Source organism: Lycium barbarum, chromosome 5, assembly GCF_019175385.1.
Source record: "Lycium barbarum isolate Lr01 chromosome 5, ASM1917538v2, whole genome shotgun sequence".
Classification (NCBI taxonomy): domain Eukaryota; kingdom Viridiplantae; phylum Streptophyta; class Magnoliopsida; order Solanales; family Solanaceae; genus Lycium; species Lycium barbarum.
Genome location: NC_083341.1, coordinates 2599757 through 2670182, shown reverse-complemented (window position 1 = coordinate 2670182; position 70426 = coordinate 2599757). Strand labels below are relative to the sequence as shown.

The 70426-nt window shown below is 34.5% G+C and overlaps 9 protein-coding genes across 9 annotated transcripts; 1 reads left to right on the top strand and 8 right to left on the bottom strand.

Annotated features, from left to right (window-relative positions):
- Positions 1–13490: 13490 nt before the first annotated feature.
- On the top strand, positions 13491–23591 carry LOC132640123 (nuclear pore complex protein NUP1-like). Its single transcript, XM_060356563.1, has 9 exons — positions 13491–13861; positions 16120–16166; positions 16274–16389; positions 17758–17860; positions 18070–18372; positions 18456–18542; positions 18633–19241; positions 19987–20369; positions 21082–23591. The coding sequence occupies exons 1-9, from the start codon at positions 13588–13590 to the stop codon at positions 23138–23140; spliced, it is 3981 nt and encodes a 1326-aa protein (XP_060212546.1). The 5' UTR covers positions 13491–13587; the 3' UTR covers positions 23141–23591.
- Positions 23592–27002: 3411 nt separating this feature from the next.
- On the bottom strand, positions 27003–28275 carry LOC132642190 (RING-H2 finger protein ATL70-like). Its single transcript, XM_060359451.1, has one exon. It carries the CDS (start codon positions 28193–28195, stop codon positions 27656–27658), a length of 540 nt encoding a protein of 179 aa, XP_060215434.1. The 5' UTR covers positions 28196–28275; the 3' UTR covers positions 27003–27655.
- A 515-nt stretch (positions 28276–28790) lies between these two features.
- LOC132642189 (CASP-like protein PIMP1) lies at positions 28791–32231 on the bottom strand. Its single transcript, XM_060359450.1, has 2 exons — positions 32107–32231; positions 28791–29565 (listed from the first exon to the last, which is right to left on the bottom strand). Exons 1-2 carry the CDS (start codon positions 32206–32208, stop codon positions 29359–29361), a joined length of 309 nt encoding a protein of 102 aa, XP_060215433.1. The 5' UTR covers positions 32209–32231; the 3' UTR covers positions 28791–29358.
- A 2829-nt stretch (positions 32232–35060) lies between these two features.
- Positions 35061–39108, bottom strand: LOC132640120 (dnaJ protein homolog 2-like). Its single transcript, XM_060356561.1, has 7 exons — positions 38900–39108; positions 37337–37508; positions 37104–37245; positions 36297–36573; positions 35981–36179; positions 35337–35731; positions 35061–35221 (listed from the first exon to the last, which is right to left on the bottom strand). Exons 1-5 carry the CDS (start codon positions 39047–39049, stop codon positions 36114–36116), a joined length of 807 nt encoding a protein of 268 aa, XP_060212544.1. The 5' UTR covers positions 39050–39108; the 3' UTR covers positions 35061–35221; positions 35337–35731; positions 35981–36113.
- LOC132640122 (CASP-like protein PIMP1) lies at positions 39103–45617 on the bottom strand. The gene is made up of 3 exons (XM_060356562.1): positions 45118–45617; positions 42311–42440; positions 39103–40878 (listed from the first exon to the last, which is right to left on the bottom strand). Exons 1-3 carry the CDS (start codon positions 45408–45410, stop codon positions 40672–40674), a joined length of 630 nt encoding a protein of 209 aa, XP_060212545.1. The 5' UTR covers positions 45411–45617; the 3' UTR covers positions 39103–40671.
- A 1484-nt stretch (positions 45618–47101) lies between these two features.
- On the bottom strand, positions 47102–51932 carry LOC132640119 (dnaJ protein homolog). Its single transcript, XM_060356560.1, has 7 exons — positions 51775–51932; positions 50628–50807; positions 49179–49350; positions 48946–49087; positions 48148–48424; positions 47832–48030; positions 47102–47582 (listed from the first exon to the last, which is right to left on the bottom strand). The coding sequence occupies exons 2-7, from the start codon at positions 50775–50777 to the stop codon at positions 47260–47262; spliced, it is 1263 nt and encodes a 420-aa protein (XP_060212543.1). The 5' UTR covers positions 50778–50807; positions 51775–51932; the 3' UTR covers positions 47102–47259.
- Positions 51933–53367: 1435 nt separating this feature from the next.
- Positions 53368–57522, bottom strand: LOC132640118 (vacuolar protein sorting-associated protein 60.1-like). Its single transcript, XM_060356559.1, has 7 exons — positions 57331–57522; positions 55824–55975; positions 55550–55643; positions 54757–54828; positions 54168–54279; positions 53933–54087; positions 53368–53635 (listed from the first exon to the last, which is right to left on the bottom strand). Exons 1-7 carry the CDS (start codon positions 57397–57399, stop codon positions 53582–53584), a joined length of 708 nt encoding a protein of 235 aa, XP_060212542.1. The 5' UTR covers positions 57400–57522; the 3' UTR covers positions 53368–53581.
- Positions 57523–62242: 4720 nt separating this feature from the next.
- LOC132642188 (uncharacterized) lies at positions 62243–65994 on the bottom strand. Its single transcript, XM_060359448.1, has 4 exons — positions 65201–65994; positions 63950–64206; positions 62975–63420; positions 62243–62712 (listed from the first exon to the last, which is right to left on the bottom strand). The coding sequence occupies exons 1-4, from the start codon at positions 65311–65313 to the stop codon at positions 62446–62448; spliced, it is 1083 nt and encodes a 360-aa protein (XP_060215431.1). The 5' UTR covers positions 65314–65994; the 3' UTR covers positions 62243–62445.
- Positions 65995–67012: 1018 nt separating this feature from the next.
- LOC132642187 (uncharacterized) lies at positions 67013–68101 on the bottom strand. The gene is made up of 3 exons (XM_060359447.1): positions 67864–68101; positions 67704–67750; positions 67013–67273 (listed from the first exon to the last, which is right to left on the bottom strand). Exons 1-3 carry the CDS (start codon positions 68051–68053, stop codon positions 67139–67141), a joined length of 372 nt encoding a protein of 123 aa, XP_060215430.1. The 5' UTR covers positions 68054–68101; the 3' UTR covers positions 67013–67138.
- Between the last annotated feature and the right edge of the window lie 2325 nt (positions 68102–70426).

Sequence of the window (70426 nt, the reverse complement as noted above, 5' to 3'; positions counted from 1 at the left end):
GAGAAGAAAATAATTTCTTTTTAAACAAGTCTTCTCTTTTAAAAAGTATTAATAAATTTTTGCCAACTTTGTATTCGTACCAAACACTAATATAATAAAGTTTTAAATACGGAGCACAAACTACAATGTTATATTAATCGTGTTTTGAACATAGTACATATACATATGCATACATACATACATACATACATACATACATATATATATATATATATATATATATATATATATATATATATATATATATATATATATATATATATGTATGTATATGTATATATATATGCATAAAAACAATGCAAACTTATGTATGTTTATTAGTAATATAAAATATACTCCCTCCGTTTCAATTTATGTGAACCCATTTGACTGGACACGACATTTAAGAAAGAGTGAAGACTTTTAAAACTTGTGGTTCAAAATAAATCTTAAATATTTGTGTGGTTGTAAATCACTTCATAAAGTGAATTTGTTTCCAAATTAGGAAAGAAGTCATTCATTTTGGCACAGACTAAAAAAGAAATAGGTTCACATAAATTGAAATAGAGGAAGTATATATTATCACTACCCAAACACAACTACATACACATAAATACACTATAATCTAAAGTGTTGGGTCATGCTCCGTCTAGTAGTTAGAAAAAGGAGGCTTCAAAGGTAGCATGATTATTAAAATGGATCTTGAAAAAGCTTTCGACTGCACTCAAATGGTCTCTCATCCATCATTCTCTAGCTAGTCTAAATTCTTTGCCTCAACTAATCAAGTTTATCATGTCTTTTTTCTTACGGCAAAATACATCAAATGACCCCTGAACTATCCTCGAAATGTCGAGTTCACACTCAAACTATACAAATGACCTATTACACACCTGAACATCTAAAAAGTGAATTTAATAGCACCCTACAAGCTGATGTGGCACAAAATATAAAAAATAATTAAAAAGTGGCGCATTTTTTATTAAAATTTATTTGTTTATTTTTTTAATTAAAATAAATGTTTTTGTAGCCCCCCCCCCCCCCCCCCACCCAATCCCTCCAAACCCACCCACCCTCTCTTTCTTCTTCATCTCTGCACCCTTCACCCTTGCTTTTTATTTTTATTGTTTTTCTCTCGTCCCTTCATGCTTACTCTATCCCTCCACCATGCCGCCGCCCCGTCCCTCCTTTTTTCCTCCATCTTCACGCCACACCACCCCACCCCCTAAACCCCTCCCTTTCTTATTCATTTTCCCCCCGTCTCACTGACCTCATCCTATTTCCGCCATTGTCGGAGCTCTTATGAGCTCGTCTCCCTTTCTCGCTCATTTGCACACCCTCATGCCTCTTCCATCTTCTTTATCCTTCCTTTTCTTTTTCCATTCTCCTTTCTTTTGTTTTTTTTTTTTTAAAAAAATCAACTAGTTCTAGTAGCCTCATGATTGTTGACACCCAATTTTGTCCCGCCTCTCCTTCGAAATACCTATTTTTCGCTTCCAATATTTCGGTAACTTTAAAAAATAATTATTTGCATTTTTTACCATAATTATTAGCTTTTATTAATACCAGCATTTCATTATCTGTCATTATCTTTTACTACCACTACTACCACTATTATTATTATTATTATTATTATTATTATTATTATTATTATTATTATTATTATTATTATAATTCGCGTCTTTTATCATTTCAGCATTTTTACCGTCTTATGCACACGCATCGCATTTATTTTGTGTAGCTAAATAATAGCATTTATTTACCGTTGACTTTCAAAATATTATTTCACAACTATTACGACGTCATATCATTTTATTTTCATCTGAATACTAATAAATACATACTTTTATATTAGGGGATATTTTAGCCCACTTAGCATATAGTTAATTAAAATAGGGGATTTTCTTTCACTCAGCCCATAGTTTTAATTCATCTGACCCAAATCAAAACCCAATCAACAACATTATTTTCGGATTAGCCCATTATCACTTAAAATAATTACCAGCCCATTCATTTTAATACCCAGCCCAAAAGAAAAACGACCCAGCCCACAAAATTTGACCCGACCCGTCTCTTTCAAAAGAGAAATGAAACCACTAGGGTTTCATTTCCTCGTTCACCACAGCGCCGCTCACCCCCCTCCTTCGTCTCTCTCTCTTCCACCTCCCTCATCTTCCCCATCTTCCCTTGTCCCCCACGCCTCTGCCACCCCCACTTCGCCCTGTCCCCCACGCCTCTGCCGCCTCCATTTCCCTTTGTCCACGCTCTTCTCTCTTTCTTCGCAAGCAAAACCCTAGTTAACCCCTATAAATATGGGTTTCCTAATCTGAAAGGGGGGATTTTTTTTAATCACAAAATTCCCCAAGAACAAATCTTCAGATCGCAGAAACCCCCCTAAGAATCAAGGCTTTTGAATCGCAAAATCTCCCTGAAATTAAGTTCTGAAACAAGCTCTTTTGTTTTTTTTTTTAATCTCGAAAAATCTCTAAAATATAAGCCTTTTTAGCCGCATAGAATTCCTTAAAATCAGTCCTTTAGCAGTTAGTTTTTATTGTTTTAATATCGAGTCAAAGGTTGCTAAATCAATTTTTGTTTCGTTTGCCTTGGTATTGCTTTGGACCCGAGCATCGCAAGCTCGGATTTGAGAGTGTTCGAGCATAGATCGAAAGCCCGTACCCACTTCGCTGCACCCGAAGAAGGTAAATATCCTTCGCTTAAATTATTTTTAGTATTTGTTGAAATGTTTGAAACTGTTTATGTGACCTGTTTTGCTTAGTTATATTTCAGATTTCGATCGTAGTTATTTTAGTTGTATTAGACATGTTTAGTCATGTTTAGTTCAGTTTTAGGACTGTTGCAGCTTTACATGCAAGTTTGGATTAACCAGGTACTTTAAGTTCATCTTCGTTTGCCTGTATGTCCTGGGATTAATCATGTGTTAGCGTTGATTTAGATAAGTCTGTTTACATGTTTCTGTATTAGTCTGCTTGTGTGGTTAAGCATGTTTATTTATGATAATTCAATTTAGTTTGTTTAAGTATGTGAACAATTCTCCTTTAGTCAATTAATTTCAGTCCGGTAGTTCGATGAGTGTTTATGTGTTCATACGTTGTCTGTTGTCTCGGTTGGTTAATTTTAGTTTAGCTTAGTAGCATTATGAATAACCCTGTTTTAGTTAGTCTAGTCTCGGGCCAGAAGTTAAAATATTGGGATGTTTCCTGTTTAGTCTGGTTTAACTTCCAGTTTAGTAGTTTGATTATGTGTCAACATGAACTATACTAATATGGTATCATTTATGTCCCTATATCTAAGCTTGTGATTGTTGTATTAAAGACATGTGGCTAAGGAATCTTTATACTAGATTAATCACAGTTATGCAATAGAGTGTATAAAATATGAGTTTTAAAATAGGTTCTGTCTGTTTTAGATGGATGTTCAGTTCAGTTATTTGGCATGAGTTAGGTATTATTAGCTTTAAATTCTATTAAGTATATGTTTAGTCTCAAATCAGTTGAATCTGGCTGCATGTTAGTTAAGTTAATGAATTAAATCGACCTAGGCATGGCTTTGTTGGAATTGTGTGAGCTCATGTAGATTGTAGAAATGTATGTTGTTCTGCATTCAGCACACTGTCCATTAGGGATTTGTTGATTTGTGTAAATTAAATAGTATGATTGCAGTGTGTTGGTTTGGATGTCGTGCTCCTTGTCAAATATGTGCTCCTATCTAATTTGAAGATTATGGTGTCGGATAAATCATCATTTGGTCCGAGTGTCAAGACTGGTCTTTGAATGAGTAAAACACTTCTAAAAACAAGTCCCTAGTACTATCACTCTATGTTATCCCATGAAGTGAACTGTATGTGTTTAGTCTGTTGGAGATATAATGAACCAGTTTTCCCTTTTATTAGCAGTCTTCCATGCTTCTTTTATTAGCTTATTCCTGCCATTTTTAGATCATTGTCGAAGTGTTAAGTTTGGCTACTGTATTTCTATAAAATGCTTTGTTACCGCTGCTGCATGCATATTCTGGAGCCTCTGAGGATAGCTGGACAATCTTGTTTGAGAATTCTTTCTTTCCCAAAACTGTTTGTGTCATATACATTCATCCGTGAGAGGTCTTTTAAGTTATAGTATAACTACAACATGTTAAAACTAATCCACCTAGGCACTAGTCTACTGAACCCTTCGCTAGCTGATTTAACTGCATAAATACTAGAGTACCGATGCCTGTCCTCAGCATCATCATCATGTCCTCCTTAAATTACAAGCCTGCACTCAGTATGGATAAATTTCGACTGCTAGTGTGTGCCTTCATGTAATTGTATATGCTTGCATTATCCTTTTTTTTAAGAAAAAAATGAACTTGTTGTTCGAATACTTGCTTGAAGATCCGAGGTTGATATGAACCCTTTTCTATGAATTGAATGTGATTGAGTGCTTTTCTTTTTTGTTTACGACTTTATCTAGATCCCATTAGATCATCATGGTGCTCCAAATTGGGTATTTGAACTTTTTTGGAAATGGACTGACATGAATATTAAGTAGCCTGTTGAACCAAACCTATTTTGTCCTCTTTTCGATCCTAATTCTGTTTTTATCTCGATATCTTGTTCGAGTTAGGCTTATGTTTCTCTTGTTGAGAACCTGTTTGGTGGCTGTTTGGTCGCCTCTCTTTATGCATTCAAATATATGCAGAAATCTCAAACCTGTTTATGTTAAGGGGTTCCATAGTTTGATGTCTTCTTTTTCAGGAGTTATCTAAGTATATTTTTTTAGATTCGATTGTTTGCTTAAGGGAAGAAATCTGGGAAACAGTCTCCACCTCATTTATATGTCAAATGGAATAATTTCTTATCTTATAAACAATACATGTTGAAATTGCTATTTATGAACTTGAGAATGAAAATCCGGTAGGGAATCTCATGCATGTTAGCACAGTTAGTTGAAATATTTCAAAACGTGAGTTGATTCTGTATTTCTCATTGGTTGTTGTATGGTGATTGTTTGGGAATATCCTCAATATATAAGTGTTTCAATTTTGTTAAGGCAATGAGGTACACGTAAAATATACATAGAATATACACAATCTGCTGGCTTGTTTGAGTTTATATTTCATGTGTTTAATATAACTCATTGACCGTATACTAATCCTTTCCCTTTTATTTTTCGCATGAACCTCGCATACGAGTCTGGGGGACTCGTTCTTCTTCCACATTTGGTGTTGGGCTAAAAGCCCAACAAACTATTCTCCGTGTCCAGCCCACCAACAGCAGTAGCCCATCCGCAGCAAAACAAAATTCTGGGCCGAGGCCCAATAGCAGAGACAGCCACAACAGTCTAAAATATAATTGGGCCAAAGCCCAACAGTAACGGATTGCAGTAGCCCAAAGAATGGGCTGAACCCATTCAATTTTTATTCATTCCTCTATTTTATTCTTTTAAGCATTTAATTTGTATCGCTTGACTAACATTTTGTTTTGTTAATTTAGACAAGCCTTAGTGAAATTAGTAGGTTTAGTTTTAGAAATGGGTAGTTAGTTTAAAATATAATAAAATATATTTTGTAAACATTTTTTAGGTTATCTAAATTAGGCGTGCTTTTAGCCGAATGTAGTTAATAAAACGTAATTTTGTTTACACTTGTAAAAAATGCAAAGTCAATTAGTACCTCATCGTTTAGTTTGTTTTCAAGTATTTATTAAAGCACGGCACAAACTTGCGTTTTCTTCTACTTATATATTTTATGCAATCTTATTTTTAAATGACATTATTATTTGAAGCCTTATCAACTTTTATAAGTTCTATTTTAAATGGCATTTGAAATCTTCTTTTATGCAAATGATTAGATTTTCCCTAAATCCTATCTTAAGCAACATTCTTATATTTTTCTTAAAATCTTAGCAACATTTCTTAGCCCTTTTTCTTAAAATTTCAGGCATCTTATTTAACATTAATTAATTAATCTAAGTTTGGACGGATAACCGTAAGTTAACGGATTCTAAAGGATGCCTAATTCCTTCCCTTTAGGATAATATAGAACCCTTACCTAGAATCACACTGGTTAAACAGACTATTAACGGAGGTTAATTAGCTTTACCTTAGTTAATAATTAGGTGCCCTAATTCACCTCAAAATCAATTAGGTAGCGACTCCTTAAAATAAAGCAATGTAGGAATCACCAATATGTTGCACTCCGTTTCAACCCGGTTAAAATGGGGTATAACAATGATATACAAAAGAAAAAGCAAAAGGCTTTTTGATTTCTGATCAATTTTCAAACAAGCAAAAAATGGGTGTTCCTTCGTGTTTGGTAGTTTATGTTGTTGTTGGAGTTTTTTTCATTTCAATGGATGGATAATGGTGGCTTCGGTGGTGGAGGATATAGTGTTTCCGGTGGAATAAAAGAGATGGAGTGGGTGGGTTTATTTAGTGATGAAGAAGATATAATTATTGGAGGATTTTAATGGATAATTAAGAATTAATTAGTTTAAAATATAATAAAATATAATTAATAAAAGAAAAATCAATGAATAAAGAAAGGAAAATGAAAAGAATATAAAAATTAGAAGGTTTCTAACGTGGTGCTGACGTGGCGAACGAGTGTATAACACCTCCCCATGTGCAACTGGTTATAGATGTATCGGGGTTAAAATAATTGACTTTTAAGATGTTCGGGGGTATAATAGGTCGCCGGTATAGTATGAATGTGATATCAACATTTTGGGTATAGTATAGGAGTCATTTGATGTTTTTTGCCTTTTTCTTACCTTCACACAGAAAATTCACTTCATTTTTACTTGTCCAAAATTATTTTAACCAATATATTTGACACTCCCGATTATAAATGTATCGTGTATTAAATTGAAATATATGAGCATCTCTCTAAACTTGTCTCATATTTTCATTTTGATACTTAAATTAGGATTAAAAAGCTTATCCAACACTTGATCTCTACTGGAAAAAAATATCCAACACCTAACAAAATTGTTCATGGGTCTGCTTATAACGGGGGTATGATTTAGTGTTTAAAATAAACCCAAAAAAAATCGAGAAAGTAAGGGGGTTTTTGGTTCACAAGATAATATGAGATATTTCGGGATTAAGTTTGAGATTGAATTTATACTTTGTATGGTTGACAATTTAAATTTATCTCAAACTAAGTTTGAGACTAAATTTATACTCCGTTTAGTTGAATAAATTTATACTTCGTTTAGTTGAATGTATAAACTTATACCTTCGACAACACAAAGTATAAATTTAAACTCAAACTTAATCTTAGATATCTCATCTTATCCATGTATTAATTACCTTTGTATTAAGGGCAGTTCTATCTTTAACAATTTTATCCATGTATTAATTACCTTTTATTATTAAGACCTCGTCTGGTAAGAGGTCTTAGATAAAATAATCATGATGTTATTTTGTACCATATTTGGTTGACATTTTAGAGCATGTATAACTACTACCAGGAAGGCATTTGGCCATGAAAACCAAATATTTTTCACTTTTTTTGAATTTTGAAGTTAGAGTTGAAGATGGAGTTATGCTTGGTTATACTTTTTGCAAAGAATATTTGGTTGTTTGAATGTAATGAAAGTGAGGTTTTAGGTGTTTTTCAAATTACAAATACAACTTCAAAAAAGCTTTAAAATTTTCCAAAAAATAAAATAAAATTCTCATGTCCAAACCAATTCCTTAATATACCAAAAGTGTATTATCTTATACCACAACCACCGCGGGATAACTTATGACAAAACTTAGCATTTGCTTTAATTTATTCCAAACAACCTATAAAGGCGTAGCATCTAATGATATAATTGTAACAAATTATTTTTCACTTTTAAAAAATAAATAAAAATTCAAATGGTATCTTTGATGTCCTATTTTAGCGCAATGAACCAAACACCCAACAAAAAATAATTTTTATATTACTAATCAATATATTACTAATTCCTGCATTACTAATTCATGCATAACATTTATTTGAACCAAACAACCCCATAGTTTACTACAGCGACCCCATAGAACCGAATTGAAAATACTACCAAACAAGAAATTAATAATATAAAACCTAATGCATATATTTTTTTTCTCTAATACATTCTGCCAAACGACCCCGAGAGTACTACTAAAAACTTGTGTTTCCACGAGCACGCGTCATGAATTGCTGGACAAGTTTTTGACTAGTAAGAGAGTGAATATATATGCAAAGTACTAAGTAGCCGTTTAGCCATGTGATATGAAATAATGATTTCATATTTTTATTCAAATCTGCATTTATTTATACAATTTGCACAAAAATTCAACTTTAATTTCACATCAGGATTTCAAATCCCAAATTCTCCAAAAAGATATAATTTGGAATTCCAAATCATGATTTCAAATTATTTTAAATGTAAAATTTGATCCATAAATTTATATATTAGAGTATAAAAAAGATCCATAAGTTGGCAGATATATTTACCAATCATTTTTACCAACCATTTATATCAAATATTAAAAGTTCGACAAGTTAATAGTATATATTTATAACAAACTTACTTTTAACAACCATTTACTAGCTCCATTTACTTATACAACTCATGTTCAATTTTCCTTTTTATTTAACTAAAGTTCGATCACTTGATATTGTATTTTTTAGAAAGGTCTTCTAGTAACGTATTAATTTTTTTTATGAACTGTGATTTGCTCAATTGGTAAAATTGTATAAGAATTTGAAAAGCTTTGATGGTTTTCATAATTCGTTGGGTTTTTATGTCTATGAGATAAAATACAACTTAAGAAATTCAAATTGCATGTCCTGTCAAGCCCCAACTAGGGGAATCGTGTGGGCACCTACCATTTTCCACCTCGATAGACGAACCCTTTCCCAAATCATTCATTCAATCACAATAAATTAATCAAGGCAATCAAATATAAGTCTCAAACGTAGATAATACTAAAGATAAGTGAATAAATGTGGAAAATAATACAACAATCCCAAGGAATTTGGTCTAAGGCCGTACAAGAGCCACTACTGCAAATACTACAAGTTTGAATATGAATACATGTCTGATAATGAAATACTATCTCAAAATATCAAATTAAGGTAAGTAACTACGAAGAGGCATCCGGACGGCGAATCCATCCAATGTTCACCCTGGAATACTCGTCATACGGTCTCGGGACTCAGTTATAGGGCGCAGAATTCGATTCGATCACAAACTCCGCACTCAGAAAGAATGCATCAAGGTAGAATCAGTACACAACACGTACTGAGTAGGCATCATAGGCCGACAGTAGTTAGAAAATCATATATATAAGAAAAAGACTGGAAAAGTAAGATGCTCACAATCAGATAAAACTCAACACAATCCTAATATCGAATCCAGTACCAAGTCACCAAACTTAGTAAATCACCTCAAATTCCATTATAAGTTAGGAATACAATCTCACGAACTACTACCAAGTACATGTATCACCAAAGATTAACCAACATGTCCAAATTAATGACAGCAATAAATATGAGATGAATGCAATGTAAATGCAATGATACACACATGCCTCGGGTGGAATATCTCGTCATCTCGACATTCATGACCCATGAGGGACCTCTAAGTCCATGTACCTGCTGTGGAACGCATAGCCTGATCCAATAGTCAGTGTTGCGGAACGTGTAACCTGATCCCAGTCAATGTTGTAGTACGAGTAACCCGATCCAAGTAAGTATTGCAGCACGCAAACCGATTCCAATATATATATATATATATATATATATATATATGAGTGTGTGTGTGAATGAGTGAATGCATGATAACAATGTCAACAAATATATAAAATAATGGTACCACACTTGGACACAAATCTCACTCACATAGTAATAATATCATAAACCTTAATTACTTCCTTCCCAACAACCTCATTCATGATAAATATGTTTTCCAACACACACAAGTAATCACTAAGCATCAACTTCCTAGAATCAATTATGTGGCGGCGAGCCAACAACTCACAATAAGAAACAACACAATAGCACACAATGAGGCAACAAGCCATAATCAACAACAATACCAACCTAAGTCTTCCGACCCAACTTCATACCCGAAGGTTTACATGCTTTCTCTAACTATCACTAACTGTATATATAATCCGCTAACCGAAAGGTAAGCCGTGACCTACCTGGAAAGCCGAACATGAGCCTCGAGCTGTCACACCTTAGCCTTGCCTTTTCGTAACGCCTCCAAGTACTCAAAGTCTATTCATAATCGAATTCTATATTAAAAACCACGAATAATGACACGCATACTACTATACTTCTAGTAAGGTCAAATTCTAACACAAGGAAATTAGGGAAATGGTAAAATGGAAAACTAAAAGATGGAACATGCAATTCAAGCTCTAGGTGATCAAACCCACTAATCATTTACTTAAACAACTCAAAATTAAGCCTAATGCGGATTTGAAGCAAAACCCCCAAATTTGGGTATGAACCCTAACAAATGGGTTTAGCAGGTCATTTACACAATTCTTAATATTTTACCACTTTCTTATTTTAGCAATTTGTAGTGCCAACTTAAGTCATCATATAAGACTTAGGTTGGTTCTTAGTTTAATTCTTGAATTTTATTAGCCATTTTGGCAATCTTTGTAAAGACTCCTTAATTTGTTGCTTTGAGAAAATTTATAAAATCAGCCCTCGGCCATAAGCCTAGTGGATTTTTTTTTTTAAATCCTCAAATTACCCATTAATAATGGAAGAAATAAGCTTAACAACAAGAAATTCATTAAATTCTATGGTTATTCTAGTCAATTTCACCACTAATTTCTGTTTTAGAAGTCTAAACCCATTTCAAGAATTTTAACACAAGACTCGTCTTCTTTATCTAGATTCTAGTGATTCTAAGCATGGAATAGGAATCTAGGAAGGTAAATGATAAAGGCTAGAGTCATAGATCTTATCTTCAAGAAGAATCAGTCCACAAGTTGCTCTATTTCCCAAAAAGAGTGCTTAGAAAAGTGATGAGAATAAGGGTTTTAACTTGAGAAAAAGGAAATTATTTTGCCCGACTACGGCTGCAACGGTCATGGGAACCGCTGCCGCGCACGCGCTATGGTGCCCAGATGGCTCGCCATGGCGGCCTCTACTAAAATCATCAGGCCGCTATAGCGGCAAGCATACCGCTACGTCGGCTAGTCGCTAAATCCCTCAATCTGCTATAGCTATCTTCCCAGCGCTATAACGGGACCGCTATGGCTATTATAGTACCGCTGCAACGCCTACACCAGAATAGCATAAAAGTTTTGTTTTTTTGACCAACTCAGCGCGAAATATGACTATCACCCGAGGCCCCACAGATACGAAACAAACATGCAAACATACATAAAAATGAGCTACCAAGTCACTCGTGGCATCGAATTTCCCAACAGAGGTCTATTTGACCAAGTCAACCCCGATGGCCTAAAGCCAAGTTTCCGGCCTAAGTTCCAAAATGCTCTCAATTGGACGCATGACCAAGTCATGAATGACTGTCCGGACCTCTCGGAATCGACGAAATTCCAAAAAAGGTTCGTTTACTCAAAAGTTAACTTTATGTCATATGAATTCCACTTTGTCGTTCAAACCTCCAAAAGTCACTTTAAAACCCGCTCGATGACCTAGGGAATGATCAACAAGGGTAAGAGGGTCATTAGCACTATAACGACCAATCAGGTTGTTACATGTCCATACAAAACTTTAACTTCATATCATCATGATTCAAATCATTGATTTTATATTTTGATTTCAAATCAGCGCTTGCTTAAGAAATTTGCACAAAAATTCAACTTCAACTTCATGTCATGATTCAAATCCCAATTTCTTCAAAAAACAGGACTTGGGATTCCAAATCATTGATTTCAATTTCTTTAAGTATAAACTTTGAACCATAAATTTATATTTTTTAAAAAAGACTCACCATTTTGTTTTTTGTATTAAAAAAAAAGTGCTCGACATGAAAAGATCGGTCGTACTATGTTGAATGATTATATTAAAAAGGAACTAGTTACTAATATTGTTGATTTTTTAAAAGTGGATTTTTTGTAAAATTACGTGTATGTAAAAGTTTGTAATAACATGTAATCGCGAGCATTAATCTATAAATGGAATACGGAGATATGTAATTTATTAATGTAGCACCTTATGATATTTCAATACCTTGTTTATGAACTATTTGCTCATTTGGTAAGATTATATAATAGTCGGAGAAGTTTTGATAGTTTTCAAAAACTGTGAAGTTTTCATGTTTATGAGAAAAACATAATTTAAGAAATTCAATTGCATGTCCGAACAAATTTTCAACCTAGGGTGTGTTTGGTATGACAGTTTTCCAGGAAATATTTTTTAGGAAAATAAGTTGTTTTCCCACTCTTTTTTTTTTTTGTTTGGTAAGCAAGTTAGAAAATGTGATTTAAGAGCATTTGCATACACTCAAAGCATTTTACTATGAAGTTTTTGAATTCGGAGTCCAACTTATGGTGGTGGGGTGTACGGGTTGGGAGACTTCGGGGGGGGGGGGGGGCAAGGTGGGTGGTGTAGAAAAACCAAAAACAAAACTTTTTTTAAAAAAATTAGACAGGGTGGAGAGGTCTTTTTTTTTTCCCTTCCATTTTTTATAAAAAATATATTAAAATATATGAAAAAATTCGGGGGGGGGGGGGGGGGAGGGGGGGAGGAGGCGGGGTGAATGGTGTAAAAACCCCAAAAGGAAAAATAAATTTGGAGAGTTGGGTTGCGTTGCGTTGTGTGTTTATATTAATTCGGAAAATATTTCCCCTCAAATTTTTATGAAAAAACATTTTCTTAAGTGCAATTAAATAAGAGATTAGTAAAACGTTTTTCAGAAAATATTTTACACCCTCAAATTAAGGCTCCATTTGTCCATAGATACCAAACAAAGTTTCACTTTTTTTGGAATTTTGGAGTTGGTGTTGTGTTTCGCCATAGTTTTTGAAATTGTAGTTTTTGGTGAAATTTTTTGAAAAAGAAGTTTTTGGAGTTTTTGCTATTCCGGAATATAACTTCAAGTTATATTCGAAATTCTCATGGCCAAACGCTAAAAAGTGAAAAAAGTGAATTTTTTTTCCGGAATAAAGGGAATAATTCTTATGGCCAAACGCCTACTAAGCCCCCGTTTGGTCATAAGAATTATTCACTTTATTCTGAATTTTTTTTCATTTTTTTCAAGAATCAGCGTTTGACCATGAGAATTCCGAATATAACTTGAAGTTGCATTCCGATATACCAAAAATTCAAAAACTTATTTTTCAAGAATTTTTTACTTTTTTATAACTACATTTTACCAAAAAACTACAATTTCAAAAAATTATGGATAAACATAACTCCAACTCGAAAATTCAATTTTTTTTTTTTTTTTTTTTTTTTTTTTGTGGTATCTATGAACAAACTGGACCTAAATTTATTTGAAATCATGTCCAAACGACCCGTACAAAAATAATTTAATTACCGCCACGCCCGCCAATATCAATTCCCCCGATATTTTATTCGATTTCCATATCACTCCACAAAAACAAAAACCCTAATTTCCCTCTCTTTCTCCACTCTGCAAATTTTTCCCTCGTATATTTTGAATAAATGGCGGCGGCGGCGGCGGGAGACGGCGGAACGGCGACTTCCTCAGCCTACGGCGGCGGCGGAGCAGGAGGAAAGTTCAAAAGACGGCCGTTCCGTAAGAACCAATCTACACCGTACGATCGCCCATCGACGGCTCTACGGAACCCTAGTTGGCTTACAAAACTCGTTGTAGATCCTGCTACGAAGCTCATAACTTCTAGTGCTAAACGGTTCTTTTCTTCGATTTTTCAAAAACGTCTTACCGCTGCTCCATCGCCATTGCCACGTCATCCAGGTTCGCATTTGCACATTTCTGTATTGGAAAGGGAAAATTATGCTCTATTTACACATAGCCCAATAACTGAAGGACCAAAAGTGCTATTTTAATCCTTATTTGAATTGTTTTGGAGTTTGCTCTGAATGAATTTGCTTGTTATGCTGTAGCATTACATTTGCTTTGTCGAAAGTTGTAATGAATTGCAACTGGTTGTTAGTTCGTCTCGTTAAATGTGTAAATAACAGAATACTTTTACGCTTTATATGCTGTTGTGGTTTATCAAAACTTTGAAATGAGGCTATTAGTAGTAGTAGTATTAAGTATGTCGAGAAAGCTGTATGCTTTGAATGATTTTTGTTATACACAAATTTACTCTGACGCCATTGCCACAAATTTACTCAGTTTCGTTTGGGCCGTTGTACTTTGGTTATCTTAGTTATCTATAGTAGTTAATGCTCCTTTCTTTCCAGACTGTTCTACCATGACTTTCTCGCTTTTGTTATTCCTTGCTTTCATATTCTTTTCGATATGCTTGGTCCTATCTAACCTTTTGTCTTGTTTTTCCTCTCTTGTTCTCCTCTCTTGAGCCGAGGGTCTTTCGGAAATAACCGCCCTACCTTTCAAGGTGGGGGTTAGATCTGCGTACACTCTACCCTCCCCAGACCCCACATGGTGGGATTATATTGGGCTTCTTGTTGTTGTTGTTGTTGTTCTCACATTTCTGTATGGAACGATGCTTATTTGAATTGTTTGGGTTTTGTTTGTTATTCTGTTGCATTATACTTGTTTTGTTAAAAGCTGTTATTTTCGTGTTGTTATGTCGAGAGGAGCTCAATAGAGTGTAATGGATATAACATAGATTTATACCATAATGAATTACAACTAGTTTGCTCATTTCTGTATGGAACTACAATGCTTATTTGAATTGTTTGGAGTTTGCTCTAAATTTGCTTGTTATACTGTTGCATTGCATTTGCTTTGTCAAAAGTTGTACTCTTTCTGTCCTAGTGTCTTACTTTCCTTTTTGGTTTTGTTACAAAATGACCGACTCTTTCTATATTTAGTAAGTTGACAATTCAAATATCATACTTGGCAAGTTTAAAACCACTAAATTCAAAGGACTTTTTGGTACATTACACACATTTTTAATTTAGAACCACAAGATTGAAAGTCTCACTATATTTCTTAAACTCAGTTTCCAGTCAAACTAAGACACTTAAATAGGGATGGAGGGAGTAACTTCCTTTTTGTTATGTCTACGAGAGCTCGATAGAGTGTAATGGATGTACAATATAGTTATATAATGAACTACAACTAGTTTAGGATGGAAATGTAATGGTACTGGTTGTGACTTTCTTCTTGTTAAATGCATAATTAACAGAATACTTCTGTATGGGACTATGATTAATTTGAATTGTAGGAGTTTGCTCTGAATTTGCTTGTTATTCTGTTGCATTGCATTTGGTTTGTTAAAAGTTGTAATTTTCTTTCTGTTATGTCTAGGGGAGCTTGATAGAATGTAATGGATATAAAATAGATTTATATGACGAATTACAACTAGTTGGGATGGAAATTTAATCGTACTGGTTGTAGTTCGTCTTGTTAATTGTGTAAACAACAGAGTACTGTTATGGTGTATGCTGTTGTGTCAAATTCGGTTTATTAAAACTTTTAAAATGAGGCTATTATTATTATTATTATTATTATCAGCAGTAGTAGTATGTCCAGAAAGCAGAATGCTTTGAATGATTTTGTTATGTCTCAAAGGATTTTAAACACAAAATTTCATGTAGTTTCATCATTCATGTTTTCAGTTGGTGATCATCTAGTGGAAAGCTGGCCTTTTTTTTTTTCCTTTGATGAATTCAGAAAATTTATTTAAAGAATGTCTGCTCTATGCTGCATACACTTTTCTGTGTGGTCTACTCGTAGGAATTGGTGTTTGCTCTGAATTTGTTTGTTATTCTGTTGCATTACATTTGGGTTTTCAAAATTGTAATTTTCTAATGTGTTAAGTACGACTAAAGAGATGTCTGTTATCTTCTTTTCCTTAGTAAAGAAAAAGATGTGCTTCCTAGGCACATGTTGGGCCGATGTAGCTAAATGAAGTTCATATACCAACTCCGCCTAGTTTAGAGGATTCATATATCAACTCCACCTAATTTTGCTCTTGTTTTCTGACATTTGTTAGATGAACATATTCCTATTAGCTTCAGTTGAATTAAATTTTACCTCAGACTTCAGTTAAGAGCAGATTTTGTTTTTCATATAAACAGAAGCAAGACAAGAACCAAAGGATGTGCAGCAGGAGTCTTGTCCTAATGTAAGCTTATTTTCGATTACTTGATATAAATATTTCTATGGTTGAACCTGATAAAAGTGACCCCTTCTTCCTTTCCCCTTCCGGAACAATTCTTCCTCTTGGTGAAGGATCATGCTGGAGCAGTAGTAGTCACTGGACATGAAGTTTTCGACGCAGCATGCAGCACCGAGGACAGTGCATTCTCAGAGCTTGAGCAACTGTTAAAACAAAAGACATTCAGCAGGTAAGCTTTGTGATAACGTAGCAGTTGTTAGAATTGCATCTGCGTTATCTCTTATTTCTGGTTTCAGTGGCTCTACGTGTTTATCAAATGTAAATTTGCTGCCAATGCTACATGCTCTATCAGTGGTTAATTCTGCCATTATAATATTCTGATATGCATTTTCATATTAATAAACAATAGAAAACTGGAAGCCATAAATTTGATCTTGCTGTTGCCCCGGGCTTCGGGTCTACGGTAAGGGTATTAAAAAGCGATATGTGTGGTGGGCGTTTGTCACGAGTTCAAATCCTTCTTGGTTTTTGTATTTAAGTGGAGAAGGGTAGATTGGCTGGCCAATTATCCAGTGGAGTTTTGAAGCTGTAAACAACTCATTTCTCGATTATCAAAAAATTCTTTTTGTCTTGTTATATGTATTTTTCTAGTAATTTTTTTTTTAAAAACTGCGGTGTCCGGGTCAGCCGGTGCACACCTCGACTAATTCCATGGGTAACTGCTACATCCCACCAGCACATGTACCGAGTAATTCTGTCCACCAAAATAGTAAAGTACTAATTTTTCCCATTTAGATTAAACTTTTTGTTTTGAACTGTAATGTAGTTATCTATCTGGACATTATATTCTTGATGTTCGCCTCAAATGAGGTCAGCTGTATCTGGATGAAGGGTTAGGTAAACATACGTGCTGGTTTTGTAGTATCCTTTTTTGCCTTAGCAACTACTTTATAGAGGTAACCGCTGGATCATCCTTATTAGGTTCTTTTAGTCAATTTCTGGGAGACTAACGTTCTTATAGGAACCAATGAATTTAAAAATCTGGTTCAATTGAATTGACTTTCTAGGAACTCTAAGTTGCTCGGACTCGGGTGTGGGTATCTGATAGGGGTACGTATCCGAGTGTCAGATTCGGAAAAATCTAAATTTTAAGATTCGGGGGTGTAAATCCAGGTATGAATACGGGTGTTGGGATTCGGCTAAGAGAATTCAATATTATAAAAATAGAGCTTTAAAGATAATCTGAATTTTGAGAGATATTCTATAAAAACTTACGTGTATATTGTAGATTTCAATTTTTCGTTCTCCAAGATGGGCATTCCATTTCACATGTCTGAAATCAGTTTTATCTTTTACTTTTGAGAAATCAAAATCTCAAATTTCCCCCCAAATTTGTCCATGGACTCCGGTCAAAGTATCCGAAGTTGGTTGACCGAATCCGAGACGTATCCCGCACCCGCCGATTCTCTTGTTAAGGCGGGTTCAGCATAAAAAATGAAGAGTCCGAGCAACTTAGTAGGAACTTATCCAAAGAATAAAAAGATTTGGTTTCAAGATGGCAGATGGTGTTTACTAATATGAGATTTGGTGGGTGCAGAGCTGAAATTGACCGCTTGACAGAACTTTTGCAATCCAAAACTGTAGATACTCCTGCTGGGAATGATAAGAGCGTTGTTGCTACTCCAGTCGCAAGTTGCAGAGTAAGATGAATGCCTTGTCTTGCTATTTGACATATTAGCTTTGTGACAATAACAACAACAACCTACTCAGTGTAATCCCACAAGTGGGGTCTTAGGAGGGTAGGATGTACACAGACCTTACCTCTACCTTTGTGGGGTAGAGAGTTTGTAGCTTTGTGATAATTGTGTAAATATTGGGTCAGTCTGACATATGTGGTTGATGGTTCCAGGTTCCTAAAGGGAGTGCTGCATCTCCTGCTGAACTTGCAAAAGCTTACATGGGCACTAGGCCATTAAAGGTGTCGCCTTCAATTCTGAGTTCGCAAAGTCAAGTTGTGAGAGTAGATACGCCACTGCTAAAAAATGTAGCATATTCCCAAAATGTGCCTATTACATCAATGACAACAAAGAATGCTGGTGTTGTTGGGGTTCGAGCAAATGGATTTACCACTCCAAGGTCTCGTGGAAGATCTGCAATATACCACATGGCTCGCACGCCGTACTCCAGACTTCGTCAAACTGATGGTCAAATGGTGCATTTGCTTTTCTGCCTACGTTAGTGTTGGAAATTTTTTAATTTGTTAGAATTTTTTGTTTAACTTTGGTCCTCTTATAGGCTAATAGCTCCACATATAATGCTCGTAGCGGACCTTCTTTATCTGAGTCAGTCTTGGAGCATGATGGATATTTTGGCTCTAAACAGGTATTATTTGCAAATCACTGTGGTATTGAGCTGATTTGCATTCTGTACTTGTATTACCATCAGTGAATTTCAGTTTTTTTCCTCTTTCAGCCCCTCAAACGGAGAAGCTCTGTTCTAGAAGATGATATCGGATCTGTTGTCCCCATGCGTAGGACTCGACAGAAACCGAATCTCCTATCTCATGGAGTTTCATGTCCTAGTCCTGGAGATAATGATGTGCCTACAAGGTATGTTCACGTCCCTCCCAAGCCTAGTGAGACAGCTGCAAAGATATTGGAGCATCTTGAAAATCCGACCCCAAAGGAGAAGTCATCAGAATCGAGACTAGCTGCAGGGAAAGATAAAACACCCAAGAAATTGACACCGAACATGCTCCGTGGACAAGCTCTTAAAAGCTTGGAGTCTTTGGATTCGCCCAAGTTGCTACAGAGTGCTCAAGACAGCCATAAGTTGGAGAATTGGTCTAAAGTTGTTCCAACCAATGCCCATGATTCTAGTTTGCAGAAGCAAGGCAAAATAGAGCAACATCGGCAAAATAAATCCATCAACGGGTCAATTGTTGTAGCGAAGAATAATGAAAAAAAATCATTTGAAGATGCTCAACATGCTCAACCAGGTGTGGAAACTGCTGATTCACTGGATCAACAGTCTTCAGCTCAACCTCAGAAGAAGCACGCTTTTAGGATGAGTGCACTTGAGGTTCATTCCCTTTTTTCAATTCATCTGTGATCTTTGACTGTCTTCACTAGCTTCGAATTGGAGTGTTACTGTGTTACAAGTTACAACATATATTGGCCTTGTTGGTGCATCTTGTGAATACTTGGGAACATTTTGCTCTTTGTATTGCACTTTCAGACAATTTCTTGTGGTGCAACGACGATTTCTCTATACACCAATTCCTTCTATGAATAGATACTTGAGGATTAGAGATCTGTTTTTTAATTGGTTGCTATTAACTATACAGCTGATGCCACTGCTATTACGTTATGACTGCTTTGTGTCCTCGTATTTTTTCTTGTGTTGTCTATACTTCCTCCTTTCCAATTTATGTTACGTCCTTTCCATTTTAAGATGTTCCATAAAGTTTGCCACCATCTTCCATGCAACATTTACAACTTTCAAGAATTTAAATTATTCATGCTATAACTCTAATTGTTTGCTCTATTTTCAACCACTAATTTAATGTTTCTCTTTCATTGTCACTGGTATGTTGTACAAGTAAAATTAATATCTCAAGTTCTTCGTAATCAAACAGTCACATATAATGAAATGGAGTACTGGTTTTTTGATTCATGATCATTGCCCATCCAAATTTCGTACTACTTGCTCTTTTACTTTTATTCATCTGTATCTTTGTCAAGGTGCTTTTAAGCATGATGCTTTGCTGACTCTAACCAATTTAGTTCATAGTCATTTTGTTTTACTGTTTTCCTCGTCTTTACAGGACTCTTTTGAGATGGATGAGGACATAAACTCTGACAAGTCTGCATCTCAATTGGCTGAAGGGGGAGATAAGATGGGTATATCTGGTGCTGAAAAGAAGTCCCTGTCTACTGATGACGCCCTGAACAAACCTGCTGCTCTTTTTGAAACGAAAGCCACCCTGGGGATTTTGAACAAAAGAACTGATATGGAGTCTCCTGATGCTGCTGTTGTCAGTGTCAACGGCACTAGTTTCCTGTCCAGTTCCGATCCCCTGTCACCAGAGGTTGTCCCACCATCATTTGGATCAAACAAATCAAAGGAGTCAAGTGGTGACAAGGTCCCAGCACTTCTATTTTCATCGTCAGTCCCTCTCTCAGGATCAAGGCCAGAAAGCTCGAGCAGGTTAGTTCCTACTTTATTAGATTCCTAGGATATGTTTTTAATCGTTATTACTTTTGTCACATTATGTTCTGCAGTGCATTTGTGTCTAATGAATAACACTCCACCACAATCTAAAAATTCTTTTGATGTGATTGATGAAAACCTAGGAGAAAGTAAAACATTAAGTACTGTCAAAAGAAATCTCACGATATTTTTGTTTTGTTCCTTTTAACCTTCAAAATTTTAGGCACTTGGGGTTCCAGGTATCTTGCCCAATGTAAACATCTTAAGCTCTTCTGACTAACACTGCACTCTCTAGAGATTCTTTTGATGTGATTGATGAAAACGTACATCAACCCAGTGAAATCCCACAACGTGGGGTCTGGGGAGGGTAGAGTGTACGCAGACTTTACTCCTACCAATGTAGGACGGCTGTTTCCGATTATTGGTGAAAACCTAGGAGAAATTAAAATATTAAGTAATTACTGTCAAGTATGACCTCTAGATTGAAAGGTCAATCGCTTGGTAAAAGAAGGCTAGTAGTTGAATTTTATTTGCTGTGTGGCAAATAAGACTTTAAGCTGAGAACAAGTAATGAAGATCTTGGGAACGCTATTCAGCTTCTGTAGAAAAAGCAAGTGAAAAGGAAATTCGTGTGGGGTCCTTTGAGTTTTATGCACCCTTTTCTTAAACTACTTGAAGGCATTTGTCAAATTTATTCACTTATCTGCAGCTTACCCAACCCTGCTTTTGGCCTGGCTGGTGCTCCATCGGAACTCGTGGAGTCGGATAACTCACAGAAGGATGGGGAGAGCAATGGGAAATTAGAACCTTTATCATCTGGTTTATCACCTTCAATTTTATTTGCTGCTCCATCAAGCACTTCTAGCGTCAGTAATGGACAGTTCGCACCTAGTCCTGCTATCTCATCCACCTCTCTCTTGGCTTCAAGTAATTCTCCAAAGGATGTTCAATCTGGCAGTTCAGGTGAGGCTGCCCCTTCCACAAGCATCTCAGCTGCTGTTGGCAGCACAACAGGCAACTCTATTACCTCAGGTGGCGGTCTGTTTGGTTTCGCTGCAGCATCTTCAGTATCGACTGAACCTCTTGTCAAATTTGGGACCTCTGAAGTTCCACCAGTATCAACAGCTTCCAGTGCAGACAATGCAGACCTGAAAACCAAAGCAACTAATTTTGGCAACTTGAGCAGCAGTTCACCTTTTGTGGGCTCATCATTTGCATCTACAAGTCCTGGAAATAGTATTTTTGGTTTTAGTTCATCAGGAATGTCAACAGTTACTACAGCTAGTGTCCAGTCTCAGAGTGCTGTTTTCAGCACTGGAGCTCAGTCACTTGTTAGTGCTCAAACTTCTCATGCGGGATCAGACAATACCAGTGTCTCACAGAGCGGTCCTGCTCATTTTGCATCATCTAGTACATCACCAGAAGTGGTAAACTCTGGAATGACATCTTTCTCCTCAGTTGGTTCTGCTTCAAGTAATACAGGCATAGTTTCTGCTGCTGCTTCAAATAGCACCCCCGTTAGCTCCAGTGCTGCTGCTTTTGGAAATTTTAGTGTTGGGGCAAGTTCTTCAGCCTCATCTACGGTGGGCAGTTCAGTCGTCCCTAGTTGTGGGACAACTCAGCTGGCGTTCGCTTTTGGTGCTAGTCCTGCAGTTTCTGGAGCCACAACTGCACTTGCCACTTCCAGTAATGCTTCTTCTGCTGTATTTAGTTTTGGTATTAATTCTTCATCTTCCTCGACAAATGCCGTTGACACCTTTACCCGTCCTAGTCCTAGCACATTTAATTTTGGTGGTAGTTCTGCAGCTTCCTCATTGAACAATGTCAGCACGTCTAATAGTGCTGCTCCTGGAGTATTTAGTTTCGGTGGTGGTTCTTCAGCTTCTTCAACAAATACTATCAGCACCTTCACTAGTGCTCCTCCTGGCATATTTAGTTTTGGTGGTAGTTCTTTGGCTTCCTCAACGAATACTGTCAGCACTTCTACCATTGCTCCCGCCAGCGTATTTAGTTTCGGTGCTAGCTCTTCAGGTTCGTCAACGAATACTGTCAGCACCTCCACTAGTGCTACCCCCGGCATATTTAGTTTTGGTGCTAGCTCTTCAGCTTCGTCAACAAATGCTGTCAATGCCAGCAGCACAGCCAGTCCTAGTCCATTTGCTTTTGGTGCCAGTTCTGCCTCTTCACAAACTCCCAGTACTGCTGGAATTTTCGGTTCCAATTTGCAGGCCCCAAAGTCTCCAGGCTTTAGTTCCCCATTTAGTTCTGCTACCCCTACTGCATTTGCATTTGGAGCATCTTCGTCTTCTTTTACTGCTCCAACCACCACAGCGGTGGTCTTTGGATCAGCACCCAGTAGCACCCCTAGTGGACCAGCCTTTTCATTTGGTTCAAATTTGACAAACTCGTCTTCGCAGCCCATATTTGGGAACTCTACTTCTCCTTTTACTGCACCTCCCGGGAACAATAACCAGATGAACACAATGGAAGACAGCATGGCCGAGGACACAATGCATGCATCTTCCCCCGCAGTTTCATTTGGTCAACCTTCTGTCTCGCCCTCTCCTGGTGGTTTCGTATTTGGTTCAACACCTAGCCCATTCCAGTTTGGCGGCCAGCAGAGTCAGCCTGCTGCTCAGAACCCATCTCCATTTGCAGCATCAGGCAGTTTAGGTGCTGGAGGAAGTTTCTCATTGGGTAGCAGTGGTCCTGATAAATCAGGTCGAAAGATCGTCAAAGTTAATAGAAATAAGAACAGAAGGAAGTGAAGTAAGTTGGCAGCAATTGGATCCTCATGGTAGATATTGATTGGCAAGAGGATTAATTTTTCGATGATAGATCAGCAGCCACAGCTTATGGGTTTGTGCAATTTTCCATTTTTTAATTTTGGGCATTGTATCTGCATCTCCAGGAAGTGGAAGATCTTGTAATCATATTAGGTTTTTTTTGGCCCAGATCTATGGCATAAAATTTCACAATTTTGGACAACATTTCTTGGTAAAGTGGTCTATTGTATGGGTCCGTAGAGTGGCCTGGTTAGCCTTTTTTTCTTTCTGTATTCGCATTCTGCACTTTTACATGTAACATAATAAGGAAATGTATGCTTCTGTAAGGAAAATTCTTTCTATTGAGGATTTGTTCCAACAGGCTGATCCATGAATTAAAGTTTATGGGCTCTGGAGTTGAAGCTAATGATTATTGAAGTTTATTAAGATACTAGCACGGGCCTAACACTTCGAATTATAATGTATCTATGTGTATGTAGTTGTGTTTGAGTAGTGATAATATATATATATTTTATATTGCTAACAAACATGCATAAGTTTGCACTGTTTTTATGCGCCCCCGCGCACACACACACACAAATATATATATATACTATGTTCAAAACACGATTAATATAACAATGTAGTTTGTGCTCCGTATTCAAAATTTTATTATATTAGTGTTTGTTACGAATACAAAGTTTGCAAAAATTTATTAATACTTTTTAAAAGAGAGACTTGTTTAAAAGGAAACTATTTTCCTCTCTTTGAGACAAAACAATAGCAATATTTAAGCATCAGTTGATACTTTGAATTTTAATTCGATTAATTTAAAAGTGTAAAATATTCTATTGTTAATGTATGTAGATTGGACATAAACAATACTTATTATTTTTTATCAAATTTTGATTTGGATAATTTTAATTCAAATTATTAAATTAATTTTACATGTTTAAAACGAAACAAAGTAGAAAATTGATTTTCTATTTAAACGAAGAGCTACTATTTTTTATTTTTTGGTGAATATTCTTGGTTTAGCTCATTTTACTTGTCATGTTGTCTTTTGCACGTTATTTTTAAGAAACGTCAATTAGAATTATAATTTGACTAATTTACCTTATTTATTATTTGATCTCCATTTAATATTATTTTTTCTTTTACGACATTAATATCTTTTCATATTTATTAGAATAAGAATAAAAATGAAAAAGTAATTTAATTTTATCTTATTTTAAAATATAAATATTTAAGTATATTTATTTTAGTAAACCTAACAAATAAATGACATGGCGGAATAGCAAATACAACAGTTAAATATCTAGATTAGATCTCACGCTAATATAAGAAAAGAAAGAAAATTGTATGGTTTGACTACTTAACCTTTTGAAGAAAAGCAATAATATGGGATCCACATTTTTTGCTGTACAATAATTTCATTTGCTCCCACTAATGAGTTGATACGCATGTGACAATGAATCCACCATTATTGACTTAATGAGGATACTTTGGGAATTACATGAATATTATTTGATTTTTTAATATGCGGTGCACTTTTTTTTTTTTTTTTTTTTGATATTGCTTGTTTTTTTAATATGGGGTTCACCTTTTTTTTTACATGAGTTTGGAGGTTGGGGGTCCACATTTTTTTTTTTAAACATGAGTTGGAGGTGGACGATGAAACCACCCCAACTCATGCTTCTAATATAGTAAAAATACGTATTTTGTGAATTCTCAACAAATATATAAGGTTTGAATCAAAGTTGTGGATTCTCAACAAATATATAAGGTTTGAACTAAAGTTGTTGGGTTCTAGCGTTGCGATTACTTTCTAATGCTGAAGCATTTTGTTCTTCCAATTCAATCCCAAATGTTCATACTTGTACTGTTGTACATAACGCAAGTAGTACTTTTTTGGTGTTAAAAAAGAGCTTTACTCATACTTCCAGCCTTTACCTTGTAGCCTTACATATAAGTCAGTTCGCTCTGTTTTAGATTATGTTGTCCTCTATTGTTTATTCAATAGATGATTCAGCTTGTATACGTTAAGAGTAAAGAATTTTTATATTGTTGGTGCATTCTAATTTGTAGCGAGTTACCAGCTTCATTTTTCAGGATATTAATCTCTACTCTTTTTGTATGGTTATGGAAGTGAAAGAATTGTTTTTTCTTTGTTATATTAGCATATGGGCACCCAATTGTGTGGCTAAGCCATCAATGAAATGAGATAAAAACTATTGGAGTTTAGAGGCTATCCAATGGAGGCAAGAAATGCTAGCTGAATTCTGCCCATTTGTCAAAGCGTGAACCTAATTATTCAGTATTTATGGTGGTGAAACATATTAATTTAGGATTTAAACTTTATGAGTTTTTTTATCCCAAGGCAACAACCTATATAGTATGAGTACGTTCTGAATTTGATTCTCGTATATATTTAATAATTTTTTTATACATATATAATGTTTGAGCTAAAATACTAGGTTTTGTCAACCCGTACATTTAAGCTTATTTCCGCCCGACCGGTAGAAGACTCAGTAAAAATTCAAAGTGTATGAGTTACCATTGTTATGCTGAAAAAAAAAATTACAATTGCTATTAAAAAAAAATATTAGCGGCATTACTGTTGCATCATTTCGTCTTGCATCATTTGGTTTTGGATTCTATTTAGACTATTATATTCCTCCATCTTGAATATACTCACGAAATGCCAAATCATTTATTTTAGATTATTCTTTAAGGAAAGCACAGGTTATTTGGAAATGGAAGTTATCTGATCCTTAAACCAAAAACTAAGAAACCGACATTCTTGAATCTATAATGCAAGAGCTACTAATTGATTAAGAATTGCTTAGCATTTAGGATTAGGCATATATCCTCAGCCTTTGATTGCAAATTATTTGAAACAATATATATAGGGGAAATTTTATTTTTAAAGAAGGGCAGTTTAGAAATTACTATCATTTAATCTTCTTTAAAAGGCAGAGGATATTAAGATTCATTTTTTCCTCTTCCAAGGGTGGTCTTTTAAAAAAAAAAAATGTTTTTAATTATTTCTAATTATAGTATTTTTTTTTTTAGAATGAGCCGCTGATTAGTGGAGAAAGGAAAGAAAGAAAATATGAGGTGAGTGGAAAAAATCCTAGTAGAGTGATGTTTTCCCCTTTAATGGATTTTACACAGCGCGAGTTTGAATTAATTCTTCATAAAGCGAATATCGGACAACGAGTTTAGAAACAAAAAAAATATGTATAAGGTTTTTGTTGAGATTTGAACTTTGCATGGAAGTGTGAAATTACTACAATTAGACCGCAACTCCTATCTGGGAAGTATAATTGTCCTTTATACTGTAAATCATACTATTTTACTTAATCCGTCAGCAAAGCTGTGTTGCCTTCTTTAAGAACCAATCCATATTTCCAAATTATTGGCCCATTGTTGAAACCTATGATAACTCGAATGCTTATATATGCATGATTGCATTAATCCTTACTGTATTAAGTAATTGTACAAATTAAAGTTTCATAAAATTCATAGACTATTGTTGATTAATTGCCTCGGTTACTGCAGAAAAAGTTAAAAAAAAAGTTGCTGGATTGTTTCCTTTTTTTTATCCATTTTCAGTAGTGTTAACTTAGTTGCTGATTTTTAGGAGTTTGTTCAGATTTTTAGGAGTTTGTTGATCATGGAATCATGTGCAAAGTAGTTGCTTAAATCTAGGCTCTAGTTGTTAAATTTTTCTGTATTTAAACACCATTTCATTTCAATGAAAAGATCATCTTTCCACCAGCAAATATTACTTCTATTCTTCTTGCCTTTATTTCGGTTTCTAGAGTTGTAGTTTAGCTTAAAAACTCCAACAACTATCAATAAAGTTTGTAATGCGATTGACAAAACACACGATCTATTTGCGTAACTTTATATAAAGACAAATATAATGCATCCATTCGTATGGTGTAAGCATCGAGTTTGGATAAATATTCTGCGATATGTGCCTGCTTGAAATAAAATTTTTACACAAATGATCCCATGTACAAGAAAGCAAATTGAAGAACTGGAAATATTAGAATTGTGCAAAACTCCCTTTTGTAGGACTTCAATGATATACAAATTAAGTAACCTAACATGTACAATAATATATGCGGATCATTTACATATGCAAGAAAAAGAATAGAAAAATGATCAAAAAGAAAAAACACGAGACAAAGAACCATATATGTTAATGGACTTTTAAGAAGAAAAAAAAGAAAAATAAATAGTAGTGGACTCAGCTCGGACAATACTTACCCTCACCCGGTGTTTACATCATACAATGATCGTATGATAACATGAGACGAGAACAAATATTAGCATGGGTAAATAAATAATAAACGTTCACGTGCAGAACATCTATGTTGCTTGGACGACCCTCCAAAATGTTACCGCACCCGTATATCCCCATTTAACACACAACTAACAAGATTTTTGAAGAGTCAAAAACAACATAGCAGAACATCAGGTGCGGGTAAAGTTTTTCCCTACTCGTCAACTTTGCCTTGTTGCCAATGGAACCACCTCAGCCAAAGGAGTAGGCAAAGGAGATGGAAAAGGAGAACTTCTACAATTTGGGCAAGTAGGGTGAAGCCTAAGCCATGGGTCAATACACTTGACATGAAAAATATGGTCACAATCAGGCAAAAGCCTAAGTTTATCATTGTCTTTATAATCAACCAAACAAATTGAACATCCAGAAGAAATTACAAAGTCCCTTTTGTTGTGAGCCTTGGCCTGTGAATAAAGTAATTTTGGATAATTCCTCAAAGTAGCTTCATCAAGGCCTTGTTGAATGAAAATCAATTGATTTTCAACTATGCTTGTATTGGTCATGGAGTTGTTGGCAATATTATGTGAAGAGGAATTGTTGGTACTTGATCTTTTTCCAATATATAAGTACGAAGAATAGGTGATGACTATAAGTATAACAAGTATTAATAGGGAAAATCCTATGCCATAGCTATAATTTTCAAAGGTTTTTTCACCTAAGTGATCTTGACTTTCAATTTCATCCCCTATTGTGTTGTTCATTTTTTTTTTTTTTTGAAAGAGGTTTTGAATCTTGAAAAAAATTAAAATGATATAGAGAAAAAGGGGAAGAAAAAAGGGATATTTTTTGTACTTTGGAGGCTAAGGAAAGGGAAGATATGTCTAGCTATTGAAGCTTTTATAGGTATATAGGAATATAAGAGAATCGTTTTGTGTCATGAAGGACTAAGCAACTTAAAAAGAGTGTTGATCAGGCAAAAAAGGTTCTTTCTTTTTTGGCCCTTTTAACTTTTATTGTTGTGCTGGAAAGGAATTTTTTTTGGTAGTGTGGTGAATCCTTACCCCATCAATGTAATTTAAATTTGCTATATCAGGTTATAAAATATAATAACTTTGAAATTCCCTTCAACTGATAAAAACTTACCGGTATCGGTAATTACATTGATCCAATGAATATATGATAGATGTTTTAATTTATATTATTATTGCTAAATTATAGGTAATTAACATATATTATAACCTTAAGTTTGACTTAATCATGATAAAATAATATAATTTGGTATAAATACCGGGTAAAATTTTACCCCTTTTGGCTGATACGACTGTGTAAGGCTAAAAGACCAACCTTAGCTTGTGAATAGAAATAAAATGTTGATGCCACAAAATCTCTCCACCTAGTTTGAGATTTCTCTTTAATTATATCATCCTTATTTTTAGGTTGGTGGGGTGGACTATAACATCAAGTAACAATTTTAATTTGATAACCTGAAAAATAAAGCAAATAACTCGTATATAATAACATATTCAGTGTAATCTCATAAGTGGGTTCAAAATAAATAAATAAATTGTTATAACAAGTAAAATTACAATGATAATATAAAAAATTCACGCCGTCAGTAATTCATAAACATGCCACACCATTCTCAGGCATGCAATTTATTCATATCTTATCATCAATGGCTTTTCAACAAGAAAACAATCAAATTTTAAAAAAAAAAGGAAAAAGAAAAACAAAAACATATTGTGAATTGCATTAGCTAGCATGGTCCAAATGTTTGCAATTTGTGTGTTCCTAATCTTTTGTGTTGCTTGAACTCTTCAAATATATCATCGGGTGTGGAGTGAATCCTTCAAAAGCTATGCAACTTTAGAAAATTCGAGACGAGTGCAATTACATTTTAGAGAATCCAAGCAACATTATCATATTAAGATTTCTTTGGAAGATTGAGAGAGGAAATGATAGAGGATATAAAAGAGGAAATAGATCCAAGAAAAAGCAAGCTAGCAGAAGCATTTGCTATGTCGAGAAAAATTTTCATGTCAGGGGTAATGTCATCCCCCTCAACTCTGTTAGATTCCACAGTAACTCCTAATCCTGCAGCAGCACCAGTAGATAGTAGGAATAATATAACCTGCGGGTAAGTGGCGGAGTCAGAATTTTTATTTAGAAGATTTAAATTATTAAGAAGTAAGCACACGAAGAAGCTAAGAGAATTTAACATCTACTATATATACATAAAAGAAAAAAGACATCATTTCACTCCTGAACTTGACACGAAAACTCACTTTAGCAACTAAACTTAAGTTGTATTTATATACCCCCTTAACAACTTTCATCTTAATTAAATATAACCCCAAATGCTGACGCGACAAAAAAAAAAAATTAAGAGAGCAAAGAACACAAAAAGGTGGACTCGCTGATATATACATATATATACAATTATATATATAAATAAAAATAAAAATGCACCCCCACCCCCACCCCACCTAAATCAACCCACCTGAATCCCCCCCCCCCCCCCCGGTCCCCACCACTGCCACCTCCTCCTCCATATCCACCTCCACCACGGCTACCACCATCGTATCCACCACCACCACTATCATACCCACTATCTCGACCACCACCATATCCACCCCCACATCCATAACCAACGCCGCCGCCGCCAACCTTCCCCACCACCGAAGCAACAATAATTTCCAACAAACCATCTTCTTCTAATTTTGCTTCTACTTCTCATTCAAATCACCAAATTAAGAAAACCCACAATGGGTTGAAGAAATTGCACGAACTGCCCTTCAAATGGACTGGATAAATTAATTTTTGAAATTACTTCTTCTTCACAACCCCCCCCCCCTCCTACCCCACAGCCCCACCCCCAACTTCTTCTTCTTCACCTCACAGCCCCGCCCCCACCACCTTCCTCCTCCTTCTTCTTCTTCACAAATCCCTCTTTCTCTTTATATTCTCATCATTCTTTTCTTTTCATTTTCACCATTTTTTGGTTTCTTGATTTTGATTTTTGCTTTCTTTCAAAAATAAAGTTATGGAATAATGGTTGTGAAAGAAATGGGGTTGCTAATAATGATAATAATGACCAATAATAACAATCAAAACAACCAATTTGGACGAATTTGAGTATCAGTGGGACTAAGGTGTGATGATTTTTTTTTCGAAGGGCAGTTCGTCCGATTTGGATTGGTAATAATAATGATTCTTTTTTTTTTATTCAGAAATTTTAATAATTGATTAGGAATTAATTAACGTGGAAATATGATTAATAAAATAAAATCTTTGACAAAGATGGAATTTTTTAGTTGGGTTGATTTAAGGAGGCAGTGGTTATGGTGGTGGCGGCGGCGGTGATGGTTGGTACAAGTGTGGTGAGGATGAGGAGAAAAAAGAAGAAAGAGAAAAGGGAGAAAGAAGAAGAAAGAGAAAAAATAATAAAAGAAAAATAAAAAATGAAGAGTTGGTAATTTTTGACATGGCAATGACGCGGAAACGATGTGGCAATGACGTGACGCGAGTGTAATACACCTCACATTGTGAGAGTGGTATTATTTTTTCGGGATAGAAAATAATTAAAACTAAAGTGAATTTTCGTGCCAAATTCAGGGGTGAAATGATGTCTTTTCTCATACATAAAACAAATTTTGACTTTATATATATATAATGTAATTTTGGGCAAAGAAGATTCGGATGACCCTCATTGCACCCCCTAATTCCGTCCATGCATGCAGCCTTATGTCATTTTTTTTTATTCTCCATCCGGTATCTGCATTGGAGCCCGACTAAATTCAGATTCGCATCTGAAAGGACCTATTTCTAGGAAAGCGCTCCCTACCAAGGATCTTTCCATACTCAGGGCTCTAACCCGATACCTCTGATTAAGGAAGGACTATCTCCATCCACTGCATCACATTCTTTGTCAGTTAGCTCTTAACAAGGGGCTGTATACCCCACGAGAGCATAATCTCTTTTCTTGTTAAAAATACCGCGGTAATTCATTGAATATCATCTAATTTTCAGTTTATTGCACTATAATCATAAAACTGATTTTTTATAACAGAAAAATAGGTCAACTATGCCAATATATCATGATTCATGGATTATAAAATAGTCGAGAAATGATAAATTTGACCTCAAAAAACACAAGTAGACTGTCATATCACTGTCACATGTATAAAATTATGATGTAAATATCGTCATCTCAGCAACTCATCTAACATAACTACACTAAAAGAAGCTTTTAGTGACAATATATTTTTCTTTTAGCGGCAATAGTTATTGCCACAAAAATATTTACCAGCAATTGGTTAATGCCATTAGATCCAAGGTCGCTAAAGCCTTTAGCGACATTTATTGTTAGGGCTAAAGTTTGATATTGCCGGTAATAATTGATTATAGAATATAATTAGCGGCAATTATCCAAGGTCGCTAAAGCCTTTAGCGACATTTATTGTTAAGACTAAAGTTGGGTATTGCCGGTAATAATTGATTATAGAATATAATTAGCGGCAATTAAGTTATTGCCGCTAAAAATATATTTTGTTGTAGTGAATTAATATTCACGTAAAAGTAAATAAATATATAACTCTTTTATTAAATCCAACCTAATACTCGATTTCTTTCACCTTATGGCATATCGATCATGAGTTTTTTTTTTTAGTACCTTATCACTGTAGAATTCAAAATAAGCAAGGCCACTGTCAATGGGACTTCCAGATTTCATATGGGAAATTGTTAACCAAACTATTAGCAATATGTAGGCCATTCCAATCACATCTGCAGATATCATATAACTGCTTCCAAAAAAAGAAAAAAATCATATCAACACATTCATTTAGAAATGATAAATTTCCAATTAATTACTTATAATGCATTTAAAAAGCACTTTTGAGAAAAAATACACTTAGAAACTCTTTTTAAAAGCTTAGCCAAACACTAATTGCTGCTCAAAAGTGTTTTTTATATTAATTGGCTAAACACAAATTGCTTTTCGCCAAAAGTACTTTTTTGATTTTTTTTTTTTTTGAAAAAAGCACTTAAATAAGCTGATTTTAGAAACTTGACCAAACATGCTATAATAAGGCTAATGAACGACCCTTTGATCTAGCGTTCCAACTTCAGTTAGCTAGGAGTAATTCACCATAAAACAAACAAGTTTGACTAACGATATAAAAGATTTATACACTATCAGACATTTAAGAGATAACTATAGATAATTATCTTTAGTAAGCAAAATCAGTAACCTAAAAAATAAGGCAATACAGCTTTTACCACAGGTTAGATTACAGGTAGGAGTAATTTGGTTGGAGGAATTGGAAAAAACTGATGCCTAACATAAAATCCTGCATAAAATAATACTACTATGTTTGATTAGAGTGATTGAAAAATAATCTCAACATAACTTACACAACTTTACGGTGGTCGTAAAAGAAAAATTAATTTCTGCCTAGTTTTATGCAGCGTTAGGTAGAGGTATTAAATAATACTTCCATTAAGTAATGTGAGAATCTATTCAATATTTTATGAGGGATAGAACATGAAATAAACATACATGTATTAACTAAACGGAGACAAAAAAACCGTTAAAGTAGGTAATTCCTACATAAATTAGTTAATTCTTACATTGTGATTCACCGCATAACAATTTTTTTATTATTAATCATCATATACCAACCTTTCATTATTATTCGTCTCATAAACAATGTTTGCATGCATTATAATCCCTGCATAACTACCACGCAAACCAAACAAATCTGTAAAAGTTATTTACACTGTCGTTGTCTATAAGTTAAATCCAAAGAAAAAGCTAATATTTGTAAGGGAAAATGTAATTTACCGATAAGCATAGAAGTCAGTGGACTGAACCTTGACTGGAATATCGTAAAGAAATGTATCAAAACTATCAGTGGCAATGACAATCAATGACACAAACAAGAAAATGAATGTAATGGCTCTAATCGCTAGAGGTTTCATCAGTGGTTTCAAGCCAACCATCATAGGTGACACTGCTGAAGTTGATGATGTTTGGTTTTGGTTCATTGTTGTTGTTGATGTTTGGTCCATGGTTGTTGTTGATGGTGTTTGATTTTGACCCATATGGTTATCTTGTACTTTAGTTATTACTAGTAATAGAACTTGAAAATTCACAGAGTCATCAAGTCCCCTTTTATATTGCTTACAAAGTTACTACTATGACCCTCTTGTTTATTACGCCTATGATTTCTTGGTTTTATAAGTTGTAATCCAATTCCTTGGAGGTTTGTGTTCGTTTGCATAGTTGTTTTCAAGGTATGTCCTAATCCATATTAAAGATAAGTCCTTATAACAAAAGAAAAAAAAAAAAAAGAGCTGGCAGCATTGTTCTCCTTGTCAACATCAGAGTTAATTCCAGGATAGTTTATTAGAAATTTAAGAAATAAGTATGTACAACATGACATTGGGAAATATATTTACTTAGTCACGATATTTACATCAAATCCGAGTTAATTCCAGGAGAGTTCAAAGGAAATTCAAGAAAACAGCGTGTACAACATAGCATTACCAAATACATTTACTAGAGTCCGATATTTTCATCAAATCAGAGTTAACTCCAGAGTAGTTCACTGGAGATTCAAGAGTATGTACAACATAGCATTGCAAAATAGATTTACTTGAGTTTGAAATTTATATCAAATCAGAGTTAATTCCAGGATAGTTCGTTGCAAATTCAAGAAATCAACGTGTACAACATAGTATTGCGAAATAGTGTGTATACAACATAGTATTGCGAAATACATTCACTAGAGTCCGCCATTTACATCAAATTGGAGTTGACTTCAGGATAGTTCATTGGAAATTCAAGAAACCAGTGTGCAGAACATAGCATAGCGAAATATATTTACTTAGAATCCGATATTTACATCAAATCAAATTTGATTCTGGAATAGCTCGTTGAGAATTCAAAAAATGTGTGCGTTCAACATAACATTGCCCAATATGAGTAAATTTGTGTATACTCTATCCGTCCCAAACCCCACTTGATAATATTATACTGGATATGTTGTTGAGTCCAATACGTACCTATGCGCTTTATAGTATGCACTCGTAATTGCTTCTTTGGATCTCAACTATGAAGAGCTGAATTAATATTGACACACTCAACTATGAAGAGTTGAAGTAATATTGTCGTCATTGTATATTGAATGCTCGAATTAGTTAATTGCAATTTACTCTCTCGACTCACTTTTACTTATCCACTATGAACTTTACGACTTCGCAAGAAAAACAAAAAATACATAATTTACCACAATACTCATAAATGAGTATTTAATATTATAAATAGAACAAAAAAAATAAATTAATTTTCTCTTGATGCGCTAGCGGACAATTAAAAGTGAAAAAACTATTTTAAAATAACGAACAAGTAAAAGTCAATAAAATAATTTTCTTGTAGTAAATTCATGGATGTTTGATATTTTTTGATTTCTCGTAAAATATATGCTTCTTTAAATGCAAAAATACACTTCACATTTGCTTCAAATCCCGTAGCCTTTGATTTTTTTTTTTTTTTTTGCGCTTTCCACTTTTAAATACACCAGACTCTCATCAGTTCTTCGATGAAACGTCATTCAAAGCAAATTGCAATAAACTTCGCACATGTTGAACATTAAATTAAAATTTGCTTAACAGTAGTATCAGTTAGCAAATCCAAAATTCCAAATCACAAGCTGATAAACTATAATATATCTTACTGCAGAAGCAATATTCCAAAATAATGTCATTATCTTGTCATACAAATACTTAGAAATCAAGGGTTGAATCGTGCTGTTAATTCCTTGATGCAACTTACCAGATTACCAAGAAATCAAGGGTTGAATCGTGCTGTTAATTCCTTGATGCAACTTACCAGATTACCAAGAAATCAAGGGTTGAATCGTGCTGTTAATTCCTTGATGCAACTTACCAGGTTACCAAGACGCTACCAAATTACTGTTGTGCACATAGAACTCTTTGTGCACCACCATGCATGTCTTCATCATCTTCGTCATATGCCTCTTGGGCCTGTTGCTGCTTCCTCCGCATCTCCTCTTCAATGTTAACATCATGCAAAGTAGTCTCCTCGCACTCATCCAATTCCATATCAGTCATTTGTGTTTTAGGTTTTGGTGGTAACACCGCTTCAAGGTTCTTGCACTGTTCGGGGGATAATGTGTCGGGGAATTCTACAGTAAAGTGAATGTATAGTTTTCCTCTCATAAATGGCCTTTGGTACATTGGCATTCCTTCATCATTTATGGCCTTAAATTGATCTGTAGAGGCCAAAAACAAAGTTCACTAATGATATCTATGAGCAGAGATTCTCATATAAAGCATACAGATACCTCACAGATAAAAAAGAACACACCCAATCTCAGCGAACAGCAGGAGATAGTTATACATAGTGCGTGTTCAGTAAACTATTTGAATAAAATACAGTGTACAAGGGAGACCACAATATATATCACACAGTCCTCAGCATATATCAGAATGTAAAAGCATCTAAAGTACTTTGGACTTACCAGGCTTGACAACTTCTCCAGGTTGGGACTTAATGATCAGCTGTCTATTGTCTAGGTGAGTCAAGATGAACTGGAAACCACATAGGGCCTTGGTCAAGCTCAAGGTGTGCTCTACAAAGATATCATCTCCCTTTCACTTAAACTTGGGATGTTCCTTCTGTTGCAAGACAAAAACTATGTCCCCAGTGACTGTATCAGGCTGCCAAAAAAGTGAACCATAAACCATGGAAAGAATCAGCGGTCCCCCTCTTTTTTGTTGATAATAATTAACACACAATTGGTCATTATGACATAAAAGCTAAATTGCATGTCTTACTGCTTCATCAGCCTCGCCGGGAAATGTTATCTTCTGTCCATTCTGCATACCCTTCTCCACATGAACTTCCAACACCTTCTTCTCCTGCACAACCTTCTCACCTTTACATTGTCCACACCTATCTTTATCATTGATAGTCTCACCGGTACCCTTACACTCGTTGCAAGGATGCTGCATCTGCTGGATCATGGATGGGCCAAGTTGTCTGATAGTGACTTTCATCCCAGACCCTTGACAGCCAGAACATTTCATTGAAGCACCTGATTTAGACCCTTTCCTGGTAATAAAGATGCAGTACCAACACCTCAGCAGAACTTTATAGAAAGGGAAAAGACAAAAAGATGGGATAAATGATGCCGAAACATAGGGGTGGCAAAATTAGGCCATGAAAAGATGAACCGTCCAACCCGCTGAAGTTTGGGTGGGTCAACGACCCGCTCATTTATTACTTCTGCCCATTTTAGCCCAACCCAAGTTGATCCATAGAGACATTGTCAAAATATTTTCCAAAGACAATTTTTTATTTGATATGTTATATACAGACGTAATAAGGAAATAGGTACCTAAAAAATTATAAAAGAACAAACAAATAAATCAAATTTAGTAAGAATTGGGAGGGCTGGGTTATGACCCATTTTTTGCCCATGTCAGCCCAACCTATTACAGCCCAAGTAACTAATGACCCACCCATTTATTAACTCAACCCATTTTGACCCCCAAATTATTAACTCCACCCCGCCAAAATCCTGCCCAACCTGCCCATTTGATACCCCTACCGAAACATAACTAATAACATCCTAAACTTACCCCTTGCATTTTGAGCACAATACACTGCGAGACAGTGATAGCTTCTTTGATGTTCCATTGTACAGATCCTCCAGAGAAACTTTGAGAAGGTGGACAACATCCTCTCCTCTTCTTTGCCTTCTTCCTCTGCTGCTTCCACCACCTGGATATCAAATAAAGGATATCGGATACTGAAATCAGCATGAAAAGGAATCAACAAGTTCAACTTCAAACAAACAGGCATAGAAACATACCACCAAATGGACTGCCACCGCCACCAAAGAAAGACGAGAAAATGTCAAATGGGTCGTGTCCACCACCTCCACCGCCCATTCCTTCCTTGAGAGCATCTTCACCATACTGATCATATATATCACGCTTCTCGGGATCACTCAAAACCTCATAAGCTTGAGCAAGCTCTTTAAACTGAAATAAACCAAAAAAAATGGAGCTAATTCATTGACAACACTACACAGTAATTGACACCATTATCACTCAACTATGAAAAATAATCAATACTACCACCACAGTAAATAATGTGACATTAAGAAAGCGTCAGGCCAGTCAGAAGAAAGCATCAGGCCAGTTAGAAGATTAACTCCGATTTGAAACACCTCATGGTGTATATTCAGAACATCATGTAATATCTGTGAAATCCCACTAAAAGACAATTGAAGTGTCTTTAACATCATAATTCTTGCTGAACTGAGGAAGTCAACTACACAACAAAGAACCCTAACACCAATACATTCAACGCCTCCTATTTGTGCTAAGCAGCAAAATTAGATCTAAAAATCTACCATTTCCTCCAAGAGATAGCTTAATTTACGGCCACTATCAAGCAACCATGCCCAATGGATATTAAGGTTCTAACATATCCCAAACTAGTTGGTCACCTTAATTTATGGCAAGTGACAGAATTAAATTCTCCTTTCAATTTTACCACCAGGAATCGCTCTCCTAAGCTTAACGAAAATCTACAAATAAAACAATGACGGATCTAGAAGTAAGCTACAACAAAAAATCCAAAATACCCATTTGTCTAAAAGATACACAAACAAAGCAATTGCACAATGAGAAACATGTACTTAAACACCATGGCTGCACACACACACACACACACGTATTATTTCAATTTTTTCTGTAAATTTGAGTTTGAGAGATCTAGTGCACATACACCCACTGCTTATATGTTTGATCAGCTGAGACAAACCCAGTATTTAAACATGATGGCTGCACTTCTTAACACACACGTTTACATATTTCAATTTTTCTGTAATTCTGCGTTATATTGATTAGTGCAAGTACACCCACTGCTTATATACTTGATCAGCTGAGGTAACCCTAGTATTCAAACACAATGACTGCACTTCGTAACGCGCACACACAAAGAGAGGGGCACATTATACAATTTCAAGTTTTTCTGAAATTTTGAGTTGTGGGAGATTTAAGTTCCCGTGCAGCCACTGCTTATATGCTGGATCAGCTCCATTAAGAACAGCAAAAGTAGCAGTACCTTTTAAGGATCACCTCCACTTGTACAAACAAAAATGATAGAAAAATGAGACAACCTATACAGATAAACCCCACAAGACCCATGCAATTAATTTATGCAACTGAGAAACTGAAGCAAACCCAGTATTTCAGCATGATTACTGCACTTCTCAACATACACACACACACACACATAAGCATACATATTTCATTTTTTTCAGTAAATTTGAGTTCAAGAGATTTAATGCATGCACACCCACTGCTTATATGCTGGGTCAGCTCAGTTAAAAACAGATTTAAAATAAAAAAAATAAAAGCTTTACCTGTTCAGGATCACCTCCCTTATCAGGATGATTCTTAATAGCAGCTTTACGGTAAGCTTTTTTAAGATCTTCCGGTGCAGCAGTCTTAGGAACACCTAAGATCTCATAGTACTTCGTGTTGTCACTCTTCTTCGGTGCCCTCCCAAACATCTTCGATCGCCTGATTTAATCAAAATTGAACTGAAAAAAAAAACCAACAAAATTAACAATAGCAAAATTGCAACATATCTAGCACTCTTCTTCAGTGCCCTCCCAAGCATCTTTGATCGCTTAATTAGTCAAAAATTGAACCTAGAAAACTTGTCAGCTAAAAATTAGCTACAGAAAAGTTACAACATATCAAGCACTCTTCCTCGGTGCGCTCAAAAACATCTTCGATCGCTTAATTAGTAAAAAATTAAATTAAAAGAACAACAAAATTAGCTAGTATAAATTAACAACAGGAAATTTAAAACATATCAAGCACTCTCCTTCAATGCCATCAAAAACATCAATCCCTCAATTTAGTCAAAAATTGAACTAAAAAACGACAAAATCAGCTACAATATTACAACATATCAAGCAGTCTTATTCAGTGCCCTCAAAAACATCTTCGATCACTTAACTAAGTCAAAATTGAACTAGAAAGAACAACAAAATCAGCTACAAAATTAACAGGAAAATTTAAAACGTATCAAATCCATAAAATTATAAATCAACAGTTCAAAAATACAGAGATTGTTGCTTTTCTTCGGTGACCTCGAAAACATCTTCCATCGCTTAACTTAGTCAAAATTTGAACTAAAAAGAGCGACAAAATCAGCTACAAATTAACAATAGGAACATTACAGAATATCAAACACTCGGATCGTCTTAATTGGAATCACACACATACAAATTAAGCTACAAATTGACAACAAACAAACAAGATAAATCAAAAATCACCTGAATCAAAATAAAAACTGTCCTACATATTTTTCCCTAGTCTAACTTATTAACATCTTAGATCGTCCTAATCAGTCAAAAATTGAGCTAAAAAACAACAAAATAAGCTACAAAATTAACAATCGGATAATTAAAAACATATCAAAAGCATAAAATTATAAAATATCAGCTTTTTAATGAACATATTAAGCACTTTTCTTCAATGATGTCGAAAACATCTTCGATCGCTTAATTAGTCAAAAATTGAACTAAAAAAATAACAAAATCAGCTAGAAATTTAACAATCGGAAAACTAAAAACATGTCAAAAATCAAAATCATAAACATCTTCCATCGCTTAATAAGTCAAAAATTGAACTAAAAAAACAACAAAATCAACTATAAATTGACAATACAAAAATTAAAACACATCAAACACTTTACTTAACATCTTCGATCGCTCAATTAGTCAAAAAAATGAATTAAAAAAAAAAAAAGCAGCTACAAAATAAAGTAAATAACTTGTTATAACAGGTAAAATTACAATGATAGTATAAAAAAAATCCACGCTATCGGTAATTCATAAACATGACACGCCATTCTCAGACATGCAATTTATTCATATCTTATCATCAATTGCTTTTCAACAAGAAAACAATAATCAAAATTTGGAAAAAAAGAAAACATATTGTGAATTGCATTAGCTAGCATGGTCCAAATGTTTGATGTTTGTGTGTTCCTAATCTTTTGTGTTGCTCGAACTCTTCAAATATATCATCGGTGTGGAGTGAATCCTTCAAAAGCTATGCAACTTTAAAAAATCCGAGACGAGTGCAATACATTTTAGAGAATCCAAGCAACATTGTCATATTAACATCTCTTTGGAAGATTAAGAGAGGAAACGACAGAGGATATAAAAGAGGAAATAGATCCAAGAAGAAGCAAGCTAGCAGAAGCATTTGCCATGTTGATAAATTTTTGTTTGTCAGAGATAATTTCTTTATGCGTAACTCTGTTAAATTCCACAGTAAGTCCTAATCCAGCAGCAGCACCAGTCGATAGTAGGAATAATATAACCTGCATGTAAGTGGCAGAGTCAGAATGCTTATTTAGAAGATTTAAAATATATAGAAGTAAACACACGAAAAAGCGAAGAGAATTTAACATCTACTAGATGTACATTAAAAAAATAGAAAAAGAAATCTCTACTTTATATATATAGTGTAATTTTCGAACAAAAAGGACTCGGATGAACCTCATTGCGCCTCCTAATTCCGTCCATGCATGCAGCCTTACATCAGCTAGCTCTTAACAAATGGCTCACTACTATATAAAATATCACTATTTTCCCATTGAAATTTTTTACAGAAAAATATTCAATGGCTATTTTCACTAGATGTCGGTGGGAAAAACCTAAATAGTAGTGTTTTCACATGGAAAAATTAGGAAGTTTCCCAGCGTTTCAATGGAAACCTGTTTTCGGTGAGAATGAGATGAGAAATGTTTTATAACTCAAATTTCTCACTGAATGTCGGTTGGAAAAACTTATGTTTCTAGTAGTGACTATATACACCACAAGAGCATAATCTCTTTTCTTGTTAAAAATACTGGGTTAATTTCACGAAGGTCATCTAATTTTCAGTTTATTGCACTATAGTCACAAAATTGATTTTTTATAACAGAAAAATTGGTCAACTATGCCAATATCTCACGATTCACGGATTCTAAAGAAGTCGAGAAATAATAAATTCGACCTCGATAAAAACAAGTAGACTGTCCCATGTATAAAATTATCTTCCAAATATCGTCATCTCAGCAACTCATCTAGCATATTATTCACGTGACGCCACTTAATAAATAAATACATATATAACTCTTTTATTAAATCCAACCTAATATAAAGAAGTCGAGAAATAATAAATTCGACCTCGAAAAACACAATTAGACTGTCCCATGTATAAAATTATCTTCCAAATATCGTCATCTCAGCAACTCATCTAGCATAATATTCACGTGACGCCACTTAATAAATAAATAAATATATAACTCTTTTATTAAATCCAACCTAATACTCGATTTCTTTCACCGTATGGCATATCGATCATGAGTTTTTTTTTTTATTTCTTTTCTTTGGGTCGGAAAATAGGTTCTTTTAATTTTTTTCAGATGGTGCTATGTGGTAGATAAGGTAAATTATTGAAGTGACAACTTACTTGTGTGTTGCTGGGACCAAGATTAACATTTTTCGATTTTTTTATTTCATTTTTTGTGATTTATATAGCACAGTTGATTACTTTCCTATCAGAAAATCAATTTTTAGACTTTGGTACAGTAAACAAAAAGTTAAATAACCATTCATGAAATTAACCCCTAAATTACATTCTATCAGTCAATTTATAGCCTCACATAATAAATTTGGAAAAGGCTGGATGTGAATTTTTTTTTGTTGTTCCCAAGTACTTCAATTTTTATTTTATTTTTGAAAAATCACAGTTGAATATTTACGTACCTTATCACTGTAGAATTCAAAATAAGCAAGGCCACTGTCAATGGGACTTCCAGATTTCACATGGGAAATTGTTAACCAAACTATTAGCAATGTGTAGGCCATTCCAATCGCATCTGCAGATATCATATAACTGCATCCAAAAAATCAACACATCCATTTAGAAATGTTAAATCTCTAATTAATTACTTACAATGCATTTGACTAATAAGGCTAATGAATGACCCTTTGATCTAGTGTTCCAAGTTGAGTCCAGAGCCTAAATGGTATAAAAATACACGGTATTTATCAAAACGGAATGACCAAAAATTTATATACCAAATGGGGTATATCGTGGACTGATCCACGATATACCCCAAAAAAAAAATTCATCTGACACACCAAGTCAACGAAAAACATTTTTTTTTTAAAAATTGTATAACGTGGACTGATCCACGTTATACAATTAAAATTTTTATCCCGTTTAACAAATACTTGGTAATACGTTGCCTAAATTTAAATCATATTCGGTTATGTTTTTAATAAAAAAAAATTATTGATTTTTTAAATTTTTAAAGCATGATTAACTCAAATAAATATTTTAACACATGTCATAATTAAATGTGTTATATATGCGAACAAAAATAAAAAAATAAAATATAAGTTAAATAAACGTCACACATTAACTGAGTAGTAAATGTTAAATTACATACTAACTATTAAACGGTACAAGACATGTTATATATTCTTGGAATATTACATAAGGAAACAACGATCGTACAACTTAAGAAAAAACATAAAAACCAACAAGCAACAACAACTACTGATTTCTGTCGAGGCAGCGATTCTTTTTATGACCTGTTTGCTTGCACGTACTACACTTCATTCCTCCTTCTAGTTGTAGTCCGCGCTCCTGAACCCGAAGTAAGTTTTGTTTGAAAAAACTTAGTGTTTGACTGTAAGGTTATTTTAGTCAACTTTATATGTCGAGAAAATTAGTCAGCTTTATTTTCAAAAATTGAAACCACGGAAGTGAAATTGACATTCACAGCTACATTACCCCGGAATTTTTACGTTGAAATCTATTGCGTATCATCATCTTATAAGTACATAAATCTGAAAATTTCAGGCCAATTTGGGGAAAAATTGAATGGGATAAAAGGTGTTTTTTCAAAAATCGGCTCGGCTAGGCGGTTTGTCCGCGTAGATCTCGAAAAAATACGCAAGTTCAAAAAAAAAACGCGTAAAACGGACGTCCGAGCGCAAAGTTTTGACCATCTAAAGTTTGACCACTTTACAACTAGTTTTCAAACAAAACTTACTTCGGACACCTTTTCAACCCCTAAAATGACGATCCGAACGTCTACGTATCCTTGATGTATTGAGCCTACATTATTGTACGCAGAAAAAAATATCAGGTTCTATATAAAATATTGACGTTTCGGAGTCTTGACAAACGACTAATCGTTCGTCAAAGTATGGAAAAATCACTAAGTTTTTTCAAACAAAACTTACTTCGGGCACCTTTTCAACCCCTAAAATGACTATCCGAACGTCTACGTATCCTTGATGTATTGGGCCTACATTATTGTACGCAGAAAAAAATATCAGGTTCTAGATAAAATATTGACGTTTCGGAGTCTTGACACACGACTAATCGTTCGTCAAAGTATGGAAAAAAACACTTCGGGCATTTTGGTTCCGGACTCCTATTTTGTAAAACGCTGGGAAAAAAATATTAATTGTATAACGTGGACTGATCCACGTTATACAAGTTATAATTGTACAACGTGGACTGATCCACGTTATACAATTAAAAAAAAAATCCCTTTTGTTTTTCGTTGACTTGGTGTGTCAGATGAATTTTTTTTTTGGGGTATATCGTGGATCAGCCCACGATATACCCCTTTTGGTATATAAATTTTTGGTCATTCCGTTTTGGTAAATACCGTGTATTTTTATACCCTTTAGGCTCCGGACTTGTTCCAAGTTCAGCTAGCTAGGAGTAATTCACCATAAAACAAACAAGTTTGACTAACTATATAAAGAATTATACTCTATCATACATTTAAAAGATAACTATAGGTAATTATCTGTAATAAGTAAAATTAGTAACTTGAAAAATAAGGCAATACGCCATTTACAACAGGGTAGATTACAGTTAGGGGTCATTTGGTTGGAGGGATTGAAAAAAATGATGCCTAATATAAAATCCTGCATAAAATGATACTACTATGTTTGGTTAGAGGGATTGAAAAATAATCTCAGCATAACTTACACAACTTTTTGGTGGTCGCATAAGAAAAAATAATTTCTGCCTGATTTTATTCAGCCTTTGGTTAGTGGTATTAAATAATACTTGCATTAAGTAATGTGAAAATCTATGCAATATTTTATGTAGGATAGAACAAAAAATAAAAATACATATATTAACTAAACGGACTCAAAAATATTTAAAGACAAAAAAGGGTTAAGGGGGAAGGATGGTGGTCCAAATTGGCCTTTTCCCTTCTCCTTTCCAAAGCAAAAAAAGAATGTCATCATTCTGATAGTGACTTGAAAAAAGAAAGAATAGAAGGAACGTGTCATCCGTACATAAATTAGTTAATTCTTATACATTGTGATTCACCGCATAACAATTTCTTTATTATTAATCATCGTATACCAACCTTTCATTATTATTCGTCTCATAAACAATGTTTGCATGCATTATAATTCCCGCATAACTACCACGCAAACCAAACAAATCCCTAAAAGTTACTTACACTGTCGTTGTATATAAGTTAAATCCAAAGAAAATGCTAATATTTGTAAGGGAAAAGATAGTTTACCGGTAAGCAGAGAAGTCACTGGACTTAACGTTGGCTTTAACATTGAGTGTAAAATCATACTCATCCAATGTTTCCAATGTTTCCGATGTTTCAAAGCTGTCAGTGGCAATGACAATCAATGACACAAACAAGAAAATGAATGTAATGGCTCTAATCGCTAAAGGTTTCATCAGTGGTTTCAAGCCAACCATCATAGGTGACACTGCTGAAGTTGATGATGTTTGGTTTTGGTTCATTGTTGTTGTTGATGTTTGGTCCATGGTTGTTGTTGATGGTGTTTGATTTTGATCCATATGGTTATCTTGTACTTTAGTTATTACTTGTAATAGAACTTGAAAATTCACAGAGTCATTAAGTCCCCTTTTATATTGCTTACAAAGTTACTACTATGACTCTTTTTTGCTTGTTTATTACGCCTATGATTTCTTGGTTTTATAAGTTGTAACCCAATTCCTTGGAGGTTTGTGTTCGTTTACATAGTTGTTTTCAAGGTATGTCCTAATCCATATTAAAGATAAGTCCTTATAATAAAAGAAAAAAAAAAAAAAAGAGCTGGAAGCATTGTTCTCCTTGTCAACATCAGAGTTAATTCTAGGATAGTTTATTAGAAATTTAAGAAATATGTACAACATGACATTGGGAAATATATTTACTTTGAGTCACTATATTTACATCAAATCCGAGTTAATTCCAGGAGAGTTCAAAGGAAATTCAAGAAAACGTTGTGTACAACACAGCATTACGAAATACATTTACTAGAGTCCGATATTTTCATCAAATCAGAGTTAATTCCAGAGTAGTTCACTGGAGATTCAAGAGTATGTACAACATGGCATTGCGAAATAGATTTACTTGAGTTTGAAATTTAATCAGAGTTTATTCCAGGACAGTTCGTTGCAATTCAAGAAATCAACGTGTACAACATGGTATTGCGAAATAGTGTACAACATAGTATTGCGAAATACATTCACTGGAGTCCGCCATTTACATCAAATTAGAGTTGACTTCAGGATAGTTCATTGGAAATTCAAGAAACCAGTGTGCAGAACATAGCATTGCGAAATATATTTACTTAGAATCCGATATTTACATCAAATCAAATTTGATTCTGGAATAACTCGTTGAGAAATCAAAACATGTGGGCGTTCAACATAACATTGCACAATATGAGTAAATTTGTGTGTACTCTATCCGTTCCAAACCCCGCTTGATAATATTATACCAGATATGTTGTTGAGTCCAATATGTACCTATGCGCTTTATAGTGTGCACTCCTAATTGCTTCTTTGGATCTCAACTATGAAGAGCTGAATTAATATTGACACACTCAACTATGAAGAGTTGAAGTAATATTGTCGTCATTGTATATTGAATGCTCGAATTAGTTAATTGCAGTTTACTCTCTCAACTTACTTTTACTTATCCACTACTCAACTATGAAGAGTTGAAGTAATATTGTCGTCATTGTATATTGAATGCTCGAATTAGTTAATTGCAGTTTACTCTCTCAACTTACTTTTACTTTATCCACTATGAACTGTACGACTTTACAAGAAAAAAAAAATACATAATTTACCACAATACTCATAAATGAGTATTTAATATTAAGAATAAAACAGAAAAAATAAATTAATTCTCTTGATGCGCACGGACAATTAAAAGTGAAAAATCTATTTTAAAATAGCAAACAAGTAAAAGTCAATAAAATAATTTTCTTGTAGTAAATTCATGGATGTCCGATATTTTTTGATTTCTCGTAAAATATATGCTTCTTTTAATGCAAAAATACACTTAACATTTGCTTCAAATCCCGTAGCCTTTCATGTTTTTTTTTTTTTTTTTTGCGCTTTCCACTTTTAAATACACCAGACTCTCATCAGTTCTTCGATGAAACGTCATTCAAAGCAAATTGCAATAAACTTCGCACATGTTGACCATTAAATTAAAATTTGCTTAACAGTAGTATCAGTTAGCAAATCCAAAATTCCAAATCACAAGCTAATAAACTATAATATATCTTACTGCAGAAGCAATATTCCAAAATAATGTCATTATCTTGTCATACAAATACTTGAAATCAAGGGTTGAATCGTGCTGTTAATTCCTTGATGCAACTTACCAGGTTACCAAGACGCTACCAAATTACTGTTGTGCACATTGAACTCTTTGAGCACCACCATGCATGTCTTCATCATCTTCGTCATATGCCTCTTGGGCCTGTTGCTGCTTCCTCCGCATCTCCTCTTCAATGTTAACATCATGCAAAGTAGTCTCCTCGCACTCATCCAATTCCATATCAGTCATTTGTGTTTTAGGTTTTGGTGGTAACACCGCTTCAAGGTTCTTGCACTGTTCGGGGGATAATGTGTCAGGGAATTCTACAGTAAAGTGAATGTATAGTTTTCCTCTCATAAATGGCCTTTGGTACATTGGCATTCCTTCATCATTTATGGCCTTAAATTGATCTGTAGAGGCCAAAAACAAAGTTCACTAATGATATCTATGAGCAGAGATTCTCATATAAAGCATACAGATACCTCACAGATAAAAAAGAACACACCCAATCTCAGCGAACAGCAGAAGATAGTTATACATAGTGCGTGTTCAGTAAACTATTTGAATAAAATACAGTGTACAAGGGAGACCACAATATATATCACACAGTCCTCAGCATATATCAGAATGTAAAAGCATCTAAAGTACTTTGGACTTACCAGGCTTGACAACTTCTCCAGGTTGGGACTTAATGATCAGCTGTCTATTGTCTAGGTGAGTCAAGATGAACTGGAAACCACATAGGGCCTCGGTCAAGCTCAAGGTGTGCTCTACAAAGATATCATCTCCCTTTCGCTTAAACTTGGGATGTTCCTTCTGTTGCAAGACAAAAACTATGTCCCCAGTGACTGTATCAGGCTGCCAAAAAAGTGAACATAAACCAATGGAAAGAATCAGCGGTCCCCCTCTTTTTTGTTGATAATAATTAACATACAATTGGTCATTATGACATAAAAGCTAAATTGCATGTCTTACTGCTTCATCAGCCTCGCCGGGAAATGTTATCTTCTGTCCATTCTGCATACCCTTCTCCACATGAACTTCCAACACCTTCTTCTCCTGCACAACCTTCTCACCTTTACATTGTCCACACCTATCTTTATCATTGATAGTCTCACCAGTACCCTTACACTCGTTGCAAGGATGCTGCATCTGCTGGATCATGGATGGGCCAAGTTGTCTGATAGTGACTTTCATCCCAGACCCTTGACAGCCAGAACATTTCATTGAAGCACCTGATTTAGACCCTTTCCTGGTAATAAAGATGCAGTACCAACACCTCAGCAGAACTTCATAGAAAGGGAAAAGACAAAAAGATGGGATAAATGATGCCGAAAGGTAAAATTAGGCCATGAAAAGATGAACCGTCCAACCCGCTGAAGTTTGGGTGGGTCAGTGACCCGCTCATTTATTACTTCTGCCCATTTTAGCCCAACCCAAGTTGATCCATAGAGACATTGTCAAAATATTTTCAAAAGACATTTTTTTATTTGATATGTTATATACAGACGTAATAAGGAAATAGGTACCTAAAAAATTATAAAAGAACAAACAAATAAATCAAATTTAGTAATAATTGGGAGGGCTGGGTTATGACCCGTTTTTTGCCCATGTCAGCCCAACCTATTACAGCCCAAGTAACTAATGACCCACCCATTTATTAACTCAACCCATTTTGACCCCCAAATTATTAACTCCGCCCCGCCAAAATCCTGCCCAACCTGCCCATTTGATACCCCTACCGAAACATAACTAATAACATCCTAAACTCACCCCTTGCATTTCGAGCACAATACACTGCGAGACAGTGACAGCTTCTTTGATGTTCCATTGTACAGATCCTCCAGAGAAACTTTGAGAGGGTGGACAACATCCTCTCCTCTTCTTTGTCTTCTTCCTCTGCTGCTTCCACCACCTGGATATCAGATAAAGGATATCGGATACTGAAATCAGCATGAAAAGGAATCAACAAGTTCAACTTCAAACAAACAGGCATAGAAACATACCACCAAATGGACTGCCACCGCCACCAAAGAAAGACGAGAAAATGTCAAATGGGTCGTGTCCACCACCTCCACCGCCCATTCCTTCCTTGAGAGCATCTTCACCATACTGATCATATATATCACGCTTCTCGGGATCACTCAAAACCTCATAAGCTTGAGCAAGCTCTTTAAACTGAAATAAACCAAAAAAAATGGAGCTAATTCATTGACTACACTACACAGTAATTGACATCATTATCACTCGACTATCAAAAATAATCAATACTACCACCTCAGTAAATAATGTGACATTAAGAATGCATTTTCAGGGCAGTTAGAATATTAACCCCGAATTGAAAACCTCATGGTGTATATTCAGAACATCATATAATATCTGTGCAATCCCAATAAAAGACAATTGAAGTGTCTTTAACATCATAATTCCTGCAGAACTGAGGAAGTTGAGGGTTCAACTACACAACAAAGAACCCTAACACCAACACATTCAACGCCACCTATTTCTGCTAAGCAGCAAAATTAGATCTAAAAATCTACCATTTCCTCCAAGAGATCAGCTTAATTTACGGCCACTATCAAGCAACCATTCCCAATCAATATTAAGGTTCAATCCAGCTAACATATCCCAAACTAGCTGGTCACCTTAATTTATGGCCAGCGACAGAATTAATTCTTCTTTCAATTTTACAACCAGGCATCGCTCGCCTAAGCTCAACAAGAATCTACAGATAAAACAATGATGGATCTAGAAGTAAGCTACAAAAAAATGCAAAATACCCATTTGTCTAAAAGATACACAACAAAAGCAATTGCACAATGAGAAACATGTACTTAAACACGATGGCTGCACACACACACACACTATTTCAAATTTTTCTGTAAATTTGAGTTCAAGAGATCTAGTGCACGTACACCCACTGCTTATATGTTTGATCAGCTGAGGCAAACCCAGTATTTAAACATGATGGCTGCACTTCTTAACACACACACACACGTTTACATATTTCAATTTTTCTGTAATTCTGCGTTATATTGATTAGTGTACGTACACCCACTGCTTATATGCTTGATCAGCTGAGGTAACCTTAGTATTCAAACACAATGGCTACACTTCTTAAAGCGCACACACAAAGAGAGACACACATGTATACAATTTCAAGTTTTTCTGTAATTTTGAGTTCGGGATATTTAAGTTCCCGTGCACCCACTGCTTATATGCTGGATCACTTCATTAATAACAGCAAAAGTAGCAGCACCTTTTAAGGATCACCTCCATTTGTACAAACAAAAATGATAGAAAAATGAGACAATCTATACAGATAAAACCCCTAAGCTCCATGCAATTAATTATGCAACTGAGAAACTGAAGCAAACCCAGTATTTTAACATGATTACTGCTGTATCAGCTCCGTTAAAAACAGTTTTTAAAAAAAAAAAAAAAAACAGCTGTACCTTTTCAGGATCACCTCCCTTATCAGGATGATTCTTAATAGCAGCTTTACGGTAAGCTTTCTTAAGATCTTCCGGTGCAGCAGTCTTAGGAACACCTAAGATCTCATAGTACTTCGTGTTGTCACTCTTCTTCGGTGCCCTCCCAAACATCTTCGATCGCCTGATTTAATCAAAATTGAACTGGAAAAAAAAAAAACAACAAAATCAGCTACAAAATTAACAACAGGAAATCTACAACATATCAAGCACTAACATCATCGATCGCTTAATTAGTTAAAAACAAACTAAAAAAACAACAGCAAATCAGCTACAAAATTAACAATAGGAAAATTACATAATATCAAACATTCTTCTTAACATCATAGATCATCTTAAGCAGTCAAAAATAGAGCTAAAAAACAACAAATTAAGCTACAAAATTAACAATCGGATAATTAAAAACATATCAAAAGCATAAAATTATAAAAATATCAGTTTTTTTAATGAACATATCAAGCACTTTTCTTCAAAAAAAATTTCAAAAACATCTTCGATCGCTTAATTAGTAAAAAAATTGAACTTAAAAACAGCAAATTAGCTACAAAATTAACAATCGGAAAGCTAAAAACATGTCAAAATCATAAAATCATAAAAAAAATTGAACTAAAAAAGCAACAAAATCAGCTAAAATTTTAACAATACGAAAATTACAACATATCAAACACTCTTGTTATTAACATCTTAGATCGTCTTAATTAGTCAAAAACTTGAACTAAAAAAAAAATCAGCTAGAAAATTAACAATCGTAAGAATTAAAACATATCAAAAGCATAAAATTATAAAATATCAGTTTTTTAATGAACATATCAAGCACTTTTCTTCATTTTTTTCGAAAACATCTTCGATCGCTTATTTAGTTCAATTTTTGAACTAAAAAACAGCAAATTACCTACAAAATTAACAATCGGAAAGCATCTTCGATCGCTTAATAACTCAAAAATTTAACTAAAAAAGCAACAAAATCAACTACAAAACTAACAACACAAAAATTACAACATATCAAACACTTTACTTAACATCTTAGATCGTCTTAATTAACAATCGTAACATATTAAAAGCATTAAATAGTAATAATGAGTTAAATGAAGATCGATCGATATATACGTACAGATGAAAAGCGAGGCGAGAAGAAGAGATTGTTGGCGTTGTTTTTGAGTATGGAGGAAAAGAGAGAGGGTTTGCTTTGTGTATGAGATCTGTGGTTTTATTTGTGGGTAGAGAATTGAACGGCCAGGATTTGTTGGTGGAATAATAGAACTCTCTAGAATAAAGGTTACTTTGGTCTTCGTCTTCGTCTTGGTCTTTGCACGCTGTTTTTTTTTAATTTTAATTGGCAAAAAGTCATATTTGCCCCTTTGATATTGCCTCTCTCATTTGTTTTTGAATGATTAAGATGTTATTTCACATAATATTGTTTATTTTTTTAATATTTAAATGTGTATGATTGTATTTATTTAAATATAATAAATATAGAATTAAAATAAAAAATAATTAAATATTAGAAAATAAATATAAATTTAATAAAATAAAAATATTATTTGATAAAAAGATGAAACATTAATGTTCGTTAGTAATGATTGAGATGTTTTGTAGGGATGGTGGGTAAGTGCGTGGTGGTTGGAGGGGGAGGAAGGGGGTTGGTAGGTGGGGTGAGTGGTGGTGGTGTGGTGGGTATGGGGGTGAATGGTGGTGAGGGGTGGTTGGGGTTAAGTAGGTGGGTGGTGAAGGGTAGGGTGAGGGTTGGGCGGCGGTAATGGGTGGGTGGGATTGGGGTGGTGGTGAGTAGGGGGTACTGTTAGGGGTGGGTGGTGGGACTAGGGTGGAGCATGTGGTAAAAATTATCCATATGAACTGTCTCTTGTTAATATTAAGACCTGAATCATTCAGATTATGACCTTCATTAAGTGCAAATAAATACGACTTATATGCTACTTTTGGAACATTAACAACATATATAGAGGCTAGCATAAAGTTAACATATACATGCACCAGTGATATAACAAATGACAATATTAAGCCTTTTTTAATAGAAGAGGAGTATGGGACTCTTTTCCTATGTTTGCAAATAGCATGAACAAAAATTATTGAGTTCTGCCAAACTTGTAAGTTATGTCTTAATTTTTTATTGTAGTGTTTGTATTTTATTTCGGGCTAACTAATCTGAATTCAGGCCAAAAAATCTCATTTTAGAAAGTAAATATTCCCAATCAAAGAGGATTCCTCGACATCAATCTAAAACCTCTAGTTAACAAAAAAGGTATTATCACTTCAACATTATCTTAAATGTATTGCACACTATTTTTATTTATTCTTACTTTGATACCTTGAATATTTTCAATCTAAGTGTATCCTCTTTAAAAAAAAAAAAAAAAAAATTGTGCTTGACTAAATTCTATTGCCTTTCATCCATTTTAAATGTCATTTCAGCAGAATAAAATTTGGTTCAGAAAAGTATTGCTTTAGAAAATCAGGAAGATATTAGTTATATTTTTAAAATCTACCAATGCTTTAAGCGACGTTAAAAATGGATGGAAAGTTGTCCCAAAAGGGACAGAGGAAATGTATGTAAATATGTCAACTGATTTTTGTGAGGTTTAATACCTACCAGTTTGAAAATGAGGAGATAAAATTTATTGCAGTCACGAAAATGGCTGTATTTATAGCTGCAAGTCTGCAACAATTACTCAGCAACTTGCAAGAGTTAACCATAAAGAGAGTTTTTTTAGCAGCTTTTGGCATTATATTTCTTTTCCTCATTGATACAGAATTATAGGATTCTATAATGAGCATACAATCATTAATTAAAAAAAATCTATTCATCATTATTACAAATCAACCTTCTCTGGAAGAAGTAATTAGAAACAAGGTTTAAGAAACCAAAACTCTGCACAAAATGTTCACACCCCAAAACTTTCCTAACCACGAAGTGATGCGCGAGGGACAGCAGGTAATCCTAGTCCATCTTCAGCCTGTGCATCACAAGTCAATAAAAGGTGTCAACGTTGGATGAAGAAAGACGAACAAGATAGTATTACGAAACCACCAAATAAAGACTTTGCAGACTGAGATGTCATAGTTGCGGAAGTAGATAATAACCCCTCTTCTATTTTAAAAGATTCAGCGTATAATGCTTAAGATATATGATGTAATGATTGAGTGACAAAGGTTGAGGGACTTTGTGACTTCTGTCATAGGTTTGAGCCTTACACCATGCAAACTACGCCTGGTATTTAAGTGAAGAAAGGTAGAAGGGTGGACCCATATACCTGTGTGTTATTTCGACCACCTGGCATTGGTGCATGCCCCATTGGTGCTGATGGCAGGTTAAGCTCTGAATCAAGATCTGGTTCTTTATCAGGTTGTAGGTATGAAGGGACACCTTCACCTTCAAACTCCATGTCCGCTTCCAGAGCATCAAGCTCTGATAATGGAAGTAAGATTAATGCACATCAAACATGTTTCGCTAGGATATTCAAATGTACAAACACTAACAAATCTTACCACCCATGAGCTCTTCTTCATCAACGTCATCAGGCACACCGTAGCTTCTACCAAGAGTCTCTTGAATTTCATTGCTTACATCCATCAGGTCTGTCATTTCATCTTGCAGGTTCTATATATAAGAATAAGAGTATCACAATATGAATAAACTTTATTACCATAGATATAACTGGCGAAGGAAAAGATGATACTTAGGGTGTGTTTGGTATGAAGGAAAATGTTTTTCTGAAAAATAAGTGATTTCTTACTTATGTTCTTGTGTTTGGTAAGTAAGTAGAAACTATTATCCCAAAAGCATTTGTATATAATCTAGACAAACACTATAGGGGATGAAGTGGGGTGTAGGGGGTTTGGTTGTAGTGCAGATGGGGGCTATGGAGGCTAGGGATGGGCTGGGGTATGTTGGAGAGTGGAGAGGAGCCAATCAATGTGGAAACTTGTTACTTTCATTAGGGAAGTCCCTTTCCTCATTTTTAAGGATTCCTAGAGAACTTTTCCCAAAAATTTTAACCAACCAAACATGAGAAAATTTCCTCCATTACCATACACACCCTTAAATGAAAACATAAAACCGTAAAAGAATACATACATCTACATCCTGAATGTTCACAGTTTTCATCATTCCTTTTAATTCTTTGTTTGCTGATTTCATAGCTGCCATCTGAAAGAACACAACCAAGTTAATAATGGCAAATTCCACTCTAAACAAATGAACCGAATTGCTCAATTGTGCCTTCAAACACAGACATTTAAACTAAAATGGAACCAATCAGAGAATAAGAAACTTTGGGACACACAAAAAGAAATCCCTTCCTCATGACAATTGGGTTGTCCTCCTACCTCTAGGGAGGTAGGCAGCAGGTTCCCATCAGGTTACAGAATAAGCTTCGCTTGACAAGCCTTGAGCTGTGCCCAATCGGGCGCTACCAAGAAAAAGACACGCTTCACCATGAATTTGATATAGCCAAAAAAAAGTCTGTTAAGCACAGATACTCCTAAGCTCAATATTAAAAACAGTGCTGATTGATTACCAGTAAATAGTTTAAGATCTATTTTTCTCCTTCCAAAAATAGAATTCAGTCAAAAGTTCAGAGTAAAGACATTTTATTTCAAGGATCATGCACTGTTAAAATAAAATAATGCTTCCTGATATATTCTTAAAAAGAACGTCTTAAATGAGCTTCAAGCGCGAAAAGTTTATGGACTTGTGGCCGTGGAATGTCAAAACCGACAGTGGTCAAGTTCTGCTCCAGCGGTGTTGCAGACAAGAATTACCCATTCAAGCAGTTGATGAATGGTTTCACACAAATAAGACAACATTTTGTTATTGTGAAAAAGGTAACTCATGAAAGAGCACGAATTCCATTTAACATTTAACATACTGTTTGCTGAGCATCTTTGATTCCCTCAGAAGCAAAAGAGACTTGATCTAAGTTGAATGTCTGATTGTAGAGCATGTCCCGCTGATTCTCATACCTGTCGATTATACAACGAATAGCTTAGGCATTTGTGAGAACTATATGTCAATACTTGATCTAAGAAGCTAAGATTATAAAACAAGCAAAAGAAGATAGAGAAATATACCCAAGTAATGTGTGAAAATGAAATTTCTACCTCAAACAAGAAAGTGAAAATAACATAGATGATATAACTCACATTCTCTTTTGCTTCAAAACCCTCATTGCTCGAGCCTTTACAGCTTCCTGAGCTGGACCAGGTCGAGTCTTCTTCAGCTGCTCCTTGTACCTTGTAAGTTCAACATCAAGCTTATTGATTTTCTCTTCCACTGACTCACCTCTTTTATTGATCTGGATAATTATAAAGCAATTAAAAGGATCAGAGATTATTCATGCAAACAACCATCTTTTTGTTTGCATATCTAAAGGGTATAAGGATTAGCCTCAATTTGTTTTGGACTAATATTATATGTAGAATCTAGCAATTTTTCTTTGAAATAGATACATACATATATGTGCTTCCTACCAAAGTTGACTCCATTTCCCGGGCTTGAACCCGAGACCTCTGGTTAAGTATGGAGGAATACTTACCACAAACTTTATTGGTGTATGACACCCATCTTACTACTACTATCAATCAATCAAATTTAACTTCACAATTCTGATGGGATCTGGTGTACTAAACTGGTAGTATTAACTATTAAACATCCTCCAAACTCACCATTCTTTTAGAGGACAAAAGGAGTTCAATTCATAGGAAACTACAGGAAAATAGAAACTCTACCAGTTCGAAAGATCCAAAAAAAAACAAATGATAAAAACGAAGAGAAATTGCAGTGCTAGTGCATAGTTTAGCAGTTCAAAACAACCAGAAAAAACAACGAAACAAAAAACCAAAACCGAAGAGAAATTGCAGTGCTTGTGCATATTTAACAGAAAACATTAAAAGTTTACCAGCATAATACATAAACAGACCCTCAAACTTGGCCTTAGCTAGCAAGTATGCCCTCCAAATTTGGGTGCGCACAAATAGGCACCTCAACTTGTATAAAATTGAACAAGTAAACATAAATGCTGATGTGACACATAAATTTTGGAGGTACCACGTCAGTGCCACATCAGCAACATTCATGTTTAGTGTTCAACTTTATACAAGTTGAGGTGCTTGCTTGTGCACACCCAAAGTAAGAGGGCATACTTGCCCGCTAAAGTCAAGTTTGAGGGCCTATTTATGTATTATGTCAAGTTTGCCTGTTCGAAACAATTACACAAAACCAATGAAACAAAACACAACAAAAAAAAAAAAAAAAAAAAAAGAGGCAAATTGCAGTTTGTTTGCATAAATTAGCAGTATTTAAACTACAAATTTGGTTTGTTGGGGGAAAAAAAAACGAAGAGAAATTGCAGTGCATTTGCATAATTTAGCAGTATCCAAACTACAGATCTGTATTTATATTCAACACAATAAAAACAAATGAAACAAAAAACCAAAAAAACGAAGAGAAATTGCAGTGCATTTGCATAATTTAGCAGTATTTAAACTACACCAAAAACGAAGAGAAATTGCAGTGCGAAAAAAAAAAATCTAAAATTTACTTCCAAACAGCCACGCAAAACAATGTAACAAAATGAAAAGAATCCTAGTATGTTTACATAAATTAGCAGTATAAAAACTACAGATTTGGTTTATTGAAGTAAAAAATTACCCTATCGGAAGCATCTTGAACAGATGGAGCAGGTTGTGTTTCTTTCTTAATCCCAAAAACCCTCTTCATTTTGAGCAATTTTCCTCTTCTTCTTCGTTGGTCACAAAATTTTTAGGGTTTCTGATTCAATTGAAGTTGCTCAATTGTTAAGTACTACTTTGTGAGTTTAATTTGCTACTTATCTGACAAATGATCCGTTGTGTTTTGTCTACAAAAAAGTTAATTACTCCCTCCGTCCATAAAGATTGTCCTATTTTTTTTATTAATTTACCTCAAAAAAATTTATAATTTTATATATTTAAAAATAATTTAACTTTATGAGATGATTTATAAACACTTAAATATATAAAATTTATTTTGAACCATATATTTTTAAAATATTTTTTTATTTTTTAAATTTCATATCAAATCAAATTAAAATAATTTTTTTGAAGAGTATAGTGTAACAACTTTTTATGGTCCCTACATAAAAACATTGCTACTCGCTCTGTCCCAATTTAAATGTTAGGACCATTTTGCTATGAGATTGATTCCTTTTTTCACTTTATTTAAAAAAAATACCTAAAATCTTGTTTTTGTTATAAATATCCCAAATTAGTGGATATCCATTAAGTTAGAAATATCTCAAAATATCCCAAAATATCTCAAAATATCTCATGTCCTGTTGCTTCTATAAATAGGATGCACAGATGCAATGTTGAAAGGGCAGAAGTAATATAATCTGATATCTCTCTACATATTCTCTCTACATATTTCTTCTGTGTATTTACTTCATAGTTTGTATTTTATAACACGTTATCAGCACGATGCTCTAACCAACTGAGCAAATACTTTGAAAGCCTCGAAGTTGCTGAAGGCCTTATGCCAATATTCTACTGCAAGGTTAGTTCGCAAATATGAATTGATTAAATGAGTTTATATCCGTGAACACCAGAAGTGGTAATATTTTACGGGCTTATTGTGTTTATGGTTGAAGATGTGTTAGAGAAAAATTCTCCACATTATATGTATGCCTCGATTTGCTCCTGAAGTAGCAATATCTTAAAAGAGACTGTAAGCTATCACGATTTGATATGCTTAAGGCACGTTCAGATAATTATGTTTTATTCCTGAAGAATTAAAACTTTTGATAAATGTTGCAAGTACAGATCCATTCTCTGAAATGAATGTGATAGTATGTCGTAACACCTATAAATATAAACGTGCATTTGATTGTGAAAATATCATGATTCATCTCCAGAAGAGCTAGAATAATTGAGAAGAAATATTCTGAATATTATATGCTTTTCTCTCGAAGTACTAAACTCATAATTTTGCTCCACGAGTAGCAAACTTTGAATTCTACTCAAGAAGTAGTAAGCCTATGTATTTTACTCCTGAAGTAGTAAGGCTTTTAATTCTACTCCTGAAATAGTACAACTTTGAAAGCTACTCCCGAAGTAGTAGAATTCAGAAATTTACTCCTGAATTAGTCAACCTTTAAACTTTACTCCCGAAGTGGTAAAACTTGAAACTTTACTCCCGAAGCAGTAAAATTCTGAAACTTTACTCCTGAAGCAGAAATAATTACCAAAATATTTGAGAAATATTCTGAAGCAATGTCTTCTTGTGTTTGAGCAAAATAACGAGCTATTGATGAGCGTCGTATTTCAAGCACATTTAAATAATCAGGTTTCATTCCCCGAAGTGAATGAACAAATACCACAACTTATCTCCTGGAGGGATAAAATACAAGGAATGTAGATGTTATATTTTTGTGGTATGAAATTCAGACATTGCTATACGTACCTGTCGTACGTCGAAACATATTAAAGTATCATTCTAAGGAAAAGGGAGCAGAGTGGAATGGTTCTGCTATAACCACATTAATACATTATGGTTAGTTGTTATTGATTTCCTCGAAGGAAATAACAATTAATGTATTTTCCCCTGAAGGAATTAATAACTATGTGGTTGCCTCTTTGATACAAAATGCTCAGATGTTAATGATGAATCTCCCTGAAGGAGATGTTTGAAATATTGAAGTTTAGAATTCAATGTTTATTTCGTGACACCAGTAGTGTCGAAATTTGCTTTCATGGTACCAAAAGTATTTAAGAAATATTTGGTAATAGAAATTAATGATCAAAGGCTCCAGAAGAGCTAATTATTTATTTACAAGTATCATGACACTAGCAGTGTCCAAATAATATCTGATTATGATAGATAAATTGAAGTCTCTCGAAGAGGCTATATGTGATAGCACCATTTATCAGAGATCATAATTATTTCGATCGGAAAATAAATTATAGTAAACCTGAAGTTTACTAGCGAGAAAAATGGTCATCATATTGAGACTACAGATGATTGGAAGATTGAATATCTCCAACTTATTACGGGTAGGGTCACGTGTGTAAAGCGTTACCCGAGCATGATGAGATCGCATGTCACAATAAACCAGAAGTTTTGACATAAAATTTCATGCAATAGTAAACCAGAAGTTTATTAAAAGAAATAGCACTCGTCATAGTAAACTTGAAGTTTACGGGTACAGATAATTTTATCAGTTGACAAGACCATTTTGATCGTCCTGATTTAAATCTGATGTGCTAATTGAGTATTAAAAACATATTGAAGAACTAGAAGATTCTTCAAGAATTTGTTTGTGTTGCTTGTTCTCATGACAAGTTGATTACACCAGCTAATGTTGGGACTGAATCCCCAAAATTCTGAAAAATATAAAAGGTGAATGTGGGCCCCTTCACCTGCAATGTGATGTCTTAAATAGATGCATCTATTTAAGACATTCACATGTATGTTTATTGTCAACTGGCAGTTTGACATTTACAAAGTTGCTTGCTCAAAATAATTGAGTTGGAAGCACAATTTTCAGAATATGTAATCAAGACAATCATCTTGATAATGCTGGTTTATATCTAAGTTGGTTTGGCATTGGATGCCTCCATAATACAGCTAAACAATTGCTTATGAGAACAGAGTTTCAGATGTTGGTCTGAGATATGATATATTGCATACAACAGCACTTGTATGCTTCAGATCATTAAATTTTGATAAATTCTCCCCTCATATTTGGTTCAGGGTCAGGAACTAGATATTTCCATCTTTTAGCATTTGATGTGCGGTACATGATTAATGGATATATCATGATGCACACAGATGGATTTTCCCAAAGAAAATGGGGACATATGTCACTAAAATTAGGGGGAGATAATAAGCAGCTAAGAAATATGTTGTGAATTATCATCAGTATGATCCTCAGATAATTCAAATCAAATGCTGGAAGCATTTGCTGACCCAACTATTTCATATTTCATCTGCAAAATGCTCTTAATGTCCCCGAAGGACAAAGTCTATAGCGTGCATGGAGCATGGTAGACCAATCGGTTCCAAATATAATAATCCTTGAAAAAGGGAGGAGCGAATGATCATAATAAGGAGGCAATGTGCTCTTGAAGAGCTACGACATAACACTTCATAAACCTTATGGGAGGTTCAGGTACCTGAAAATAATGAATCTCAGTAAGTTATGTCGAATTGCGAACCGATACAACATGATATCTTGTCGACAATATACAATATAGCGCGCAATATTGTATAAGGTCGTGAGGATTTGATTTCTACGTCTTTTAAAGCATGTTGACGTAGAATAATTACCAAGTAAAATGATGCATCTTGGTAAACGTAATGTTTATTGGGCCAGCAGTCCAAACAACAGAAGATGTCACATTATTTATACTGATGGATGCTGTCACGGCCTATGTGGCTTACTTGATGAAATTTATATGAAAATTCCTGAAGGATATAAAATGCCTGAAGCATTTGGTTTAAAGTCTCGGGAAATGTATTCAATCAGATTACACAGATCATTATATGGTTTAAAACAATCAGGGCGTATGTGGTATAATCGCCTAAGTGAGTACTTGATAAATGAAGGATATATAAATGATGCCATTTGTCCATGTGTTTTTATTAAGAAAACAAAATCAAGGTTCATTATACTTGCTGTTTATGTTGATATCCATTAAGTTAGAAATATCTCAAAATATCCCAAAATATCTCAAAATATCTCATGTCCTGTTGCTTCTATAAATAGGATGCACAGATGCAATGTTGAAAGGGCAGAAGTAATATAATCTGATATCTCTCTACATATTCTCTCTACATATTTCTTCTGTGTATTTACTTCATAGTTTGTATTTTATAACAGTTTTTGCTTTTTTGCTCATCACATTTTTCACTTTTAGTTTTGGATCATTGCATTTATTTTTCTTTTTTTTAAATTTACCCCATTTTTTTTTTTAACTTTTATGAAAATACTCTGTTTGTATTAGCAACCAAAATGTTGGATGCTACCCAACCCATTACACAATATTCTAAACTTGGGAGTTGATTAGTTTGAAAAAATAATAAGCATTAAATCTAACAAATGTAGTTTTTATATATTAAATAAAATAATAATGATTAAAGTTAACGAATGTGATTTGTATAGAGGGAGAAAATAAAAAGGATGGCAAATTCGGATAAATTAGTCGAGTAGGAAGGTTTTGCTAGTTTTTAGAAATTTGTGGTAAATTCCGGTGCACTTCACGCTCCAAAATATCTTTAAATTTTGTTAGGTTACCCTACTCTTGGAATTATCTCCCAAAACCAAACTGAATCTTCAATATATAAACTATACGTTTTATATACGATATTTTACTAACTATTTTACAACCAAAATCATCTTTAATTTAGCTCTCAAACTTTCACATTCAAAAAAATCAGTCAAAGAAATCATAATCCGTTGAATCTTGTGGTCTAAACATGCCATGTGAGGTAATCCATTGGAACAAAAGAATTACAAAATAGAGAAAGTGACGTTTTTCTTTAAACAAACTAAAAACAAAGTAAGACACGTAAATTAAAACTGAGTAACTCGATACAAAACATTTCCTCAAGTAGTACTTTTTTACACAGTTTAAGCCACAACAAACACAACAATCATGTACAAGAAACGGAAAGAAGAAAATTAAAGATGAGAAGAAGGTCCATCTAACTGAATATGAAATATTATTAACAACTATGTATACAGAAGAACTAGCTAAAGAATACATGTTAAACTTGATAATCACAAGTTTATTGAAGTTCAGCAAGTAGACCAAGTTGCCTCCGAGTCCTCCCCACGAATAAATCTCCTGATTTTATCATCCCTGGAAGGCGTCCAATACACGATAAACAATAAAACTGTGCTACTGCCTCTCTTCTGCCTAGAGCAATTAATGACAACGGTAAAGCAGGTTTATATACATTCAAGTTGTTGTCGTTCGCGTTCTTTATTAACAGTCTTATGTTCTTGGCAGCTACCAATGCGTGTCTTTGAGCCAAATATCCTAGTTTAAGTTCCTGCATTTTCACTGGTAATAAGTAAGAACGTCTTGTGACAAAACGTATATACATGATATAACAAATACAAATCATTCGCATTTATATCATGTTTCTTATAGTTGCTTCTCAAGGATACTCAAGTTGGTATTTGCACTAGGCCACACTTTTGGATGCAGATGTTTCAATTTCCTTACCATAATCGATTGGTTAGAATAATATCATAATCACGAATATGAGTTTTCAAAACCAAAAGGATACTGAGAAAGTCATGAAGACTTACAGGGATATCAGTAATATCTCCGATACCAAAGACATTATTGCGACCCTTGACCTTCAAATTAGCATCAACCATCAACCTTCCATGAATGTCCAAACTACCATTCAAGATGGTTTCTTTTAACCACCCTGAACCAATTGGCTTCCCGATGCAAATAAAATGGCATTCAGCATCTATAGTTTGTCCACCAGATGTTTTGTAAACACCTTCTTTTGCAGAATTTACATCGACAGATTGTCCCAGAATGATTTCAACCTTATGTGATTTTAGCCAATTCACTACCTTATTGCTGGCGCTTTGTCCAATAAATTCCAACAACATTGATCCTCGATGCACAATCGTCAACTTCTTATCGGGATAATCCACAACAATTTCAGCAGCAAGTTCCACACCTGTTTGTCCTCCCCCGATTATTAATATGGAGCTGGCAGATTTAATCTTTTCATGATCTGTAAACCAAGAAAATGAGTAGAAATGAAGCTAACATTTATTTACATTTACAAAAGGAATAGATTTTTATTTTTATTTTTTTTACAAGGTTCTGCCCCATATAGGTGAATATTGACTAGTTGAAATTTAGTCAACATAGGTGGATATTGACTACATATAGAAATATACCATTCTTTTTTGGTCTGACTAATAGGGAAAGTTGGGACGGAGGGAGTAACTGCTTTCCAAGCTAGTTTTAAAGAATGAAAAGCAGAATGCAAGTAGGCTAAACTCTAATAACATTAACATTTAATATGAGAAGTAAGAATACCTCAACCGGAGGAAGTGCATAATTCCACTAGTAAAGTCGCCCGGAAGGTATACAACAACTAAAACCCAACCACAAACTATTTGAGGTTGACTATATAAATCCCCCATAATCATTTCACTTTATTCAGACTCATTCCGTTCCATCACTAGCGAAGGTTTTTAAAGAGTAAAAAAATCATCATGCAATCTATAAGTATATCGATGGATCCATGATGTTACCTGTTTGGTATTGAGTGAACTTCTCATCTTTCGTGTAAGCACTATTGTCAGAGTGACCAGTAGCAATAACAGCAAAATCATACGCGACTCTGTCGCCTTTTGCAGTTACTACCTCTGTATCCGTGATGTCAACAGCAGCAGATGTAAGGACTTTTGCATGGGGAAGGTATTCAGAGTGACTAAAGACGGCTCGTTTTGCAAATGAAGGATCACACATTGACCTTAAGGCAGCCCAAGGAATCTCAAAAAACTCCTTCCTGTTCACATTTTTTGCATTCAGCTAATTAAAACACACCACAAGCAGTAAATCCATGTAATATCTTGAAGAAAGGACCAATAATTGCTTCCATTGTTATAGTTGATTACATAATAAGCTATCCGACCTTGGACCTAGTTCAACCCCTAAAGCTAGCTCATGAGGCGATTGTCTATTCTTATGGACATGCGCATGAGGATATTTAGAGCGTGAACAACATAATATAAGAGCCAAGATACGGTAAATCAAGAATATGGATGGGTCTGCATCTAATACAACATTAAAAAAATGGGGCATTGGGCTTAACGCAATCCAAAATTTTGCCCATGAGGTGACAATTGCCCATAAATATATTAGGAAACAAGAACCCATTCTCTCAGCCAATGTGGGGGTATTTCTACCAATAAAACATACAATCAAATATTAACTACGCCTCAATCTAAAATTAGCTCTAATCGGCCATTTAACTAATGATAGAATGACCCAGGCTTATAGTCTAGTTGTACCGATAGTAGCCTCCCACACAGTAGGTGTAAGTTCAATTCCCACTACCTCTTCCCTATCCCCCAATGTAATGGTGAGGCGAAACAATAGAATGTGAAAAAAACAAACAAACAAGGTAAGTAAGGAACCATAAGGTCTAAGGTTCTCTTGCTATCTGTCCAAGTCCTGATGGACAGACTTACCCGATACCTATGCTAGTAAGCAGAGGTGACCTATAGTAGAATTTACGGGTTCACAGGAACCTAGTAGCTTTAGCCCTGACCCTATATACATATATATTAACAAATTCGCAAAATATTTATAAATAATAATTGATTATGAATCTATTTTATATTTTATATTAACTTGAGCTCGTTGTAGGAACTCATACACTTCATATGTTGAATCTGTCTCTGCCGAGGAGAGGTAGCAGGTAACGTACAAGCTGACCTGGACACCACCATTATTTAAAATAAAATAAAAATCATAGGCATAAAAGACGAGAGACTCACATGTCAATGAGGGAAACATTGGCCTCGTCTTGAAGACTCTTTGCAATAAGAGAGCCAGCAACTCCACCTCCAATCACCACTACTCTTTTCTTCTCTCCACCAGTATCCGTCATGGCTCAATTCGACAATGCAGCATAAAACTTAAAATCAAGAATATCAAGCAGTACAATTCCCAAATACCCAATACAATCTTATACAGAGAAACCTGTTCAAAATGTCCTCTAAATATATACAAACACAAGAAAATATTAAAAAAAAATTGTGATTTTTACAAGGGAAAAAGGAATTTGACGAACCCGATTTCCTGGCTTGTTTTCTTCTCCAGAAAATGAGCCAGGAAACGTAAACGAATGTTGAAATTTTTTGGTGGATACTTTTTTTTTTTTAAGGAAAAGTTGGTCACCGGCGAGGCTATGGCCGATATACCGCTGCTTTGTTTTAGGGGGGTGGAGGAGTGGAAGAAGATGAATAACTAGCTGGTATAATTATAATAAAGGTAAAAGCAAATGTGAATGGTGAAGAGTAGAGAAAGGGGGTTGCTTTTGAGTTCTTTTGCATGGCAGGTCTTGCTTATTTCTAGGAAACAGTTCCATACCACACATAAGTTTATATGTTAGTCATCATTTCCAATGTGTTTTAAGGATAATTCTTATCCTAACGAGAGGTCTCGTTTTCGAGTCTTAAGAATAGAATTACTTCTAATAGAACAACATTTTATCCCAAAAGTAGAGTTTTTCAACATAAAACAGATTAGTCGAACTCCAAAACGATATTGGACATCAAATAAATAAATAAATAAAAGAATAGTTCTTGCCAACCACCTTGCTGAGACACAAATCATGGTAAAATCTAGTAAACTTCATCCATACTCTAGGTTTACACTAACTCAATGACAAGAGGGGTTGCTCAGATGGTAAACACCCTATACAACTACTGGGGAGGGGTAAAAAAAAGAGAGGAAAACACAAACGAACTCAATAAACGCGAGATATGCGTCTTATGTACACATATTTCTCACTTAACTATGTTTTCCTCAGTTACTCTATTGTGTATAACTAAAATTCAGTTACTCTATTGTGTATAACTAAAATTAAATTTTTCAAAACTGTCTCAGTACTCATCTCGGTTTATGTTCGATGTTGATGCAGTTCGATTAATTTTCTATTTTTATTTTTAAAACATCATATAGGAACTGTATTTTTATTATGATGTCTCCTTTGATCCTTTATTATTTTGACATACTCGTGTTTAACGAGTGTCGAAATTTCATGCAAAATTTTCAAAATACACTAAACGAGTACTTGCATTGTATTGGATATATACCAATAAACTAGTCCGAGCAACATAGTCTCTCTCACCAGAATAGTGGAAATTTGAAGGATGAGAAAAGGTAGGCAGAAACCCCAATTGACAGTGAAGTTTACACAAATGAGACTGCAAGTAGTTTAGACAATAACTACAACAAAAAATTTCTTCCATTTGGTGTGTATGTCTTCAGAACCCATTTGACAAATTTCAACTTTTATATATACAATATAATTTTTCATCGAAGGAGGTTCGGATGAACCCCTTGCGCCCACCTAGCTCCGCCCATAATCTTAACATGCTCATGTTCAACAGGTGATGAGGGTGTAGAAATTTCGTGCAAATTCCTCAAAGTACACCAAAATTTGGCAAAAAGGACAAAGTTGAAGTACTCGTATCAGATACTTCTGCGCAGCCGTATCTGATATGTACACCCATAAACGAGTTCGAGGAACATAGCTCTCTAACCAGCATAGTGGAAATGTGAAGGATGAGAAGGGTAGGGGGTAGGCAAATAAAGCTCAACATTTTCCAATATATATAACCAAATTCAAACAATAACTACATCAAAAAATTTCTATCAATCGGTTTATTTGTCGTCACAACCAATTTGGTAAATATGAGTTGACAAAGTCATTTGTTTTTTTCAAGCCAATTAAGAATGCCTTGCTCTGATTCAGTGAGTTCTTCCTCTTTCTTTTGCTTCAAACTGCCTTCTACAAAGCCAAAATAGTCCCTGTAGTTGCGCTTGTAGTAACCATCCAATCTCTAAATAAAAGAAGAAAAGGTAAAAAAAAAAAAAAAAAGTTAGAACAAAACAGAGGCATGGGAGTGGAAATATCACTACTAAGAACGCGCGAATTTCCGAGGGAGGCCATCAGAAATTGGCTCATTGGAAGCTTTTGCGAAGGAAGCTTTTTTAGTAGTGAAATTCCTCTATCAATATGTCAACAGATCTATATATGATACACTAATACTATAACCAGTTATAGCAAGGAACTGCCACATATGTCAAACTAAATTTTTTTTATTCAACCAAATATTGCAATATGTACAGACTAGTTCATTGGAGAGTAAATATCTTATTACTAGGTTACTAATTCTACTTTTTATGGATAGTAATTATCTTTTCGGTTACATGATAATATAAAATGTCTTTCATACTGTCAGTGTATAAAAGTTAAACTCATAATTTTACCTCCTTATCATTCTTGGCCTTGTTCTCTTCTGTCTTCTTGAGATATCCTATAAGAAGCATAACACAAAAATTGTCTTCAATTTTTGTTATAAAAATTGTGACTGAAGAAAATAATGAAATCGTGACGGAAGAATGTGAAATCCAAGCCAAAGCACAGTACTCTTAAGAAGCTCAGTTTGAGAATCATTGACTTGAACAGCTGCAATAAGTACTGTTGAAAATAGAAACTCTCTTCTTCCTTGCCATGCCTCTTTTTTTGTTGTCACTCTAATTTCTTTGGTATCAACTGCTTTCACATAAAATCTTGTAAGAGAATAAGTACAATTTCCAGCAGTTAGGGCCATGGACATGGAGAAGACGAGTTAATTTGCCTGTTGGTATAGAAGTTAATAAAATCTCATCTCTTTTGTATGTGTGAACAACTCTTGTAAAATATCTACATTGTGTGGACCCTTTGGGGGACCATTAATCTTGGAATATGGCAACCAGGAGTTTGTTTTAGGAATTTTACATAGCCACGTAAAATTTAATTAGCATATTTTCTTAGTCTTGCAGAATTTTTCTTTAATGATGGTGGTATCCCGATAAGCTTGTGCGGATCTCAACTATCCCATTGAGGACATATGACCTCCCACCAACAAACAGATATTGGGTAACTCTGCCCATTAAAACTTAGGAGATAGGAAGAAATCACTTGCGTATAAATTACCTAGTCTGTTGTTGGTTCTATTGCTATTTGAGCTCTAGCCTCACATCATTTTCATCCACTTCATTGGTCATTTTGCCACACCCTAAGATGTAAATCTTGTATATTTTGATGGTTACACATTTTTGCTACATTACTTCCAAAGGGGGTCAAAGAAAGAATGTTACAGCATAATAATTCAAAAGGCAAAAGCTATATTTTATAGACAATCATACTTACAGGACATGAAAAACTTTTGATCTACAAGCATCTATCAAGTTTGACAATTGTCTGTTCAACATGGTATTTACTTAAAAGTACATTTGTAACAGAAAAAGCCTCTTAGAACTCCACTTGCTTATAAGGGTAAAATTGGTGTATAGAAAGAACTAACGAAGTCAAAAGATGATTGAGACAATTTTCATTTGTTGGATTAAAAAAATAAATGCATTCCTATCACAAGAAGTGTTAAAATGGACTCATTTTGTTTGCCATAATAGAAAAGAAAAAGAAGGAAACATGTAAACATACAACTTGGTTTGGCAAGTGTTGGTCATGTGACCAGTTATAACTTTGCAAGACTTATAACTTGTTTTGGCCGGTGGCAAATTGCAAATTCACAGTTGTAAGTCCAAGCAATTTGATTGGTCCAAATGGTGGCAGCCATTCCTATATAAAGAGCCTTCGGCTCTCATTTGAAAACACCAACATCTTCACAAATTAAGAAGAGTCCTCTTCTGCCTTTTCTTTTCTATACCTTTGAGTCTATTTTGTAAGAGTATTATATTGAGAGAGGTGTTGAGAAACACTTATGTGAACCCTTCTTTTGAAGTGATCTTGTGAGGTTATTCTTTTGGGATACTTTTGGGGTAATTAGAGTATTTACTCTAATTTTGTACTCTCTATTGTACTCTCCGCTTGTGGACGTAGGTCACACTGACCGAACCACGTTAAATTTGTGCCTCATTTATTTTATTTACTTGCTGTTATTATCAACTTACTATTGTCATCATAACGTTGTTTGGCTAAATTCCGCATTACCTGGGTTTCCGATCCTAACAAATTAGTATCAGAGTCGGATCTAACGGGTTAATTTCAGTAGCCAAAGATGATTGTAACAAAGACTTACAATTTGACCGAAGTGCAAACTTCGGGATGTGGCAATTGAAGATGGAAGCTATCCTAATTTAGGATGGCTTAGATATGACACTGGAAGGAAAGGAGAAAAAGCCAGAGAGTATGACGGATCCCGAATTTGTCGTCATAGAGAAAAAGGCAAAATCAGGTATCATTTTAAATCTCTCAAATGAGGTTTGACGAGACCAAAGTGCATAGGAAAAATCACTCGTACTCTGTCAAATTCTAATATAGTTTAAGATATCTTTCCACAGAGATTGAAAAATCTATGCTACAGACTTATAGTATTTTTGCTGCTATTTGAGAGAATCAGATTGATGAAAGGAGAGTAGTGACTTAAATTTGTAAATTACTTTAACAAAAGAAACAACTTTCAAAAGATTATTTTAAAAGAAAGAGTTGGGAGTCGTTGAATCCACTTAGTGTATATATCACAATAAACCTTTTTTTAGTAAATTCCACAAAACAGTAGAAATAGTTCCTAGACTTGATTTGTATTATGAGGAATAAAGACCTCTTGCGATTAATCCTTAAATCAATAAACTTATTTGAAACAATCCCTCCGCGAGAATTAGAATTGAAAGAAATAAGATAGAGATCCCTTAAATCAATAAACTTATTTGAGACTGTCCCTCCGTGAGAATTAGGACGGAAAGAAATAAGATAAAGATTTAAACCTAAGACTTAACTTGAAATAACCCCTCCGTGAGAATTCAGATTAAAAGAAGCAAGTTCAAAGATTTGGAATAATAGATGACTAAAAATTATTATTACATATATATTTTATGTGATTATTATAGTATATTAATTTCCCTCCTTGTTAGAAGTACAAATTAATATAACTATAATCATAACACAAAATATACTAAGTAACGATAATGATTAGTAGAACATATCATTC

Excerpts from the sequence above, each read along its gene's own strand:
- LOC132640123 (XM_060356563.1), top strand. The coding sequence starts at position 13,588 with ATGGCGGCGGCGGCGGCGGGAGACGGCGGAACGGCGACTTCCTCAGCC. Across the intron at positions 18,373-18,455 it reads GTCAAACTGATGGTCAAATG|GCTAATAGCTCCACATATAA; the intron begins GTGCATTTGCTT and ends GTCCTCTTATAG. Across the intron at positions 19,242-19,986 it reads TTAGGATGAGTGCACTTGAG|GACTCTTTTGAGATGGATGA; the intron begins GTTCATTCCCTT and ends TCGTCTTTACAG.
- LOC132642190 (XM_060359451.1), bottom strand. The coding sequence starts at position 28,195 with ATGAACAACACAATAGGGGATGAAATTGAAAGTCAAGATCACTTAGGT.
- LOC132642189 (XM_060359450.1), bottom strand. The coding sequence starts at position 32,208 with ATGGCCTACATATTGCTAATAGTTTGGTTAACAATTTCCCATATGAAA. Across the intron at positions 29,566-32,106 it reads TTGAATTCTACAGTGATAAG|GTTATATTATTCCTACTATC; the intron begins GTACTAAAAAAA and ends ACTTACCCGCAG.
- LOC132640120 (XM_060356561.1), bottom strand. The coding sequence starts at position 39,049 with ATGTTTGGGAGGGCACCGAAGAAGAGTGACAACACGAAGTACTATGAG. Across the intron at positions 37,509-38,899 it reads AGGGAGGTGATCCTGAACAG|TTTAAAGAGCTTGCTCAAGC; the intron begins GTAAAGCTTTTA and ends GGTTTATTTCAG. Across the intron at positions 37,246-37,336 it reads CGGTGGCAGTCCATTTGGTG|GTGGTGGAAGCAGCAGAGGA; the intron begins GTATGTTTCTAT and ends TTTGATATCCAG.
- LOC132640122 (XM_060356562.1), bottom strand. The coding sequence starts at position 45,410 with ATGGATCAAAATCAAACACCATCAACAACAACCATGGACCAAACATCA. Across the intron at positions 42,441-45,117 it reads AGTGACTTCTCTGCTTACCG|TTATATGATATCTGCAGATG; the intron begins GTAAACTATCTT and ends TTTTGGATGCAG. Across the intron at positions 40,879-42,310 it reads TTGAATTCTACAGTGATAAG|GTTATATTATTCCTACTATC; the intron begins GTACGTAAATAT and ends ACTTACATGCAG.
- LOC132640119 (XM_060356560.1), bottom strand. The coding sequence starts at position 50,777 with ATGTTTGGGAGGGCACCGAAGAAGAGTGACAACACGAAGTACTATGAG. Across the intron at positions 48,425-48,945 it reads TTGTGCTCGAAATGCAAGGG|GAAAGGGTCTAAATCAGGTG; the intron begins GTGAGTTTAGGA and ends CTTTATTACCAG. Across the intron at positions 48,031-48,147 it reads CCGGCGAGGCTGATGAAGCA|CCTGATACAGTCACTGGGGA; the intron begins GTAAGACATGCA and ends CTTTTTTGGCAG.
- LOC132640118 (XM_060356559.1), bottom strand. The coding sequence starts at position 57,399 with ATGAAGAGGGTTTTTGGGATTAAGAAAGAAACACAACCTGCTCCATCT. Across the intron at positions 54,829-55,549 it reads TCAAAGATGCTCAGCAAACA|ATGGCAGCTATGAAATCAGC; the intron begins GTATGTTAAATG and ends GTGTTCTTTCAG. Across the intron at positions 54,088-54,167 it reads TGAAGAAGAGCTCATGGGTG|AGCTTGATGCTCTGGAAGCG; the intron begins GTAAGATTTGTT and ends TTCCATTATCAG.
- LOC132642188 (XM_060359448.1), bottom strand. The coding sequence starts at position 65,313 with ATGACGGATACTGGTGGAGAGAAGAAAAGAGTAGTGGTGATTGGAGGT. Across the intron at positions 63,421-63,949 it reads GTTCACTCAATACCAAACAG|ATCATGAAAAGATTAAATCT; the intron begins GTAACATCATGG and ends CTTGGTTTACAG. Across the intron at positions 62,713-62,974 it reads GAGATATTACTGATATCCCT|GAACTTAAACTAGGATATTT; the intron begins GTAAGTCTTCAT and ends GTGAAAATGCAG.
- LOC132642187 (XM_060359447.1), bottom strand. The coding sequence starts at position 68,053 with ATGTCCATGGCCCTAACTGCTGGAAATTGTACTTATTCTCTTACAAGA. Across the intron at positions 67,751-67,863 it reads TCAAACTGAGCTTCTTAAGA|GATATCTCAAGAAGACAGAA; the intron begins GTACTGTGCTTT and ends TGCTTCTTATAG. Across the intron at positions 67,274-67,703 it reads AGGCCAAGAATGATAAGGAG|AGATTGGATGGTTACTACAA; the intron begins GTAAAATTATGA and ends TCTTTTATTTAG.